The sequence below is a fragment of the Mustelus asterias genome (assembly GCF_964213995.1).
Source record: "Mustelus asterias chromosome 26 unlocalized genomic scaffold, sMusAst1.hap1.1 SUPER_26_unloc_25, whole genome shotgun sequence".
In the NCBI taxonomy this organism is placed as follows: Eukaryota; Metazoa; Chordata; class Chondrichthyes; order Carcharhiniformes; family Triakidae; genus Mustelus; species Mustelus asterias.
Genome location: NW_027590093.1, coordinates 302,201 through 374,289, shown reverse-complemented (window position 1 = coordinate 374,289; position 72,089 = coordinate 302,201).

Here is a 72,089-nt window from a genome sequence, read left to right as displayed (position 1 = left end):
CACATGAGGTGAAAATAGCCCTGCTCCCCCCGCCCACCTGTACACAATTGTTCACTAATGGCCAACTGTCTGCCAGTTGCACTCTCTTACTGATAATCTACGTTTTTTTACCCTACAAGCTTATCTTGGGCATTTCTTGACATTAATCTGATTTAAGATGTCACCACCTGCCCCAATATTAGCAGGTGAGTAATAGCCAATGCTGGGATAGGAATTTCTGTTCAGGAGCTTCACAATGGCCTGCGTGCTGTAGATTCAAACATTCTCTCAGTTAGAGTTTCATGTTGTTTGCATCTGATTCTCAATATGTTTGTGCGCTATTTCGGAATGCTGGCCTATATGTCTGACATTAAGCATCGATTCCAGCTATGTTACCACCAGCAGCTGAAATGTTCAGTCCCCCTACCATTGTTCATCCTAAGAGAGGCAAGGAGGAGCGATTTGCTACAGGACTGCTGGGGAAAGAGATCGACATTTAAATCACTTTTTCGCGGGCTTGGTTTATGAATTTATTTATTTTTAAACTTTTAAAGTATAGACTGGAAGTAGGCCGCGCGCAGGGTGTTGTGGGAAGGATTTTTGAATTTTCTTTTAGCGCGCGGGAGATTTAAGGGGGAGGCCGCAATATTCAGCGGGCAGCGTTGCAGCGGGCAGCAGAGTGAGCAGGGAGCAGAGTGAGAGCTAAAGGGCTTTGGGTCATCAGACTTCGGCGGAAACAGGCACAGGCAGCGTAGGTTTAGATAGTTTTTCCTGTGTGATTGGAAGAAAGGGGGAATTATGAGTGTGAGGCCAGCTTGTTGTTCTCACTGTCGGATGTGGGAGGTCCTGGAGTCAGCTAGCCTCCCGGACGTCCATATCTGCGCCAGGTGCGTCGAGCTGCAGCTCCTAAGGGACAACGTTAGGGAACTGGAACTGCAGCTCGATGACCTTCGTCTGGTTCGGGAGAATGAGGAGGTGATAGATAGGAGTTACAGGCAGGTGGTCACACCGGGGCCACGGGAGACAGACAAGTGGGTCACGGTTAGGAATGGGAAGGGGAAGGGTCAGGTACTAGAGAGTACCCCAGTGGTTGTGCCCCTTAAAAATAAGTACTCCTGTTTGAGTGTTGTTGGGGGGAGCAGCCTACCTGGGGGAAGCAACAGGGACCGTGTCTCCGGCGCAGAGTCCGGCCCGGCAGCTCAGAATGGTAGGGAAAGGGAGGATGAGCAAACTGACCACAGCACCAGGGTACAGGGAGCCGTTCAAGTGGGGGGAGAAACAAGAAATGTAGCAGAAATTGGGGATAGTACACTTCTGGATGCTGTTGGGGAGGACGACGTCGCAGGGGTAAGCCATAGTGTACAGGTCACTGGTTCAAAGTCTCTCCTTGTGGCTCAGAAGGGAAGGGGGGAGAGGAGTAGAGGATTAGTCATTGAGGACTCCATAGTTAAAGGGACGGATAGGAGATTCTGGGGGTATGCGAGAGACTCGCGGATGGTGTGTTGCCTCCCAGGAGCCAGAGTCCATGATGTCCCGAATCATGTTTTCGAAATCCTTAAGGGGGAGGGGGACCAGCCCCAAGTTGTGGTTCACATAGGCACTCAAGAGATAGGTAGGAAAAGGGATGGGGATGTAAGGCAGAAATTCAGGGAGTTAGGGTGGAAGCTTCGGGCTGGAACAAACAAAGTTGTTATCTCTGGTTTGAACCCGTGCCACGTGATAGTGAGGAGAGGAAGAGGGAGAGGGAGCAGTTGAACACGTGGTTACAGGGATGTTGCAGGAGGGAGGGTTTCAGTTGGGGCTCTTTCTGGGGTAGCTGGGACCTCTACAAACAGGATGGTCTGCACCTGAACGAGAGGGGTACCAATATCTTGTGGGGGGGGGATTTGCTAATGCTCTTTGGGTGGGTTTAAACTAATTCAGCAGGGGGGTGGGTCCCTGAATTGTAGCTCCGGTGTACAGGAGGTTGAGAGTAGTGAGATCATGGATGAGGTTTCAGGGTCGCAGGAGTGTACTGGCAGGCAGTAAGGTGGTTTGAAGTGTGTATACCTCAACGCCAGCAGCATCCGGAATAAGGTGGGTGAACTTGCAGCGTGGGTTGGTACCTGGGATTTCGAAGTTGTGGCCATCTCGGAGACATGGATAGAGCAGGAACAGGAATGGTTGTTGCAGGTTCCATGGTTTAGATGTTTCAGTAAGCGCAGGGAAGGTGGTGAAAGAGGTGGAGGTGTGGCATTGTTAGTCAAGGACAGTATTACGGTGGCAGAAAGGACATTTGATGAGGACTCGTCGACTGAGCTAGTTTGGGCTGAGGTTAGAAACAGGAAAAGAGAAGTCACCCTGTTGGGAGTTTTTTATAGACCTCCGAAAAGTTCCAGAGATATAGAGGAAAAGATTGCGAAGATGATTCTGGATAGGAGCGAAAGTAACAGGGTAGTTGTTCTGGGGGACTTTGACTTTACAAATATTGAGTGGAAAAGCTAGATTTCGAGTACTTTAGAGGGGTCAGTTTTTGTCCAATGTGTACAGGAAGGCTTCCTGACACAGTATGTAGATAGACCAGCAAGAGGCGAGGCCACATTGGATTTGGTACTGGGTAATGAACCAGGCCAGGTGTTAGATTTGGAGGTAGGTGAGCACTTTGGTAACAGTGACCACAATTCGATTACGTTTACCTTAGCAATGGGAAGGGATAGATATATACCAAAGGGCAAGAGTTATAGCTGGGGGAAAGGAAATTATGATGCGATTAGGTGAGATTTAGGTGGCATAGGTTGGGGAAGGAAACTGCAGGGGATGGGCACAATTGTAATGTGGAACTTGCTCAAGGAAAAGCTACTACACGTCCTTGATAAATATGTACCTGCCAGGCAGGGAGGAATCAGTCGTGTGAGGGAACCGTGGTTTACTAAGGAGGTTGAATTTCTTGTGAAGAGGAAGAAGGAGACTTATGTTAAGCTGAGACGTGAAGGCTCAGTTAGGGCACTTGAGAGTTACACGTTAGCCAGGAAGGACCTAAAGAAAGAGTTAAGAAGAGCCAGGAGGGTGCATGAGAATCCTTTGACAGGTAGGACCAAGGAAAACCCTAAAGCTTTCAATAGGTATGTCAGGAGTAAAAGAATGACTCGGCTAAGATTAAGGACAGTAGTGGGAAGTTGTGCGTCGAGTCTGAGGAGATAGGAGAGGCACTAAATGAATATTTTCCGTCGGTATTCACACAGGAGAGGGACAGTGTTGTCGAGGGGAGTACTGAGATGCAGGCTGTTGACCTGGACGGGATTGAGGTTCATCAGGAGGAGGTGTTAGCTATTCTGGAAAGGGTAAAAATAGATAAGTCCCCTGGGCCGGATGAGAATCCTAGGATTCTCTGGGAGGCTAGAAAGAAGATTGCAGAGCCTTTGGCTTTGATCTTTGTGTCGTCATTGTCTCCAGGAACAGTGCCAGAAGACTGGAGGATAGTAAATGTTGTCCCCTTGTTCAAGAAGGGGAGTAGGGACAACCCTGGTAATTATAGACCGGTGAGCCTTACTTCCGTTGTGGGCAAAGTTTTGGAAAGGATTAAAAGAGATAGGATTTATAATCACCGAGGAAGGAATAATTTGATTAGGGATAGTCAGCACGGTTGTGAAGGGTAGGTCGTGCCTCACAAACCTCATTGAGTTCTTTGAGAAGGTGACAAAAGAGGTGGATGAGGGTAACGCGGTTGATGTGGTGTATACGGATTTCAGCAAAGCGTTTGATAAGGTAAGCTTGGTTAGCTTTTGCAGAAAATACGGACACATAGAATTGAGGGTGATTTGGTGGTTTGGATCAGGAATTGGCTAGCTGTAAAAAAACAGAGGGTGGTGGTTGATGGGAAATATTCATCCTGGAGTTCAGTTACTAGTGGTGTACCGCAAGGATCTGTTTTGGGGCCATTGCTGTTTGTCATTTTTATTAATGACCTGGATGAGGGCGTAGAATGATGGATTTGTAAATTTACGGATGACACTAAATTCGGTGGAGTTGTAGACAGTGCGGAGGGAAGTGGTAGGTTACAGAGAGACATAGATAAGCTGCAGATCTGGGCTGAGAGGTGGCAAATGGAGTTTAATGCGGAAAGGTGTGAGCTGATTCACTTTGGAAGGAGAAACAGGAATACTTAGTACTGGACTAATGGTCAGATACTTGGGAGTGTGGACGAACAGAGGTATCTGGGTCTCCATGTGCATAGATCCCTGAAAGTTGGCACCCAGGTTGATAGGGTTGTTAAGAAGGTGAACGGTGTGTTAGCTTTTATTGGTAGAGGGATTGAGTTTCGGAGCCAGGAAGTCATGCTGCAACTGTACAAAACTCTGGTGCGGCCGCACTTGGATTATTGCGTACAGTTCTGATCGCCGCATTATAGGAAAGATGTGCAAGTGTTGGAAAGGGTGCAGAGGAGATTTACCAGGATGTTGCCTGGTATGGTGGGAAAATCGTATGAGGAAAGGCTGAGGGACTTGAGGTTATTTTCGTTCGAGAGAAGAAGTTTAAGAGGTGACTTAATAGAGGCATACAAGATGATCAGAGGATTGGATAGGGTAGATAGTCAGAGCCTTTGTCCTCTGATGGTGATGGCTAACACGAGGGGACATCGCTTTAAACTGAGGGGTGAGAGATATGGGACAGATGTTTGAGGTAGGTTCTTTACTCAGAGAGCAGTAAGGGCGTGGAATGCCCTGCCTGCAGCAGTAGTGGACTCGTCAACATTAAGAGCATTTAAATGGTTATTGGATAAACATATGGATGATATTGGAATAGTGTAGATTAGAGGGGCTGTAGATTGGTTTCACTGGTCGGTGCAACATCGAGGGCCGAAGGGCCTGTACTGCGCCGTAATATTCTATGTTCTATTGTAGGAGGAAATCTAACCACATGTGTTTGAGCTGAGCAAACAGAAATGGGCGTTCTATCATTTTCCTTGCTGGATTATTCTGCTCCTGTCGATTTCTCTATTCCATCAATATCATTCCGTCAGCAAATTGATATTATTCATTGTATTTGTCCCCTTTTTAAAGTCACTGTCTATTCCAGCATTTATTGCCCATTCCCCATTACCCTCAAGAATGTGGCGGTGGCGAGTTGCCTTCTTGAACCCACTGCCGTCTGTGTCTTTGTGGCGTAGGTACACCCACAGTGCTGTGAGAGAGGCAGTTCCAGGATTTGACTCCGAGGTGGTGAGGGATCAGCCAATATTATTTCAAATTAAAATGGTGAATGACTTGGAGGGGAGCCTTGTTGGACATGTTGCTATATGCCTGCTGCCTTTGTCCTCCGAGATGATGGTGGTCATGTGTTTGGGAGGTGCTGCATAAGGAACCTTGTTGATTTATTTTGTGCATTTTGTAGATGGTACTTAGTCCTGCCACTATTCGTCGGTGGTGAATGGACTGAATATTGGTGGGAGGGGTAGCAATCAAGCCGGTATTGCTTTGTCCTGAATGGTGTTGAGCTTCTTGAGTGTTTCTGGAGTCACACTCATCCAGGCAAGTGGAGAGTATTCCGTCACATTCCTAACTTGTGTCATTTAGATGGTTGACAGTCTTTTGGGGAGATAGGAGATGAGGTTCTTGCCGCAGACTGCATAGAACCTGACCTGCACCGGTAGCCATATTATCCATATGGCAATCCAGTTTAGCGTTTGGTCACAGCGAACCTCCAGGGTGCTGGTGATCGGGGATTCACAGATGGTAATGTAATTCAATGTCATGGGGCGATGATTCGACTATCTCTTGTTGAAGATGGTCATTGCGTGGGCACCTGTGTGGTGCGAATGTTACTTGCAACATGTCAGACTAAGCCGGTACATTGCCCAGATCTTGTTGCATTTCGACCTGGATTGCATCAGTACCAGAGGACCAATGCTGCCAGTCCCACGTGATTAACAGGTAGTGGAGGCGTCGTTCCGGTTGGAGTGACAACCCTCATAGCATGTTGTACCTGTCATTGTGGAGGAAGCACTTGGACTGAACTCACTGTACCTCACACAGCAAGACAGCCTCAGGAGGTCCGGGTAAGCAAGTGGGTATAAAATGAACCTTCATAACAAGCTGACCAGTTTGTTGGTCCTCAGTATTTTCTCAAGTGTGTGTGTACTGTTGGTCAAGTATCGGTAGCGTTTAGTAAAGGAGATGTGTTGGAACGTGAGAACGGTTTCTCTGAAGGGAGTAATGAGAGGGGTATGGAGTACAGCGAGACGAACTCAGTAAGACCCACTGCTTATCCAGTAGGGGCTTGAAATGAACCGAAAAACAGGGAAGCATTGGGGTCAAGAAATCTCTGTTTGTAAATCAGAAAGAAGATACTGGGAGCAATGTTTTTTGCTGTCACAGTGAAGGTGAAATCGTGGATTCACTGCGTCGTGAGGCAGCTGCGAGGGTTCGAGGTCGAGAGAATATCTACCTGAGGTATTTCAGTGAGGGAATGGTGTCAAGCTGACTTGTTGGAAATGCATTTACTTGTTGCGTCCCTCTCCACGTTTTTATATATTTGATTGGTCTCCCATCCCCTTCACTCTCCAATAGTAATACTGCTTCCTCATTTTTAGAATATCCCCCAGTGAGATGAGGACTCTACTGCTGCTTCTGAGTCACCTGAGTGAGTCACGTCAATGATGCAAAATGTTCATTTTTCCACTTTAAGAATGCACGTTCTATCTTTATTTTTGATAAGAGAATGCCTCACAAGAACTTATACATAAATCTGTTCAGAATAAAATAATGTATTGACAGGAAACGACAGGGGATGATTTGAGCAGCAAACAGACGTTAGTTGGAGAATTTTAAAATATCACAGAATTATAGAATGTTCGAATCATATAGTGCAGAAGAAACCATCCAGTCCATCGAGTCTGCACCAGTACGCGAGAAACACCTCGACTCCCACTTAATCCCATTGGCCAGCACTTGGCCCACAGGCCTGAATATTATGACGTGTCAAGTACTTATCCAGATACTTCTTGAAGGATATGGGGCAACCCGCATCTACCACCCTCCCAGGTAGCGCAATCCAGACCATCACTACCCTCTGAGTAAAAAAACTTTTCCTCACATCCTGCTTAAACTTGCTGCCACTTACCTTGAAACTATGTCCCCTCCTACTGATCATTCAACGAAGGGGAACATCTTCTCCCTATCCACTCCGTCCATGTCTCTCATGATCTTGTGCACCTCAACCACATCGTCCCCCTGTGTTCTGTGACCCAACAAGAATAACCCAAGCCTATCCAACTCTCTTCATTACTTAAATGTTCCATCCAAGGCAGCAGCCTGGCAAATCTCGTCTGCCACCCTCCAGTGCAATCACATCCTTCCTACAGTGTGGCGACCAGAACTGCACGCAGTACTCTAGCTGTGGGCCCTTCAAATTCCAGTACAACTCCACTAGAATGATAGGGAGTGGGATAGCTTGATCTTGGTTTCGGAAAAGGTTCGGCACAACATCGTGGACCGAAGGGCCTGTACTATGCTGTACTGTTCTATGTTCTATGCCTTCCCAGCTTTGAAACCAATGCCTCGATTGATAAAGTCAAGTGTACCACATGCCATTTTCACCACCCTACAACAGGTCCTTTCGTCTTCAGAGATCTGTGGACAAACATGTGAAGTGATTCAGGGAGTCCTGGTTAATAAACGCACTACAGCTAATACTGAGATAAAGGGAGTACAGGCCAAATGTTAAGGATGTGCAAAATGATTTCTCACATATGGGAGAAGTGAGGATTGAAACAAAATCTCCCCTGGGATTTGATCATTCTCGCAATGTCATCATTCCTGACATCTCGTGATATGCCCTTGTGGAGGTGGCAATGAGTCGAAGTAATTTATACACGATAATGATAATAGGACATTAAGCCTGTGTAGCCATTGTGAATCAACATCCCTCACTCACCGGGGTGGTGATACCCAGAGACAACTGGGTACAAGTAAAAATACAGTCAATATAAAGCTGGTGACTCAGGGTTAAGGAGTGTAATATATAAAGGCTAATCTGGATAACTGTGGTAGATGTAAGGTAACACAGAGGATGCGTTGGACAAAGTGAGAGAAAAGCTGGATTACAGAAGTGGCATCAGACCGTCTTTATGATGCTGAGGATATGGATACTGAGAATCACCTTCGTTTCCGCATGGCAACATGTTGGCGAGAAATATTAAGATTCTAAGATAAATCCTTCACAATCTTCGGCGTCTGCAGAGCGACAGTGTATACAGAAGTCTCTGCAGGGGATATCCTGAGTGGGAACAGAAAAGGGTCCTCCACGGAAACTGGACAAGAGTGGAGAGGTGTTGGATTAGGCTCGTGCAGTGAAGCCTGTCAAAGGCTCCAGCCTTTATAAAAGATTCATTCGGAATCTCACAACATACATGCAGGACATAAGGTAACAATAGTTCAGCATTTATATCGTCTGTAACAAACGGAGAAAAGGGGATTGGAAAGTTTCAAAATGGAATCCATACTTTCATGCTGCAATTACTTCTGTTTATAGCTCACCAATCAACAGGACTTAAAATGCATTTGATAGGTAAATGTTTTTTGTGTCTCATATCATTGAGTGATCACATTCAATATCCTCCCTCTTATACTTTGTTCTCAAAGCAAGAAATTTGGAGAATTGGTCTATCACAGTGGGGCCGAGAAATCAATGTTCTTTATTGGAACAAGTGCAATAATATTACTGTCAGTGCCCATTTGCAATTATACATTCCTCATCAATATCTTGCTGTTACATGTGCTGTTTTGGGTTAGTATTGTTTTTTTTTATACGTGTGTATTTGCATGTCGTTTTAATTTATTTATATGCTTTTGTTTCGCATGAAGATATAATTAAGATCCAATTAACATGGTCTGTCTCCCGGATATTTATATTCCATATATATTTAATGTATTAGTGTCTATCATATTAGCTACAGAAGGCATTTATTATTATTATTGTCATTACTATTATGATTATTATTATTCATTCGTGGAGCATGGATATCGCTAGCTGGGCCAGCATGTATTTTCCAGCCCTAATTGCCCATAAACTGAGTGGCTTGCGAGGCCATTTCAGAGTGTAGTTGCGAGTCAGCACTACTGCCGTGGGTCTGGAATTTTACGTAGGTGAGGCCCGGAAAGGGTGGCATATTTCCTTCCCTAAATTACATTAAAATAAATTAATTGAATGGCTGAATTCAATTAATTGATGACTTAATATTTATTATGATTTAATAGGGTAGCACGGGCCTGATTCCGGCTTGGGTTACTGTTTGCGTGGAGGTTGCACATTCTCCCCGTGTCTGCGTGGCTTTCCTCTGGGGTGCTCCGGTTTCCCCCCACAGTTGAAAGATGTGCGGGTCAGTTGGATTGTACATACTAAATTGTCCCTTAGTGTCAGGGGGACTAACTGGAGCAAATGCATGGGATTATGCGGATGGGGCCTGGGTGGGGATGGTGGTCGATGCAGACTCGACGAGCCGAATGGGCACTGTAGCATTCTATGAATATTTGGATTCTCAGTCAAAAATATTCCATACTTCTTAATTTATTACTTAACTGGGTATGGGTGCGGCTCGCAACCCCAGCATGAGTTCTTCATCACTTCGTTGTCCTTTATTGAGTGGCTTCTTGAGGCATTGCAAAGGCTAATTGTTTTGCAGTTTGGTTGACATGTATGTTAGAATAGTTACAGATGGCAGTTTCCGACCCTGAGGGGAATCAGGCAACAAGTTTGATTTTGAAGACAAACAGCGACAGCTTCTTGGTCACACTGATTAAAGTAGATTTTAATTCCTGGTTCATTAATTGAAATGACATCTCAGTTACTGTCAGAGTGTGACTTGTACTCATGTTCCAGAGAAGTAGCCTAAGTTTCCATATTAAAAATCCAAAGAAATTGTCGCTATGCCACTGTGACTCCAAACATAACGATATTATCAATGAATTACCATTAGTATAAATTGTTTATTCATAGAATCCCTACAGTGCAGAAAGAGGCCATCGAGTTTGCAACGACAACAACCCGACCGAGACCCTATTCTCGTAACGCAAATATTTACCCCGCCAATCTACGAACCTCGGACAATTTGGCATGACCAATGCACCTAAACGGCACATCATTGGATTGTGGGAGGAAACCGAAGCACCCGGAGGAAACTCAAGCATACACAGTGAGCATGCACAAACTCCACACAGCCAGTGACCCAACCTTGAAATTGAACTTGGGTTTGAGGTGGAGTGAGGCAAGAGTGCTAACCATTGTGCCACAAAGCCACTTAGAACGTAGAACATAGAACAGTACAGCACAGAACAGGCCCTTCGGCCCTCCATGTTGTGGCGAGCTTTGTCCGAAACCAAGATCAAGCTATCCCACTCCCTATCATTCTGGTGTGCTCCATGTGCCTATCCAATAATCGCTTGACAGTTCCTAAATTGTCTGACTCCACTATCACAGCGGGCAGTCCATTCCACACCCCAACCACTCTCTGAGTAAAGAACCTAACTCGGACATCCCTCCTATATCTTCCACCATGAATCTTATAGTTATGCCCTCTAGTAACAGCTACATCCACCCGAGTAAATATTCTGAGAACGTTCACTCTATCCGCTCTAAAGAGAAAAGCCCTAGCTCCCTCAACCTTTCCTCATAAGACCTACCCTCCAAACCAGGCAGCATCCTGGTAAATCTCCTCTGCACTCTTTCCAGCGCTTCCACATCCTTCTTATAGTGAGGTAACTAGAACTGCACACAATATTCCAAATGTGGTCTCACCAAGGTCCTGTACAGTTGCAGCATTACCCCACGGCTCTTAAACTCCAACCCCCTGTTAATAAAAGCTAACACACTATAGGCCTTCTTCACAGCTCTATCCACTTGAGTGGCAACCTTCAGAGATCTGTGAATATTGTGAGAAACGAAGCTCACTTTGCAAATAAGTTACTCCAAGTCAAATTCTGAAGTCGCAAACACTTTTATTTAAACGTTCTTGCAAGAGCGGATGACCAGCAAATAGGCACACCCTGGAGTAAATCTCATATACTTTATACAATTTCTTTGTGTCTCTCAATCCCTGCCCTTCCCCACAATTGGTGGTTTTGTTATCGGATATCACCGATCATAAACCCTTGCTTTACTCCGCCTTTGTTTATTGCCCTTGCTACTCAGCCTTGCAGTTCCCGTTCATATTTACTTTGTCCCTTATTTGGCTGTTCCTTCCCATCCTTATCTCCCATTTTCGCGCCACTTTCTGTGTGAACGCCCACAGTGTACGTGACAAGCTGCAGCAGTGACAAGCTGTAGCACTCGGTTCAGGAAGTTTAACCCTGTCCATACCTTATCAGTCGTCTTGTGATTCTCCTGCAGAAGCAACATTCTTATCTGTTTTTCACAGTCCCCCCTTTTTCTTTTCTGGTTAACACTTGTTGCCTTCTGCATACAAGGGGGAAATATCACAGGCTGCCTCAAACTTCTCAAGCATTATCCTGGCAGCCTCATTCAATTTTGTAATTTCATCTCTGCCATCTAACAAGTACACACCTTCCCCTTTATCATTCTTTAGGGACATTTGTTTTGTCAGAGCTGTCCCAATTAGTCGCTGAATCAGCCGTCTTACCCAGGGTATAATACAGCATCCCACCGTTATCAGCAGTCCAGCCACCACTATAAGGAAGGTGAAAATTGAGGCCACTATGTTTTTCCAATTCTCGAACCACGTGTCCAACCACCCAGTTATTGATGTGTCTACTACTGAATTTTCGGCCATTTCTTCCGCAAGGGTAGTTAATCCCCTCAAAGCCCGAGTGATTGTCCCATCAGGGGCCGTGTTGTTCGGGATAAAAGTGCAACAATTTCCTCCCAGCATCACACACACACCTCATTTCTTAGCCAATATCATATCTCAAGCCATTCTATTCTTCCAGGCCATCCTGCTGGTGGCATCTAGTTGTTCGGCTATGCCTTTTACTGCATTGCTAGTATAATTAATAAACCTCTGCTGGTTATAGTAAATATAGTTTATCCAATCTACATTTTTGTTGATCGTAACCCACCAAAAGAGAGAGGATTCGAAGCCCGCCGCAATCTGGTTGCGAGCCTTAAATTCATCAGGTACTCCCCTTGGTATACCCAAAGAGTCTAGATATATACGATCATCAAAAGAGGTCTCTATTATTTCCCTTTTATTCCTCCCTTCTATTACCTTCCCTTTTTCAAACGCCAGGGTAAATGGGATGGCCAATTGTACAATGGCACACGTCCCCCTCCACTTTGGGGGTAAGGTAGGTCTTAATAACTTTCCTCCGCAGTACCACCATAAGTCTGCTCTAGGAACGTTCAACGATGAATAGTTCCCTCCCTTGTCCGTTCCAGTCACATTCTCGATTTTCGTGCAGGATTTCAGTTCCCCCAAGTCTCGAATTAGACTTGCACCCTGCCGGCTCACACATGATGTGTGGTTTCCTACTGCAATAAAAAATACAGGAGGATTCTTTAAATCTTTCTCTCTCAAGGGAGGGAACATTAATGACAAAGACGTGCAGCTGCTATTATCCCAGGCAGTCTCGTCCTGATACAGCGCCATCATACACTCCATACCCTTCCGGTCACGTTCCCATCCAAGCGGAAAGGGTACTATTTGAGCTACCGGCCTGCCGGAGGCGCAAGCATAGCAATTGCTATTGTTCAGGCTTTTTACAGTATACTTTATCCATTCAACTCAGGCGTTTGTATCCCCAGATCCGGTTTCTATCTCGGTGGTTTGTGCTAGGTCTTTTACCTCCATTACCCTCACTACCTCAGGGTCATTGGGAGGAACGAAGGGTCGTATTAGTGGCATTCGGGTAGCGCTACCGCCTGTTCTATTGGCTGATCCGCCCCTTTCTACCTTTATTCGGAAACAACACCCTTGGAAACCTTGCCCATCCGTTTTTATCCCTATTCCAAGCACCTTGTTGTTCATTGCCGTTAGTATACCCCTCCAACAGTTATTTTTCTAACCCCCTCTTTGGTTTTCCAGACTTTCCTTTTTTTTTCAAACACCTCTGGCCATTTTGTACATTTGATTGCTGGATATATCGGGTTACATCTCTTATCAGGACAATACGGACCCGGTCTAATGGGGTTTCGGAGAATTGTAATTTTTTTTCATTTCTGATGAGTCACTCCTCACCCAGGCTCCAGCTTCAGTTTTTACCCAGGTGCCTCCTTCCCTAGTGAGGTACTTTTCTGAGGCACTATATTCCCTCTGACTTTCTACATCTCCGCAGTCTACCAGGCTACAAGCATCTGTCTCTATCACCTACGGGTTGGAGCTTTCAGGGATCTTTACCGTGAATGTCTTAGATTCTTCCCATTCCTGATCAATAGGGGTGTATTCCCACCCCATTACCAAGGAAATCGACATCGCATACCACAACCCCCACTTCATTCTAACCTGGTCCTAGTTTGTTAAAGAGAAAGAGAGAGAGAGACACAATATACAAACTTTTACAGACTATTTTTCCCGCGCTTGCGCCGCCACCGTATAAGCAGTAACTCAAAGTCTTTTTAGTTTCAGCTTCAAAGGTTCCTCCGTCTATTCGGCTGTCCAAGTTCCTGCTGCGACCAGCGGGTTTCAAGGGTCCCTTGATTCTTGTGTAGTGAGTCCAACCTCTTTCCACCGTTCTTATGGCCGTCTCAGTGGTCAGGAGAGTCTGGTATGGTCCCTCCCAATCCGGTTGTAGTTTGGTCTCCTTCCACGATTTTACCAGGACCCAGTCTCCTGGCTGGATTCGATGGAAAGCAAATTCGAGAGGTGGGGTCTGTGTCAATCGTCCCTGTCTCCTAAGGAAGGACAAAGAGGAGGACAGGCCCAGTATATACTTCTTTAAAAACAGAATCATTAGCCTCGAGGACAGGTAAATCCCCCTTTGTTCCCATATATGGCAGTCCGAACAACATTTCATAAGGGGACCTTCCCAGATCCTTTCGTGGTGCCGTCCGAACTCTGAGCAGGGCTAATGGTAGACACCGAGTCCAGGGCAATTTGGTTTCCACCACTAATTTGGACAGCTGCCTTTTTAGGGTCTGATTCATTCGTTCGACCCTCCCAGAGGAGGAAGGGTGCCAGGGGTTGTGAAACTCCCAAGAGATTTCCAGTCCTTTCATTATTCCTTGTAAGAGTTTAGAGGTGAAATGGCTTCCTTGGTCTGAATCTATGCACTCTACCATTCCATATCGGGGAATTATGTGGTCAAGCACTATCTTGGACACCCCGCCTGCTGTTGCTGTAGCTGGAGGAAATGCCTCCACCCAAACAGTTAAATGGTCTCCTATAACTAACAGGTACTTCAACCTTCCCACCTGAGGCAATTCGGTATAGTCTACCTGCAGACTCTGGAATGGTCTTAAACCAGGTTCCCTTCCTCCCGGCACTTGTCCCCTCAACACCTTTTTGTGAACTTTTCTGCATGTTATACACCCCTCACAGATTTGTTTAGCTGCGGTGTATATGCCCTTGCATCCGTACTTTCTCAAAACCAGGTCACACATTGCTTGTCCGCCCCAATGACTCCCCTGATAAAAGATCTCCCTCATCAGCATTTTGTTTAGTATGTCTCGGCCATCAGGTAACATCCATCGCCCTTCGGTCGTCTTCCTTGCACCCCCCCCCCCCCGCCCTCCACAGGATAGGATCTATTCCTTTCTCTTGTTCTTCCGTTAGCACAGCCACTTGTATCCCTACCTTTTGATCGTGTACTCCAATTCCCAGTCCCAACATTATTATTAAGTCTCTCTCTAGTAGGTTACTCACTATGTCTGGAATGTACAAAAATTGTCCCCTGACTTATCCTCCATCGTATCTAATTGTCATCATCTCAAACAGAGGCACTGCTAACGCTTCTCCCTTTACTCCAGACACTGTTAATTTCCGTTGTGTAAATCGTACTCCCAGGGGTATAAAATTTAAAGACAATCTAGATGCCCCCGTGCCAACTAAGAAAACTGCATCTTCCATATCTGGTCCCACCTCTAAATTTATCAAGGGTTCCCGGTGGGTTCCCGGGGGCAGGAACCCCTGACCCCCCTAGTCTTCTTCAAAACGCATGAGCGGCACCGCCTGCTCTACCCTCCTTAGGTCGGGACACTCCCACTTAAAATGTCCCATTCTCCCACGGTGATAACATCCCGCTTGTTGGGGTCCCCATTCCTGTCCTTGTCCCTGTCTATAGAACCCTTTTCGAGGTCGTCCCCTTCCTCTTCCCCTATTATTGACATGCTGCCAGTCTCTGTTCTGGCCCTTGGTGGTCGGTTCCACCCTTTTCTTCACTATTTCCTCTACAGTAGCCACCATCATTTTTGCCTTCTGCTTCTCTTTTTCATCCTCTCGCCTTACAAACACTTTCTGTGCCTCTCTTAATAACTCGTCAAGCGCTTTCTCACTCCACCCCTCTATCCTCTGAATTTTCTTTTGAATATCCGGCCATGCTTTGGTGAAAAAGTGTACTTTTAGAAGTCCCTGCGCTACCGGGTCGTCAGGATTCATTCCTGAATATTTCCTCATGGTGTCCCGTAACTTTTGTAAAAAGGCTGAGGGAGCCTCATATTTTTCCTGGTGAACTTCAAAAGCTTTCGCGAGATTCTGTGACTTGGGGACCGCCTCCCTAATGCCCTTCACTATCTGGTCCCTTAAGTCTTTCAAAGAACAAAGAACAAAGAACAGTACAGCACAGGAATCAGTCCCTTCGGCCCTCCAAGCCTGTGCCGCTCCTTGGTCCAACTAGACCAATCGTTTGTATCCCTCCATTCCCAGGCTGCTCATGTGACTATCCAGGTAAGTCTTAAACAATGTCAGCGTGCCTGCCTCCACCACCCTACTTGGCAGCGCATTCCTGGCCCCCACCACCCTCTGTGTAAAAAACGTCCCTCTGATATCTGAGTTATACTTCGCCCCTCTCAGCTTTAGCCCGTGACCCCTCGTGATCGTCACCTCCGACCTGGGAAAAAGCTTCCCACTGTTCACCCTATCTATACCCTTCATAATCTTGTACACCTCTATTAGATCTCCCCTCATTCTCCGTCTTTCCAAGGAGAAAAACCCCAGTCTACCCAATCTCTCCTCATAGCTAAGACCTTCCATACCAGGCAACATCCTGGTAAACCTTCTCTGCACTCTCTCTAACGCCTCCACATCCTTCTGGTAGTGCGGCGACCAGAACTGGACGCAGTACTCCAAATGTGGCCTAACCAGCGTTCTATACAGCTGCATCATCAGACTCCAGCTTTTATACTCTATACCCCGTCCTATAAAGGCAAGCATACCATATGCCTTCTTCACCAACTTCTCCACCTGTGTTGCCACCTTCAAGGATTTGTGGACTTGCACACCTTGGTCCCTCTGTGTTTCTATACTCCTGATGACTCTGCCATTTATTGTATAACTCCTCCCTACATTATTTCTTCCAAAATGCATCACTTCGCATTTATCCGGATTAACCTCCATCTGCCATCTCTCCGCCCAATTTTCCATATAATCGTTCCCGTCGTTATTATAACATCCCAAGAGGGTGGCGGGGCAGAGGACTGCTTCTCGCCCTCTTTTTCCCTCACTGTATTCATGGGGTATAATCTGTATCCATCGGGTCTCCAACAGGAGGCGTATTCAGATTCTTCTTGGTTATATGGTTGTTTTTGGTTGACATAAATATTTGAAATCTGACAAACCCAACCCTCGTCCGATCCGTATTTTGGCCAGAAAACGTACGGAGCACGGATAGTTTCCTTTGTCCACGTAAAGCAACAATATCTTTGTTTTTAGTAGTTGCATTGTTTTCCCAATCACTCAACATCCGTCCCAAAGGACTTTCTGGAGGGATGTTTCCCGGGGCCCCAGTCATCTTCTCCTTGTTCCCGGGGGACTCTTAGCCGCCCCCCCCCCCCCCCGCCCCATAATTGCGGCTACTAGGTTAGTCTTGTTTACACAATCCCTACAACAAGTAAACCACCCCAGTCACCAAGGCACTACTTAAAAGTTAATTTTCTTACCTTGGTCCGTGCACGGAGTTACCTGACTGCAGCTGTGCCTACTGTCCTTCACTTGCTCGTTCAGAATGACTTCCCTAAGATCTCTGTCAGTCAGCCAGGAGGGGTGTTCATCGACGAGAAACACGAGACCCTTCTAAAGGAACGGGACGCGTCTTCCCGGTCGTCGACGGTGACCACTCCGCCGGAGATGACTCGATCCCGGACGAGCCCCCAATTGTGAGAAACGAAGATCACTTTGCAAATAATTTACTCCAAGTCAAATTCTGAAGTAGCAAACACTTTTATTTGAACGTTCTTGCAAGAGCGGGTGACCAGCAAATACGCACACCCTGGAGTATAACTCATATATTTTATACAATTTCTTTGTGTCTCTCAATCCCTCCCCATCCCCACAATTGGTGTTTTTGTTATCGGATACCACCGATCATAAGCCCTTGGTTTACTCCGCCTTTGTTTATTGCCCTTGCTACTCAGCCTTGCAGTCCCCGTTCATATTTACTTTGTCCCTTATTTGGCTGTTCCTTCCCATCCTTATCTCCCATTTTCGCGCCACTTTCTGTGTGAACGCCCACAGTGTACGTGACAAGCTGCAGCAGTGACAAGCTGTAGCACTCGGTTCAGCAAGTTTAACCCTGTCCATACCTTATCAGTCGTCTTGTGATTCTCCTGCAGAAGCAACATTCTTATCTGTTTTTCACAATATGGACACCAAGATCTCTCTGTTCCTCCACAGTCTTCAGAACCCTACCTTTGACCCTGTAATCCACATTTAAATTAGTCCTACCAAAATGATTCACCTCACATTTATCAGTGTTAAACTCCATTTGCCATTTTTCAGCCCAGTTTTGCATCCTATCTATGTCTCTTTGCAGGCTACAACAACCCTCCACCTCATCCACTACTCCACTAATCTTGGTGTCATCAGCAAATTTACTGATCCACCCTTCAGCCCCCTCCTCTAAGTCATTAATAAAAATCACAAAGAGCAGAGGACGAAGCACTGATCCCTGTGGCACTCTGCTAGCAACCTGCCTCCAGTCCGAAAATTTTCCATCCACCACCACCATCTGTCTTCGATCAGATAGCCAGTTACCTATTCAATCGGCCAAATTTCCCGCTATCCCACACCTCCTCACTTTCATCATAAGCCGACCCTGGGGGACCTTATCAAACGCCTTACTAAAATCCATGTATATGACATCAACTGCCCTACCTTCATCAACACACTTAGTTACCTCCTCAAAAAATTCTATTTAATTAAGCTGCATCTTTCCAAATGGTCATTAATCCTATTCCGCAGGACCTTTTCTATTAACTTACCGACCACCGAAGTAAAACTAATTGGCCTATAATTACCAGGGTCAGTCCTATTTCCTTTCTTGAACAGAGAAACAACATTCGCCACTCTCCAGTCTTCTGCCACTATCCCTGTGGACAGTGAGGACCCAAAGATCAAAGCCATAGGCTCCGCAGTCTCATCCGTTACCTCCCAAAGAATCCTAGGATATATCCCATCTGGCCCAGGGGACATATTGACCCTCAGGCTTTTCAAAATTGCTAATACATCTTCCCTCAGAACATCTACCTCCTCCAGCCTTTCAGTCTGTATCATACTCTCATCCTCAAAAACATGGCCGCTCTCCTTGGTGAGCACTGAAGAAATGTATTCATTCATCGCCTCTCCTGTCTCTTCTGACTCCATGCACAAGTTCCCACTACTTTCCTTGAGAGGCCCTAACCTCACCCTGGTCATTCTTTTAATTCTCACATAAGAGTAAAAAGCCTTGGGGTTTTCCTTGATCCGACCCGTCAAGGACTTCTCATGTCCCCTCCTAGCTCTCCTGAGCCCTTTTCTTTAGCTCATTCCTTGCTACCTTGTGACCCTCAAGCGACCCAACTGAACCGTGTTTTCTCATCCTTACATACGCTTCCTTTTTCCTCTTGACAAGACATTCAATCTCTTTTGTGAACCATGGTTCCCTCACTCGGCCATTTCCTCCCTGCGTGACAGGGACATATCTACCATGGACACGCAGTATTTTTTCCTTGAACAAGCTCCACTTTTCATTTGCGCCTTTCCCTAACAGTTTCTGTTCCCATCTTATGCTCCCTAATTCTTGCCTTATCGCATCATAATTACCCCTCCCCCAATTATGAGCCTTTCCCTGCCGTATGGCCCCAGCCCTCTCCATTGCAATAACGAAAGACACCGAATTGTGGTTAGTATCTCCAAAGTGCTCTCCCACGAACATATCCAACACTTGGCCAGGTTCATTACCCAGTACCAAGTCCAATGTGGCCCCACCTCTTGTCGGCCTATCCACATATTGGGTCAGGAAACCCTCCTGCACACAATGTACAAAAACTACCCCATCCGAACTATTCGACCTATAAAGATTCCAATCTATATTTGGAAAGTTAAAGTCACCCATGACAACTACCCTGTAACCTCCACACCTATCCATAATCTACTTTGCAGATTCTTCCTCCACATCTCTATTACTATTTGGGGGCCTATAGAAAACTAACAACGTGACCGCTCCTTTCCTATTTCTAGCTTCAGCCCATATTACCTCAGTAGGCAGATGCCCCTCGAACTGCCTTTCTGCAGCCGTTAAACTATCCCTGATTAACAAAGCGACTCCTCCACCTCTTTTACCACCTTCCCTACTCTTACTGAAACATCTATACCTCGGAACTTCCAGGAACCGTTTCTGTCCCTGTTCTAACCATGTCGCCGACATGGCAAAAACATCGTAGTCCCAAATACCAATCCACGCTCCAATTTCACCTACCTTATTCCAGATGTTCCTTGCATTGAAGTAGACACACTTCAACCCACCTTCCTGTCTGCCAGTACACTCCTGCGACCTTGATACACTCCTTAGTACCTCCCTACACTCAACACTGGCTTCTGGACTTTAGCTCGTTTTCCCATTCCCCTGACTTCTTCTGCTTTCATTTGGGACTGAGGCCACAGAAACATGGAATCCTGCAATAAGTCAGGAGTCCATTCGGCCCATCATTAAAAGTCTACGGACAACATAACTATTCCCAATACATCATGCTCTTTTTATTTTCATGCATTTATCAAAGTTTGCGTTGGATATTCGCTTTATGATGCAGGACATACTGTTCCGTTTTCCCCTAATCTTAACACTGTTTGCTCTGCTTGACAAGTCCCAGGATAAACAGCCGTATTTCCAAGGATAGATTTGAGAGGTTGAGTCTGTTGTCCTTGGAGAAGGGTACACTGAGATGAGACTGAAGAGCAACATTCAGGACTCTGAATGGTATAGACGGAGTGAATAGTGAGAAACCGTTTCTGCTAAACAGTACATCCGGATCTGGAAACTGCAGAGTCAAAGTACTGGCTGTATGGAAGGAAATTGAAGGGTTTATTTTCACCCATATGGTAACTGAGTGTCTATTACAATCTTCCTGAATGAATGGTGAAAATAGGTTATAACGGGGTACTCAGAAGGGGTTACAATCTGAAAAGAAAGAGTGTGCAAGATTACCGTGAGAAGTAAGTGGACTGGAACTGTCAAATACCTGTGTTCAAACAACACGAGGCACTATAGTCGACTTGGGTACACAAGACTAGGCACTAAGAGTACTCTGACTTCCAAGCTTTAATTATTTGGGGACAAATTGGGTCCATTGTTATTTGTCATTTATATTAATGATTTGGATGAAAATATAGGAGGCATGGTAAATAAGTTTGCAGATGACACCAAGATTGGTGGCACAGTGGACAGTGAAAAACGTTATTTTCGATTGCAACGGGATCTTGATCAATTGGGCCAGTGGCCTGACGAATGGCAGATGGAGTTTAATTTAGACAAATGCGAGGTGATGCATTTAGGTAGATTCAACCAGGGTAGGACTTACACAGTTAATGGTCGGGCGTTGGGTCGAGTTACAGAACAAAGAGATAGAGGGGTACATGTTCATAGCTCCTTGAAAGTGGAGTCACAGGTGGACAGAATGGTGAAGAATGCATTCGTCTTGCTTCGTTTTATCGGTCAGAACATTGAATACAGGAATTGGGACGTCTTGTTGAAGTTGTACAAGACATTGGTAAGGCCACACTTGGAATTCTGTGCGCAGTTCTGGTCACCCTATTATAGAAAGGATATTATTAAACTAGAAAGAGTGCAGAAAAGATTTACTAGGATGCTACCGGGACTTGATGCTTTTGGTTATAAGGAGAGGCTGGATATTCTGGGATTTTTTTTCTCTGGAGGGTAGAAGGCCGAGGGTTGATCTTATAGAGATTTATAAAATAATGTGGGGCACATTCAGCTAGATAGTCAATATCTTTTCCCAAAAGTAGGGGTGTCTAAATCTCGAGGGCTTAGATTTAAGGTGAGAGGGGAGAGTTTAAAAAGTGTCCAGAGGGACAATTTTTTTGCACAGAGTGTGGTGAGTGCCTGGTACAGGCGGGTACAGTGTTGTCTTTTAAAAAAGCATTTAGATAGTTACATGGGTAAGATGGGTATCGAGGGATATGGGCCAAATGCAGGCAATTGGGATTAGCTTAGAGGGGTTAAAAAAGGGGGCATGGACAAGTTGGGCCGAAAGGCCTGTTTCCATGCTGTAAACCTCTATGACTCTATGACTAAATGAGAACACAATACAGCGCAAAGGAGTGCAGGGTGTTCTGTTGATTCATACAGAAAATGTAACAGTTATAGTTCACCATATTGGAATTTTGTTATTGAAAACGGTCTTATTTCCATCCTGAGGGCAAGGCTAGATGCAGTGTTTATGGAACCAACACAAGGTTTAGATGTATTCGCTTATCCTGAGGACGTCAGCCCTGGCCTTACTGAAGGCCTTACTGAAGGACTTCTTTGGCTAATAATCATTTTCCATTACTTAATAGAGTTATTTGCATTGATTTAATTTCCACAATTTTTGTAACTTAAATTTTCCATGCCAGCATCTGCTTTTTAACTGCTTTTGATAACCTTTTCACTATATATATATTGCATTATTTGAAATGAGCATCCTTGTTCTTGTACATCAAAGTGAAGTAAATATTTGACCCTAGCTGGAATTACAACTTAATTTCTGCAGAACCACGTAGAGTGCCCTGACAGAGAGACAGCGAGGACTCGAGAGGCCAAAAAGCTACATTCTGCACTGTCAATATTTGTGATTCTTTAATTCTGCTGTGGAAACAATTTATCCTGCAAAGGCTCTGTCTAAACCTCTCATGAATTCGGCAAAATTACCATATTTAACAAGCAATTCCAACTTCCATGTTCCAAACCAGCCTCTGAAACTCTCCAGCGAGCTAAAAAAAAAATCCTTGGACCACTGACAGTCATTCTGAATCAATATATGGATGCCTTTATTAAACGATGCTAATCGGATCTGGTCAGAAGATTTCGGTTGAGGCCTTCACAGTCACTGACAGTTTGAAAACATCTTTCTGCAATGATGATTACACCATGATCCTTTACTTCTCTCGGCGCTATCAGTTGACCCATCTTCTAAAAATGCTGTAACCTGCTGGTGGAATTTAGATTCCATTCATTAATCTGGAATTAAAATTCAGACACAGAAATAGTAATAAGAAATGATCTGACTCACCCATGACGTTTAGGATTGGAATTCGCCATGCTTGCCTGCTCTTGCCTACATGTGAGTCCAGATCGACACAAGGTACTTTAGAACATAGAACAGTACAGCACAGAACAGGCCCTTCGGCCCACGATGTTGTGCCGAGCTTTATCTGAAACCAAACTTTAATTTAAGGCCTGCTTACTAACATCTGGGGAATGGTGCCCAAAGCGTAAGATTTGTCCCACAGACCTGACAGGCAACGGCCTGACATAATCACACTATCAGCATCATGACACACAAACAATGTCGCAGGAACCACCAGTATCATTCCTGGGTATGTCCTGCCCCATTGACCTGGCCAGCATCTATCAAGCGCAAGTTAGGACAGTGATGAAATCCTCTCCACTTCTCTCATGAATGACGCTCCGAAAACTCTCAACAATCTGGCCACAATTCAGGCTTCTTTAAGATCTGATCACATGATTGGGCCATTATGTCATTCGCGTGCGTGCTGAATCGGCTGCATTCCCTTTAGTTTTGCATTCTGCAGCACAGAGAAAACTCTTTATTAAACCGGCTGCATGTTATTTTAAATCTACGTGTGGAAACATAGTTTTTTCGTTCTGTTTGAACACCAAACCGCAAACATTGTTACAATGTGACACACTGAAAAACTAATCATCAGGTCAAGAAGTTGAAATGGAGAAAGGAAAGTTGATAAAGCACTGCTGAGGGTACTTTATAAGCCGGCTGATCTGAGCTACATAGCAGGGACAAATTATGTTACCAGTCAAAGCAGAATGCATTTGATTGGTACCACAGTGCACTCCTTGTACCAAGGATGCACTGATGCAGTAGAGTGCACTCTCTACAGCCACTGGCCAAATATCCTTCGATAATGTCTTCAAGACCCGCGACTTATTCATCCTGTAAGGACAAGGGCAGAAGAGACATAAGACCAGAAAATCTATCAGAAGTTGCTCAAGACACAGACGGTCCTGAATTCGAATAATATCGCAGTTCCCTCGCTGTTACTTGGTCAAGCCAATTGCTTAAACTTCAACAACCACAAGCATCTTCCTCTTTTCCGAACATGAGTCTAAACATATGGCCTACTCCTGAACCTCTTCCTGCTTTAAAGTTATATGATGCTATTTCTGCTTTGCTCAGCAGGGCGCAAGGTCTGAAAAAGATTGCTGCTGGCAAAAGATTGATGATGAGGATGCGGGAGGAATTTGTGGGTGGACGATGTGGGGAAGAGTAGCGAAGAGAAAGAGGGGAACTCATTCAGAATAAGTACAGCTACTGAAATGTTAAGACGCAGGCCAGAAACTACACGCAGTTAGCCGAAACCCTAAGTTTTACATTTGATTTTGGCATAGGTGAGCATAACGTGTTTCAGTCCAGGTAGGATTCAAATGACCCATGAGATGCTTTATATCAACAAATTTTATTTAATAACACAGTTAAAATACGACAAAAAGAAATTAGCATGACTTTTACCAATTACAACATTTTAAAATAACACAGTATATGCGTAACAATGAGAACAGCTGGAACAGTTGTTCCAAATTAGTCACCATCCTTTACACACACCCATCTTTGGAACTGGGACAGAAACAAGTAGGCACACGTGATGCTGAATTTTCAGCTTTTGACATGTGTTGTGAATTGGTTCGTTGAATGTTGGTCGAAATCGCTGAGGCTTCCCAGTTCTAGAACTATCAGCAAACCTTTTGAGAGAGATAGACAGAGACGAACAGAACGAGGCATTGCCTTCTTCCACTCGCTTCCAGCAGCAACTGAAAAATGAAACTAAAACTGTTTTTTTCTCTGAACAATAGTTGCCCCTAACCACATTACATAAACTACCAATCAGCTGCAAATCAAGCTTCACTCAGCAATCCCCGAAGTTCCAGTAAATCGCAGAACATGACTTAATCCAGATTAAAATCAGCATGATATAAATCATGCTACCTCAGCAGCAATGAGGGACACGCATTACAGACAACACGGTGCCGACAACATCCTGCAAAGGAACACGGTTAAAATATATTTGTTGAAGGCTCAGTATCGTCACACATTTTGAAAGTTGCACAGCAGTTAGCACTGCTGCCTCGCAGCTCCAGAGATCCCCGTTCAAATCCCAGCTTGGGTCATTGTGAGGAGACTCTCCGTGTCTGCGTGGGGTCCTCCAGGTGCTCTGGTTCCCTCCCACAGTCCAAAAGACATGCTGGTTAGGTGCATTGACCATGATGAATTCTCCCTCAGTATGCCCGAATAGGGTCCGGAGTATGGCAAATAGGGGATTTTCACAGTAACTCCATTGCAGTGTTAATTTAAATCCAGTTGGGATGCTAATAAATAAACTTAAAAAAACTAAAACTTAACTTGCATGGATTTCTCTGGGCGCTGTGTGGTATGAACTGGTCATGCAATAATTCTCTCTGTCACATCCGTCTCAGGCTCAGCCTTCACTGACCATTGTGCAAATCACACCGTCCTGGAACAGCCCTGGAGAAGCATTGATTGTTACTGGTTAGCATGCGCTGGCCAATGGAAATGTGACGACCATCTGGAAAAGAGGTGGTACAGATTTAACAGGTAATATGAGTGAAAACACAATAAGGAATAATACTTAATAATTCGAGAAAATCAGAAGTGTGCCAGCGTCTGCAATTATCAAAATGTCGATCAGTTGGTAAAATTCCAGGGATTCAGACGATAATTTAATGATTCTTGTTTCAGTTCTGGGGGGTCGAGAATTCCAGAGACGGTCGTCCCAGATCATCACTGCACGGCAAACTACCCAGGCTGGTTGGATGGTAATGTTGAAACTTGAGATTGATATTGTGACACCCCTTATCCTGAAATACTCACAACAGTTTAAGACTTCATTTTTCATGAATCTGATTTCAGGTGTTCACCCAACGGTGGGCCAGGGCGAAGTGACGAGAACAGTCTGTTTTAACTCGTATAATAATCGCTGCCAATGGAACCGGGAGATAAAGATCAAAAATTGTTCCAGTTACTTCGTTTATGAGCTGACTCCCACGCCCAATTGTGACACTGTTTATTGCACAGGTACAATGGATGGATGAGCTGACATCTTAGGCTGAATCATTAATGTGCGGAATCACTGATAGTATTCAGAGTGTTGCACATGCATATCATTCCTGTTCGGGCCACACTGAACATAAAATTCACAATTCAGTCATTGAGAGAAATGTTTTGTGAGTCTGCAGAGAGGAGTGCAGTGAATGGGAGGAGTGGGATGCATTGACTGATGTCATTGTGATGAAGATTATGAGGAGAGCATCATGCTGTGACTGAAGGGATCGGAGTGCAGTAAGTGATGGAGAAGATGCAATGACTGAGGGGAGTGGGATTTAGTGAGAAGGGCGGAGTGGAACGCAGTCAATAAGGGGCGTGGTATGTATTTACTGAGGGAAGTGGTATGCCATAACAATGGGAGTGCAAAGTTGTGACGGAGGGAGGTGGGATGTAGTGACTGAGGGACGTGGGGCATAGTGACATAGAGGAGTGGGATGTAGTGACTGATGGGGGGCCAGATGTAGTGACTGTGGGGAGTAGAATGGAGTGACTGAGTGAAGTTCGATGTAGTGACTGAGCAAATGGGGATGTAGTGACGAGGGGGTTGGGTTGTACTGAGTGAGGCGAGTCGGGTGTAGTCAGTAGGGATAGAAGGCACATTGAGGGGAATTGGAAGTGGTGATTGAGGGGAGTGGGCTTCACAGACTGAGGGGATTAGGATGTCGTGAATGAAGGAGTGGAATATAGTGACTGAAGGGAATTGTTTTTGTCACTGAGGGGACTGGGGCGTAGTGAGTGATAGGAGTGTGTCGGGGTGACTATGGAAATTGGGATATAGTGACTAAGGGGAGTGTAATGTAGTGACTGAGGGGAGTGGGATACAGTGACTGAGGGGATTTGAATGCAGTGGCTGAGGAGATTTGGATTTAGCGACTGAAGGGAGTGCGTTGGCGTGACTGAGGAAGTCGGATATGGTGACTGAATGTGAGTGGGATCTAGTGACTGAGGGGAATCGTAGGTAGTGACTGACGTGAGTGATATGCAGTGACTGAGGGGAGTGGGATGTAGTGACGAGGGGAGTGGGATGTAGTGGCTGAGGGGAGTGGGATATAGTGACTGAGGGGAGTGGGATGTAGTGGCTGACGGGTGTGGGATGTAGTGGTTGAGGGGAGTGGGATGTCGTGGCTGAGGGGAGTGGGATGTAGTGACAAGGGGAGTGGGATGTAGTGACGAGGGGAGTGGGATGTAGTGGCTGAGGGGAGTGGGATGTAGTGACTGAGGGGAGTGGGATGTAGTGGCTGACGGGTTTGGGATGTAGTGGCTGAGGGGAGTGGGATATGGTGGCTGAAGGGAGCGGGATGTAGTGCCTGAGGGGCGTGGGATATAATGGCTGAAGGGAGCGGGATGTAATGGCTGAGGGGAGTCGGATGTAGTGGCTGAGGGGAGGTGATGTAGTGGCTAAGGGGATTGGAATGTGGTGGCTGAGGGGAGTGGGATATAGTGACTGAGGGGAGGGGATGTAGTGGCTTTGGAAGAACAAACCAAAGAATAACGTACAGGGTAAATGGTAGGACTCTGAAGAGTGCAGTTGAACAGAGGGATCTGGGAATACAGGTACAGAATTCCCTAAAAGTGACGTCACAGGTGGATAGTGTCGTAAAGAGTGCCTTTGGTACATTGGCCTTTATAAATCGGAGTATCGAGTATAAAAGTTGGAGTGTTATGCTAAGGTTATATAAGGCATTGGTGAGGCCGAGTTTGGAGTACTGTGTACAGTTTTGGTCACCTAGTTACAGGAAGGATGTAAATAAGATTGAAAGAGTGCAGAGAAGGTTCACAAGGATGTTGCCGGGACTTGAGAAGCTGAGTTACAGAGAGAGATTGAATAGATTGGGACTTTATTCCCTGGAGCGCAGAAGATTGAGGGGAGATTTGATAGAGGTGTATAAGATTTTGATGGGTATAGATAGAGTGAATGCAAGCAGGCTTTTTCCACTGAGGCTCGGGGAGAAAAAAACCAGAGGGCATGGGTTAAGGGTGAAAGGGGAAAAGTTTAAAGGGAATATTAGGGGGGCTTCTTCACGCAGAGAGTGGTGGGAGTGTGGAATGAGCTGCCGGATAAAGTGGTAAATGCGGGGTCACTTTTAACATTTAAGAAAAGCTTGGACGGGTTCATGGATGAGAGGGGTGTGGAGGGATATGGTCCAAGTGCAGGTCAGTGGGACTAGGCATAAAATGGTTCGGCACAGACAAGAAGGGCCAAAAGGCCTGTTTCTGAGCTGTAATTTTCTATGGTTCTATGGGAGTGGAATGTGGTGGCTGAACGGAGCGGGATGTAGTGGCTGAGGGGGGTGCGGTGTAGCATCTTGGTAGACTAGGATTTTGTACTGGTGGTAATGTGATATTTTGCATTGAAGAGGAATTGGAAGTATCCACTGCGAGTCTTTTATTGCCAATACTGAATTGAGTGCTCTTTCGTGATATGTATTAACTGTGCAGGCGACGCTGTTTCTCGTCCTGTGGAATTCTTTATACCCCTGGACTGAATATAATGATAATGACTGGGCGTTGATCAGACTCAATGAATATCTGCAGACCGATATTTTTGCGGCATTTGTTGTATCCAGTTCATTCAATGTTCGTCAGTTGCTCAGGAAGGATTCAAAGACGCCCCACTCTCTGCCATTACCAGCCATCTTGAGCCGATATGCCCACACCTGACTTCAGGATGCACGGAATGTCATTGAAGAGGCAGTTGAAGGGGTATTTGTGCAGTAGACTATATTCAAAAGAACTCCTGCTGTGATCGACCAGGACTTAGAATATTTCCTCAAAATTCGATTGAACTCATTCCAAGAAGTCAAAAGAGCCATTGAATAGCTCTCCATTACTTCCCTGAACCCATCACATCTCCCCCACATCCCTCACCCCACAATTAATAAACGCATTTCCATTATGGGCAGCACAGATGGTACAGTGGTTAGCACTCCTGATTCACAATGCCAGGGTCGTAGGTCCAATTCCGGCCTTGGACTACGATGTGTGTTTGCACATTCCAAACGTGTCTGCCTAGGTTTCCACTGGGTGCTGATGTTTCCTCCCACACTCCAAATGTATGTATGGCAGTAGATTCCCATGTTAATTTATCCCTTAGTGTCCAAACATGTGCTGTTCAGCTGTATTATCAATGTAACATTTTCGCTTTGTCTCCGGGATGTACAGATTAGATGGATAAACCATCAGCTTTCTGCGCCATTAGGACGTGGGATTAGGCTCTTTTGGACGGTCGGTGCAGACTCAACAGTGATAAGCACTGCTGCCTCGCAGCGCCAGGGATCCGGGTTCAATTCCGGCATCGGGTCACTGCCTCTTTGGAATGTGCACCTTCTCCCTGAGTGCATGGGTTTCCTCCGTGTCCTCCAGTTTCCTCCCATACTCGAAAGATGTGTGAGTTAGGTTGATTGGCCATGCTAAATTAACCTGAGTGTCAGGGGTATTAGCAGGGTAAATGTGTGGGTTTACGGGAATTGGGCCTGGATGGGATTATGGTCGGTGCCGATTGGATGGGCCGAATGGCCCCCTTCTGCAATGTAGTCATTCTATGAACTGTTGCCACATGTATTGGGATAGAGTGACAAGCATTGTTTCTTGGGCACTGCACAGACAATACCTCGAACACATAGAGGAGAGGGAAATGAGACCATGTTACATTCATAGCTGAGGTGAAGAGAAAGATCAGCTTGATAGAGGTAGTCGATTCAAATGTCTGATGGCAGGAGGGAAAACGCTGTTCTTCAATTGGTTGGGCCGTGCTCTCAGACTTTTGTATTTTTTTCTCGACAGTACAAGGTAGAAGAATGTATGCCTGGGATGTGGGGTCCTTGGTTATGCAGGCTGCTTTTCCCAAGGCATCAGCAACTGCAGACGGAGTCAATGGATGGGAGGGTGGCTTGCGTGATGGACTGGGTTACTTTTGTATTCCTTTGTTGTTTTGTGCGCTCTTGGTCAGAGCAGGAGTCATACCAAGCTGTGATTGATCTGGAAAGAATGCTTTCGCTGGTGTATCTGTAAAATCTCGGTGAGAGTTGTCGCAGACATGTTGAATTTCCTTGATCTCCAAAGAAAGTAGAAGCGTTGGTCAGCTTTCGTAACTGCGTGGAGCAACCAGGAGAGGTCATTTTTGATCTGGACAACTAGAAATTTTAAGCTGTCGTTGCCCCCGTTGATATCGACAGAAGCATATCCTCCATAAATTCCTGAAGCCAATGACTATCTCCCTCATTACACTGACATTGAGGGAGAGTTTATTGTCGTCTCACAAGTTAAGCAAACTCTCTGTACCTTCCCTATACTCCGCCTCGTCATTGTTTGAGATCTGACCCACTATAGAGGTGTCATCAGCAAACCTGAAAATGGACATGGAGAAAATGGAACTGGAGGTTCTGTAGCACTGTGTGACACAGGGTGGCACGGTGGCACAGTGGTTAGCACTACTGCCTCATAGCAGCAGGGACCTGGGATCAACTCCCGGCTTGGGTCACTGTTGGTGTGGAGTTTGCACGTTCTCTCTGTGTCTGCATGGATTTCCTCTGGATGCTCCGATTCCCTCCCACAGTCCAAGCATGTGCAGGTGAGGTGCATTGGCCATGCTAAATTACCCCTCAGTGTAGCCGAACAGGCGCCAGGGTGTGGCGACTTGGGGACTTTCACAGTAACTTCATTACAGTGTGAATGTAAGCCTACTCGTGACTAATAAGTAAACTTTAACTTTCAGTTAAGCTCTACTCTAGTTAATATGTTGTCTATCTCTCACTCAGTCCCAGAGTTGGCAATCACTGACCCATGTGAGGACCACACAGTCCTGCAGGAACCCTGGAGGAGTACAGAATGTCAAGACTCTGAGTGTTCCGATCAGAAGTGTGATGATGACCTTAATCATGGATGGTACCGGTTTAAAAGGTAATACAAAGGAATAATTGCAGAAATTTCATAAAATAAACGAGGATCATGTGACCATAAGACCATAGGATATAGAAGCAGAATTAGGCCATTCGGCAAATCATGTTTGTTTCACCATTCGATCATGGCTGATGTCTTTCTCAGCTCCATTCTCCCGCCGCTTCCCCATATTCTTTGATCCCCTTACTAACCCAGAACCTATCTAACTCTGTCTTAAATGCACTCAACGACCTGGCCTCCACTGCCTTCTTTGGCAATGAGTTCCATAGATTCGCCACCCTCTGGATGACGAAATTCCACCACATCTCGCTTCCAAAGGGTCGTCCCTTTAGTCTGAGGCCCTCGGATCTTCGTCTCTCCGACTAATGAAAACATCTTCCCCTCGTCCACTCGATGCAGGCCATTAAATCATTCTGCAAGTATAAATGAGATCACCCCTCATCCTTCTAAAATCCATAGAGTAGAGACCCAAAAGTGTTTATTTAATCTTGAAATGATCGATTCATAAAGGAACCTCGGAGCATGAGTAGCCCATCGATCATGCTCGGTCATTCAGTAGGATTATCGCTGATACACGGCCCAACCCCGATTGGAGTCTATACATTCCACAAGGAGGCAGTTCGGCCCGTCGTGTCTGCACGATTCTGCAGCAGTGTATCCCACCCAGGCCCTGTCGCTATAATCCTATGTATACCCCACTCATCACTCAGACGACACATTTTTGGACACCAAGGGACATGGCCAATCCACGTAACTTGCACATCGTTGGGTTGTGTGAGGAATCCGGAGCACCTGGAGAAAACCCACGCAGACACGGGAGAACGTGCAAACTCCACCCAGATAGTGACGCAAGCCGGGAATCGAAACAAGTCCCTAGTGCTGTGAGGAAGTAGAGCGAGACTGTACCATCCATAACGTGGTCTCCGCCCATAGCTCTTGATTCCCCTGCTCAATATCAGAAAAATGCCTGTCTCAGACTTAAAGCGAACTGCTGTGTGAGAGAGTTCCAAACCCCCACCGCGTTCTGCTTGTAGAAGTGTTTTCTAACATCTCTCCTGAAAGGGGTTTTTAAAAAAAATATGGCCCCTGTTCCTCGAGCCTTCAGCGAGTGGAAACATTTTATTCCCATCCACCCGGCCCTTCCATGAAAATATTTTACAGACTTTTTCTGATCACCCCTCAACCTTTTGAATTTGTGTGAGAAAAGGATTAATTTGTCTAATCTCTATTCGTAATTTAATCCCTGAAGTCCAGGTATCTTTCTTGCAAACCTGCATTGAATTACCTCCAGGGCCTAAACATCCTTGCTAAGGTGAGGTGCCCGACCTGCTACAGTACTCTCAATGGGGTCGAACTAGGTCAGTGTAAAACTGCAGCAAAACATCTGTATCGCAATTCTCCAGCTCTTTCAAGAGGTGTAGGCTCCGCTGGTAAAGCAGCATTGAATTCCACCTTGAGGATATCGTGGTGAGCTGCCTCCTTGATTCGATGCAGTTTTTCTGAAGTAGTCTGATACTGTGTAGCTTACCAGTCCAGTTTATTGGACACATAAGAGGTCACCACTTTGGCTGTGGGTATGGAGACGCGTGTAGGTCACACCTAGTCAGGACAGTAGACTCCCTTCCCTGAAAGGCATTACTGAACCAAAGATGTATTGGTTCGATGGATTGGCCATTGTAAATTGCTCCTTTGTGTCCACAATTTGCAGGTTAGGCACACTGGCGATGCTAAATTGCAACTTCGAGCCCAAAGGTGTATGGTTAGGGGAATTGGCGGTGTTAACTTGCCCCACCAAAGGTTGGTAACTTGCCCCTCCCTCAGTTTCCAATGATGTGCAAGTTAAGTGGCTTGGCGAACCTAAATTGACCTTTCGAGTCCGAAGATGTGTAGGTTTGGCGGATTCGCCATGGTAGATGTGTGGAGTTACAGGTAAGATGGGGAGAGGGCTTGGGTACGATACTCTGTCAGATGCCGTGCAGACACGATGGGCTGAATTAACTCATCTGCTCTGTGGGGATTTGATGATACTGCTATCATTCAAACCACGTGTGTATTAAACCAATTGGCACGACGACTGTGCCTAAATTCCATTTCCACTCATATTAATTTGCTGCATTTAGATTTCCCCAGCTGGTGTTCTGGTGTTGGGAGCCGTGTGGCCTGAGTGTCAACCAGGATCCTGGTGTTGATAGTCCAGTGAAATGGCCGATGCGACCAACTCTCAACACTTTACCTTCCACTGGTCTCACCTGTGTTGTCGGAATACCTGCACTATCCGATCTTGAATAATAAATGTCTGATTGTTGTTTCAGCTCTGGTGGATGGAAGATTGCCGAAACTGCAGTTCCAGAGGGCCGCTGCTCGTCGGGTGGACAAACCTGGTTAAAGGGTAATCTCAGAGCTGATGTGATCAGCTTTGTATTCACTGTCCAGCGGCTGTTCACATCGACAACATTCTTTATGACTTATCAATCTGATTTCAGGTACCCATCCCACCGTGGGAGAAGGAGAAGTCAAGAGGACAGCCTGCATCAACTGGAAGATAGACAATTGCCACCGAGCCCATGAGATAAAGATCAGAAACTGCAGCACTTACTTTGTCTATGAGTTGAAGAAATTATATAATTGCTATGTCTATTGCACAGGTACACTTACCATTTTCAAATGCCCTGAAGATTGACCCTGTGGTGTTGAGAACATAAGAACATAAGAAATAGGAGCAGTAGGAGGCCATCTAGCCCCTCGAGCCTGCCCCGTCATTCAATAAGATCATGGCTGATCTGAAGTGGTTCAGTACCACTTACCCGCCTGATCCCCATAACCCCGAATTCCCTTACCGATCAGGAATCCATCTATCCGTGATTTAAACATATTCAACGAGGTAGCCTCCAACACTTCCGTGGGCAGAGAATTCCAGAGATTCACCACCCTCTGAGAGAAGAAGTTCCTCCTCAACTCTGTCCTAAACTGACCCCCCCTTTATTTTGAGGCTGTGCCCTCTAGTTCTAGCTTCCTTTCTAAGTGGAAAGAATCTCTCCACCTCGACCCTATCCAGCCCCTTCATTATCTTATAGGTCTCTATAAGACCCCCCCTCAGCCTTCTAAATTCCAACGAGTACAAACCCAATCTGCTCAGTCTCTCCTGATAATCAACACCCCTCATCTCTGGTATCAACCTGGTGAACGTTCTCTGCACTCCCTCCAAGGCCAATATATCCTTGAGCCTGAACAATATGTACAACATTCATTCATTGGTGACTTTAAAAAAAGGGAAAAATAAAGAATATCTTTCTCCGTGAAAACATAGCGGAAAAAAGCAACTGCGCTCCAGAATATACATTTCTTATTGAAAATGTTCACTCAATCTACCTGATGAACTATGGATACAAGAGCCAGAAAACTGACTGATCTCGGTTTGAGCTGATGTTGCGCTCTGATCTATCATTCTGTTTGGCAAATCAAATTAACTAAACCAAACACACGGTGGGACGTAATAAATGCGGCAACCCCTTACAGGGCGGGATGGGTTGGGGGGGGGGGGGGGGGGCGGGGGGGGGGGGGGGGGGGGCGGGGGGGGGGGCGGGGGCGGGGCTTGATGGAGAGGATGTGGCGACGGAACACAAAGATAATGCATCAAGGAAACCTAAAACATCAACTTAAAATGTGATTTAATGTGGTCAATAATGCACCCCTGCCCCTGTGGTGCCCAATGGGCATGGAAGTCCTCGCCAGGAACAACTGGCCATGAATGTAGCCGGGGCAGTGGGGCAGACAGTCAGATGGGACGAGGATCCTGATCTATTTGGGTCGGTTGATCACTTCCTGCTTCGATTGAAGGAACCTCACTGATCTCCCTCTGTCCCGCAGTAGCAATAAACATCAAGTCCCAGTTAGCAGATTTGCCGTACAATTAAAGAACCACTGGGTCATAGCACAATAGGGCAGTTGTCGTGGATGTGCAGATAGAGTGTGCTGGGCGCTGGGATGTAGGGAAGGGCGCACAACAGGTGTGTATGGGTGGGAAAATGTGAACACTTAGGACTTAGATGTAAATGACAGAGTGAGACAATGGAGATTGTGTTATGATCACATGGCTACGATGCAAGAGGTGGGGTGTGGAAAATGAGCTCGACAGAGAGGAGATGTTGGAAAGGGAGAGGGTGTGGCGGAGAAAAGCGTTGATAGAGGTGCAATAATGTCGGGCAAGAAGTAGGGAGATAAAGTGACTGAGGAAGAGACGGATGGAGTGACTGCAGTGAGTGGATGCAATGACTGTGGAGTAGGATGTAGTGACTGAGGGCAGTGGGATGTAGTGACTGAGGGGAGTGGGGTGTATTAACTGAGGGGATAGGCGTTTAGCGATTGAGGAGAGTAGGATCAAGTGAATGAGGGGATTGGAATGTAGTGACTGAGGGGAGTGAGATGCAGTCAGTGAAGGGAATGGGATGTAGTGAGTGAGGCGACTGGGAAGCTACTGCTGAGGGGAGTGTGAAATAGTGACTAGTTGCAATGGGATGCAGTGACTGAGGGTACTGGGATGAAGGGGTTGATGGGGGTGGGCTGCACCGAGTGATGGGAGTGGAATGTAGTGATTGAGGGATGTTGGATTTAGGGACTGAGGGACGTGGGGTATAGTGAACGATGGGAGTGTGATGTAGTGACTGAGGGGAGTGTGGTGTAGTGATTGAGGTGAGTGGTTTGTAGTGACTGAAGGTATTGGGATGCAGTGACTGAGAGAGTGGCGTGTAGTGACTGAGGGGATTGGGATATGGAGACACATGGCTCTCAGTGTCCTGATTGATGGGAAGGATGTATGCAATCAGTTGTCAAATTGAAACTGCATCTTTCATTACTGGATTGAATCCTTCAACGGCATACCAACATCTCTGATGACGAGTAAGTCCTCTATCATCCTCAGTCTGGATTTGCCCATTTGTTCTTGCAGATCCAGGGACAGCACCAACTCAGGAACAAGAGGAACATTTGAATCGTGCATCCACTGAGCCAACCTCATCTTCCCCAACAGGAGCTGAAACTTCAGGTATCTGGTGCCGTTTACGGCACTTAGAATGTCATCATCCAGGAACTGTAGTGCTTAACTGATGGCTTTGCTAAGCTCTGACTGGCACGAATGAGAAAATTGTGATTGCTGCCAGGAGGGTAGGTGAGTGAATATTGTTGTAATGACTGAGGGGAGTGAGATGTAGTGACTGAGGGGAGCGGTATGTAGTGAGTGAGGGGAGTTGGATGTAGTGAATGACGGGAGTGGGATGTGGTGACTGAAGGGGGTGGGCTACAGTGTCAGAGGGGAGTGAGCTGCAGTGACTGAGGGCAGTCGGATGTCGTGAGTGAGGGGCGTTGGGTTTAGTGAATGAGGGGAGTGGGAAATCAGTGACTGAGCGGAGTGGAATGTAGTGACTGAGGGGAGTGAATGTGCTGACTGAGGGCAGTGGGATGTAGTGACTGAGGCGAGAGGGATCAAAAGACTGAGGTGCGTGGGATACAGAGGCTGAGGGGAGTGGGATATAGTGACTGAGGGGAGTCGAATGAAATGACTGAGGGGAGTTGAATCTAGAGAATGGGGGGAGAGGGAATCATTGACTCGGCGGAGTGGGATGTAGTGTCTGAGGGGAGTGTTCTTTAGTGACTAAGGGGAGAGGGATATAGGGACTGAAGGGCGTGGGATGCAGAGGCTAAGGGGAGTGGGATGTTATGACTGAGGGGTAGTGGGGTGTAGTGACTGAGGTGAGTGGGATATAGCAACTGAGTGCAGTGGGATGTAGTGACAGAGAGGAATGGGATTTAGTGACTGAGGGGTGAGGGATTTCGTGACCGAGGAGAATGGAATTTAGTGACTGAGAGGAGTGGGTTCTAGTGACTGAGGGGAATGTGATTTAGTGACTGAGGGGAGTGGGATGTAGTGACAGAGGGGATTGGGATGTAGTGAATTTGGTGAGTGGGATGCAGTGACGTAGGCGAGTTGGATGCAATGTCTGAGAGGTAGGATGTATTGACTGAGGAGTGTGGGATGTAGTGACAGAGGTGAGTGGGATGTTGTGACAAAGGGGATTGTGGTGTAGTTACTGAGGTGAGTGTGATGCCGTGAGTGAGCTGCTTGGGATGTAGTGACTGTGAGATGTGGAATGTAGTGACTGAGTGGAGTGAAATTTAATGACTGAGGGGAATGTGATGTAGTAACCGAGGGAAGTATGATGTAGTGACTGAAGAGAGTGGGATGTAGTGACTGAGGGGAGTTGGTGTAGTGACTGAGCGGAGAGGGTGTTATGACAGAGAAGAGTGGGATGTCGTGACTGGGGGGGAGTGGGATGTTGTTACTGAGGGGAGTGGGCTGCAGTGACTGAGCGGAGTGGGATGTTGTGACTGATGGGAATGCGATACAGTGACTGAGGGGAGTGGGATAAAAGTGACTGAGGGGAGTGGGATGTTATGGCAAGTGAAATGGGATGTAGTGACTGAGGGGTGTGAGATGTCGTGACTCACGTGATTGGAATATCGTGACTCAGTAGAGTGGGAAACAGTGACTTTGGGGAGGAGGATGTAGTCACTGAGGGGAGTTGTATCAGGTGACTGAGGGGAGTGGGATATCGTGACTGAAATGAGTGGGATGTAGTGACTGAGGGGAGTGGGTATAGTTACTGAGGGGCGTGGGATGTAGTGACTGAGGGGAGTGGAATGTAGTGATTGAGGGGAGTGGAATGTAGTGATTGAGGGGATTGTGATGTAGTGACTGAGGGGAATGGAATGTAGTGATTGAGGGGAGTGGAATGTAGTGACTGAGGGGTGTGTGATGTTGTGAGTGAGAGGAGTGCAATTTAGTGACTGAGGGGAGTGGAATGTAGTGACTGAGTGCAGTGCGATGCAGTGACTGAGCGGAGTGCGGTTTAGTGACTGAGGGGAGCATGATGTTGTGAATGGGGGGGGGAGTGGGTTGTTGTGACTGAGGGGGTGTGATGTAGTGACTGAGGTGAGTGGGATGCAGTGTCTGAGAGGAGTGGGATATATTGACTGACGAGAGTGGAATGTAGTGACTGATGGGAATGCCGTGCAGTGACTGAAGGTAGTGGGATGTAATGACTAAGAGGACTGGGAATCAGTGGCTGAGGGGAGAGGGATACAGTGACTGAGGGGAGTGTGATATAATCACTGAGGCGACTGGGATGTAGTGAGTAAGGGGAATTGGATGTATTGACTGAGTGGATTGATATGTAGTGAATGAGGGGAGTGGGAGTTCGTGATTCAGGGGAGTGAGATGTAGTGACTGAGGTGAGTGGGATGTATTGAATGAGGGGAGTGGGAGTTGGTGATTCAGGGGAGTGAGATGTAGTGACTGAGGTGAGTGGGATGTTTTGAATGAGGAGCCTGGGGGTTTGTGATTAGGGGGAGTGGGGTGTTTTCAGAGCAGTGGGATATAACGTCTGAGATGCATAGGCTGTATTAACAGAGTTTGGCGGAACGTTGTGAAATGCTATGTTGGAGTGAGGGGAGTGTCTGATTGTGCCTCGGGGGCGTTGAATGTTCTGACTAATTTAATTTGAAACACACGTTATATGGTTAGAGTATAACGTGTGATTCAAAGTAAATTAGTCAGAACATCCAGCTCCCCAAAGGTACAATCACACACTCCCCTCACTCTAACATACAGGCCTTGTTTCAACTGGAGTTTAGAAGTGTCTGGATGGTTTGGTTGAAGTATATTTGATTCTGATCAGTATTGCCAATATTGAAGTTGCAAGGTATTTCCTCCTTTGCGTCAGTGAAAAATAGTGGCAGCGTTTTAAAACTTTGCACATCTACCTCCGATGACAGTGGATAAGTGGAGTGTGCGTGATGGGGCGGGGCGGGGGGGGGAGGGGCATGGAATATTACTGTTAAGACAAAGCTAGATGGATGCAAACTCTGAGGTCACGTACCAACCAACTCAAGAACAGCTTCTAGTCTGCTGCAACCAGACTTATGAATGGACCGACCTTGCATTATGCTTCATCTGTATAGCATGCAAGAAACAATACTTTTCACTGTGTGCTAATATATGTGACAATAATAAATCAAATCAAAGATGGATATGTGTTAAAGGCGGGAGACAGATGTTTTGGTGACGAGACCGGACTGTGTAACTGGAAACACAAACAGATCACTCATGATCTTGTCAAATCTTAGAAAAGCTCCAAATGGCCGAATAGGTGACTTCTGCACCTATTTCCCAGTTTGAGAGTGATCGTCAAAATTAATGATTGGTAACAGGAGGGAGATTAAATTGATCAAAAATAGCTGTCAAAAATGTCCTTCATCAACTCAGCATACATCCCATTGGTCAGAGAGCACGTATATCTTCTGTCACTTCATTCAGTCACTGCAGTGACTGTCCTGATACAGCACATCCCACTCTCGACAGTCAAAGCAACCCCCTTCATTCCGTACAAAATCGGGTTCCCTCTGTTTAACATATCACACTCCCCCAAATCCGTGTTGTTTTTGTTTTATCCTCCCAGACTCAGAATCATCCACCACCCCAGAGGATTGTTCAAAAACTCAGACTGAATCTGAGAAAGGTAAGCGCATTGGCTGTCCTCATCAGGACCGGTAAGCAATATAATTCATTTTGTCTCAGTCTGGTACAAATCGACCAGAGCAGTGTCAGGATACGAGCGTATTATTCATGATTGCAGGCTAACCCATTGCTCTCAGACTCTCCATTTTCTCTGCCTGAGCTGTCAGGACAGACGTTACTGTCACTTACATTCACTGTGTGCAAAATCACTAAGGATTCACAACGTGAAATATTTCCTCTCTTCCTCGTTGCGTTCTCTATCTCTGCTCCTTCTCTCCTTCACACTGAAGATTTTATCTCTCCGTCCCTATGTCTCACTGTTTCTCCATCTGTCTCTCTTTCTCACTGTCATGTTCACAAACAATTTTCTGCCTCTTAGTCTTTCCCTCACTTTCAACTACTCTCTTTCTGTTTTATTCTTTGCCGGTCTGTCTTTCTCTCCCTCTTACTTCTTTCTACCTCATGGATCTCTTCCATCCCAGCTCTGTTTCACGAGTTCCAGTTCTCGTTTCATTCAGCGTGTTATTCTCTCTCTCTCTTCGCCACTCCGTTTTTTGTTCTTCTCTGCATGTTAATCGGTCTTCATTTCCTCAATGTTTCCATGTATCCCTTTCTCCAGCTGTCCAGTACCCATATTTCCCAAAGACAGCGATGGAGCTTGAGAAAGAAACGAAAGAGGAGTGTGAATGGAGAGAGAATGAAATGAAATTATTTCGGACGACAGAGCAAAGATGGAACTGGAAGAGAATATAGGGTAAATAATGATAGTCGGCATGGGGATTTGGAATGAAAATAATTGGTGGTGAGGTAAATGGATAATACGAAATAGAGAAAGAGAAAAAAGAGAATGGGGAATGGAAAACAGGAGGACAGAGGAAGAACATGAATTAACTGAGATGGATATGTCGAGATAGATCCTGTACCCCACAGTAACCTCTGAATATGTTTAACATGCTAATATTGTTTGTGTTATGTTTAGACACTGAGTACCAGACGATTAATGTGGAGGTTACTTCAATGACAGAACTCGGCGATGAAACAGCGAAGAGGGTGGTTTTGAAGAAGGTGAGACAGAATTGCAATGAGGACCAAATGGCAGACACCAGACCCATTTGCGCTGTTTGGATTCAGTGATAGGTGACTCCCGCCTCGACTTACATGTATTTCAAGTTCCTCCTGTCACCCTCGTGTTTCACAGACCACATGATACTCTGGGCAGATACATCGACTCTCCAACGAGCTGCATTGGCTGTGATTGTTCGGTTGAAGAGAAATGTAAAGAGGTTGAATGCCCTCATCACAGAACTGCTTTGAGGATGGTGGAAGGGCATCCAACTTTTCCTGTATGATAGGATCCAGATGTTCTGTCTGACCTTCCTCTGTTTTCTCGCTCTCTTTCCACTCAGTTTCTCTATGTCTTGACCACTTGACCACCCAGACGTCCTCGCTCTGTTTTTTTTTCTTTCAACATCTTTCAGTTTCCCTCTCTCCTTGCCTGACCCACCTTTATCTTCCTCATTGTGTTTCCCTTTCTTTCACTTTTTCGCATTCACAATCTCACTGATCCTGCATATTACAACTTCGCTCCCTGTGTATGGCCGCCAGTGCATCTTTTTCACACTCCCTCGCCCCCACTCTTTTTATCTCTCTCTCTTTTCCTAGAGCATTATCATAACTCTGTCTCCCTCTCGTTATCTCTATTTCACTCTCTTTATTACTCTCTCGAGCTTTCTGTCTTTCTTTCTCACATCATTTCATCATTCCTCATTTTCACTTCCTCTCAGTCTATCCTCACGACCTCTTTCTCTGACTCTCTCTGTTTCTGTCTGTCTCTCTCTGTCTCGTTCACATACATTATCGCTCTGTCACGCTGTCTTATAATCTTTCTCCCTTTCTGTCTGTCTATCACTCTCACTCTATCTCATCCCCATTTTCTGTCTCGCTCTGTCTGACTCTCTCTATCTCTATCGAATTAGTTGTGTTTCTCGAGTTCTCTCTCTTCGAACCCCCCCTCACCCCCACCCTTCCCCACACCCCAAGCCCTTTGTCTGCAGTCATCCTCATATTTTCTCCTCTCTCCTTTCTCGGTACAGGAAATGTTCAAGGATCAATGTCCAAAGGAGTCGATCGATTGGAATCGGGTGGAGGTTCAGTGCTCAGATGTGGATGAGCTGGATCCCTGAGGGAGATACACTGTGAGCGAGCACTCGGAACACCCGGATCATACGATTTCCAGACTCACTCCATGATGATTCAACCTTCACTTCTCATTCTTTCACTCATGCAGAGGGTTCAACTTCAATTTGAAGTGTGTTAACTTTAAAGCGAACATAGTTTCCACTTTATTTTGCAGAGCTGTGAGCTTTAAGCATTTTTTTCTTTCAGCAGGGAATTAAAATCCCATTTTTAATAATGCCTGCCAGTCAGTTGAAACCAGACTGACCCTAGAGCTGCGTTCAGTTTCAGGATGAAGTGAACTGCTACTTATTGGGGGAAGTTAATGCTTGATCTCCCATTATGTACAGCTCTTTGAGATTGAGTGAGCTCTCAGCACTGATGACAGGGATGTGGACAACAGATAGCCCTGTGGAAGGAGAACATCTAATTATATAGCATCATTTGAATCAGGTTTCTGTGGAATGGGAAATTTATTTGTCATTGAAATTTACAGAATCAGCAATAGCTTTTTAATCAGCACATTTTAAATGGTAGAATGGTAATTATGTTTAACATGAGTGAAATGCTTGACAATGTTACAAATAAAGTGAATTACAATGAAGTATGAGTCAAATGTTGACAGCACTCTGCTCTATCGCATCACCAATTTATGTTCTTCTGTACTGTGTCTGAGCTCTCACACTCTAACGTCCAATATTGGTTCAACATGCAATATACAAAATGTGTAGATGACAAAAAAAAAAGTGGGACAGTAAGTTGCGATGAGGAAAGAAGAACTTACAAATGGATATCGATAGGTTAAGGAGAGTGGGCCAAGATGCGGTCGATGAAGCTTAACGTGGATAAGTGTGAAGTCATGCATTTTGGGTGGAAAAATGGGATGGCGATGAATGATTTAAATGAGGAGAAACTTCGCGGTGCTCCGATGCAGAGGGATCTAGGTGTCCTAATTCATGAGTCACAGAAAACTAGCATGCAGATGCAATGGGCCGAATGTCCTAATTCTGCTCCTATATGTAATGGACTTCTGAACTTATGAATTCATAACTGCTAACTCTGTCTGTTAATTCCAATTCAAGAAATATTCCTCACAGACTCACTCACTAAAACAGCTAGAAAACAGCAGGTTTCTGCGATTTGTACTTAGCACCAGCGCTACAGCTTTTGAAAACCCCGAGAGTGAGGCAGAAAGAGATATTTGCCTTTGGACTCTCAGACAGCAGCCTCCAGAGAGAGAGAGAGAGAGAGCGAGCTCTTGTTTCCTGCTGACACAAGCAGAATTTGCCTGCATGTCCACGTCAGCTTCGCTCGTTGCATTATCACATGACTCATTCTCTTGTCAATCAGCCCAATTAAACCCTTCTTTGAAATCCCAGGGAAGACCCTAAAATAGACAGAAATGTATTAGCTCAGGTTTAAATGTATATCCCATGTCCTAGGTTATTCTTGTACACTCTTGGCATGTGGGCCGCCTGGAGCAGACAAATGGGCATCGATGAAAACAGAGCTGTCTCTGAAACATTCCCTGCCAAGAACCATGAAAATATTGACATTTGAAATGCACAATATTTCCACAATATGAATGAGAATTTCGAAATTGAGGAGATGTCTGAGTCAATACAGTGTAGGAAGTACAGAGGGCATGGGTGAACAAAAGTTGTTATCAGTTTAGGTCAGGGCAAAAAATGCAATGATCAAAGGCAAGATCATCTGCTGTGAAAGATGTTAGGCCGACCTGGAAACCACGAGAACAGTGAACTCTGAGGATGACGAAGTCATGGATGAGAGTTTCTGATCAGCTGACAGGGTTACATTCGAGTGATATTCTGGAGGTGATAGGGGCTATTTCAGTGCTGCCTGGGATAAACGGAGGGAAATTCTCCTCCAGGTCAAACTCAAACCAGAATTACACACCATCTGGATCCGAATGGTTCCGCTGACAGAGAAAGAAGCGGTAGTCAGGTAATAGAGTTTATGACAGCGAGCAAAGTCAATTGATAGAACTTTCCCATATTCGGCCCATTGAGTCTGCTCTGCGAGTCAATCATGGCTGATATGCTCCTCATCCCCATTTCCCTGTCTTCTCCACATAATCCTTTCACGCATTGACAATTAAAAATCTACCAAACTCCTCCATAATTTTACTCACTGCCCCAGCATCCACCGGACTTTGGGGTAGCGATGTCTACAGATTCACAAGCCTTTAGGAAATGTAACTTCTCCTCAACCCTGTTTTAAATATGCAACCCCTTATACTAAGTGTATGATCTCTCATCTTCGAATGCCCCACAAGGGAAAGCATCCACTCCATGTCTACTTTATCCACACCTTTTATTATAATTTATTCCTCAATTTTGCCTCCCCTCATTCTTCTCAATTCCAGAGAGTGTCGGCCTAAACTGTTCAATCTAACGTCATACGCCAAACCCCTCATCTCTGGAATCAATCTAGTGAACCTCCTCTGAGCAGCTTCTAATGCCACTACATATTTACTCAAAAAAGGGGACTAAAACTGTGCACAATACTCCAGGTTGGGGTCTCACCAATGCGTTGCATAGTTGCAACAATCTTCCTTACCTTTATATTCTATTCCTTTAGCTACAAATGCCAGCATTCCATTCGCTTTCCTTATTATCTGCTGAACCTGCACGCTCGTTTTCTGTGACTCATGAACGAGGACACGCAGATCCCTCTGCATCGGAGCACCCTGAAGTTTCTCCCCATTCATCACATTCCCATTTTTCCACCCAAAATGCATGACCTCACACTTGTCGACGTTAAGATCCATTTACCACATGTTGCCCCAATCTCCTAACCTATCGATATTTAGTTATAAAGTTCTTCTTTCCTCATCGCAACTTATGGTCCCATTTATTTTTGATTCATCTGCAAATTTTGCATATTGTCATGTTTAATTGTCTCGTTATTGAAAGGTAAGCTCATTCATTCGCTGTATGTAAACTGTATCGTTTAAATATAGTTTTCTTTAATAAAAACTTGCGAGCCTGCTAACAAAATCACTCCTATCGTGAAACGTCTTATTTTAACACTCATGCCGAAATAAAAATAAAAAGTTGGCATCTAGTTGTGCTTAATTAAATACTTTCGGCTTTCCGACCTGCTCCCATATAATAGGTTCAAAACGCTCCCTCGCCGCCCTTGTCTCTGCAACATCCTCCAGTTTAAGAAGTTTTTGAGATCTCTGTGTTATTCCAATTCTAAGATATTGTGCTCCTCAGAGTTTAATCATTCCACCGTTGGCAGCCGTGTCCTCAGCTGGGCCCTATTTATTTGCACAAATTACTCCTGAATCTCTCCATCTCATTCCCCATTTAAAGATTACCTGAAAATATGCCTCTTTGATCAGAACCAGCTTTCGGTTACTGGTCCTGAATTCACTTTCTGAGGATAAATATCAATGGCATCATCAGTAATGTGCATTCAGAAGTCTCACAACACCAGGTTGAAGTCCAACAGGTTTATTTGGCAGGACACGCTTTCAGAGTATCACTCCTTCTTCAGGTGAGTGAGGAGTTGGGTTCACAAACAGGGCATATACAGACACAAACTCAATTTACAAGATCAATGGAATGCGAGTCTTTACAGGTAATCAAGTCTTAAAAGTACAGATAATGTGACTGAAGAGAGGGTGACGCACAAGTTAAAGAGATGTGCATTGTCTCCTACCAGGACAGTTACTGAGATTTCGCAAGCCCAGGCAAGTCGTGGGGGTTACAGATAGTGTGACATGAACCCAAGATCCTGGTTTAGGCCATTCTCATGTGTGCGGAACTTGGCTATCAGTTTCTGCTCAGTGATTCTGCGTTGTCGTGTGTCGTGAAGGCAGCCTTGGAACGCTTGCCTGAAGATCAGAGGCTGAATGTTCGTGACTACTGAAGTGTTTCCCGACAGGAAAAGAACACTCCTGCCTGGTGATTGTCGTACGATGTTCATTCATCCCTTCTCGTAGCATCTGCATGGTCTCCCCAATGTACCATGCCTCGGGACATCCTTTCCTGCAGCATATTTGGTGGAGAACATTGGCCGAGTCGCAAGAGTAGGTACCATGTACCTGGTGGATGGTGGTCTCACGTGAGATGATGGCATTCGTATCGATCATCCGGCACATCCTGCAAAGGTTGCTGTGGCAAGGTTGGGTGGTGTCACTGTTCTCTGAAGGCTGGGTAGTTGGCTGCAGACAATGGTCTGAGATTGTACGGTTGTTTGAAGGCAAGAAGTGGACGTATGGGGAAGACCTTGGCGAGATGTTCCTTTTCATCGATGACATGTTGAAGGCTCCGGAGAAGATGTCATAGCTTCTGCACTCCGGGGAAGTACTGGACAATGAAGGGTACTCTGTCCGCCGTGTCCCGTGTTTGTCTTCTGAGGAGATCAGTGCAGTTTTTCACTGTGGCACGTCGGAACTGTCGATCGATGAGTCGAGCAACATATCCTTTGGACTCATGGCGAACAATCATCGAAACAACTACATGGTGACATCAACAAGTTCCATCCCACCTTCAGTCTCACCATGGACTATTCTCCGGAATTGGTTGCATTCTTGGACACATCAAGAACCGTCACCTCAGCCCTTCACTGTACCGCAAGCCAACGGATAACCTCACAATGATCCACTTCTCCATCGTCCACCCTAAACACGCTAAAAAGGCCACCCCCTATGGACAAGACCTCTGCATACACAGGATCTGCTCAGATGTGGAGGAGAGCAACAGATACCTAGAGAAGCTGAAAGATGCCCTCATAAGAACAGGAAATGGCGCTCGACTCATTGATCAACAGTTCCAACGTGCCACAGCAAAAAAATGCACCGACCTCCTCAGAAGACAAACACAGCACACGGCGGACAGAGTATCCTTCGTCGTACAGTACTTCCCCGGAGAGGAGAAGGTATGACATCTTCTGCAGAGTCTTCAATATGTCATCGATGACGACGAACATCTCGCCAAGGCCATCCCCACACCCCCACTTCGAGGCTTCAAACAACCGCACAACCTCAAACAGACCATTGTCCGCAGCAAACTACCCAGCCTTCAGGAAAACAGTCACCACACCACGTGACACCACACAACCCTGCCTTAGCAACCTCTGAAGACGTGCCCGATCATCGACATTGATGCCATCATCTCTCATGAGAACACCATTCAGCAGGTACACCGGACAGACTCTTGTGACTCGGCCAATGTTGTCTACCTGATACGCTGCAGGAAAGGATGTCCCGAGGCATTCTTTATTGGGGAGACCATGCAGTCGCTAGGACAACGGAAAAATGAACACCACTCAACAATCACCAGGCAGGAGTGTTCCCTTCCACTCACGGGCATTCAGCCTCTTATCTTCAGATAAGCGTTCTCCAAGACAGCTTTCACGACACAAGACACTGCAGAGTCACTGAGCATAGACTGATAGCCAACTTCCGCACACATGAGGACGGCCTCAACCGGGATCTTGGGTTCATGGCACACTATCTGTGACCCCCACGACTTGCCTGGGCTTGCAAAATCTCACTAACTGTCCTGGCTGGAGACAATACTCACCTCTTTAACATGTGCTTGGCCCTCTCTCCACTCACATTGCCTGTACCTTTAAGACTTGATTACCTGTAAAGACACGCATTCCAACCATAATTTTGTAAATTGAATTTGTGTCTTTATATGCCCTGTTTGTGAACACAAATCCTCATTCACCTGAACAAAGAACAAAGAACAATACAGCACAGGAACAGCCCCTTCGGCCCTCCAAGCCTGTGCCGCTCCCTGGTCCAAACTAGACCATTATTTTGTATCCCTCCATTTCCACTCCGTTCATATGGCTATCTAGATAAGTCTTAAACGTTCCCAGTGTGTCCGCCTCCACCACCTTGCCTGGCAGCGCATTCCAGGCCCCCTCCGCCCTCTGTGTAAAATATGTCCTTCTGATATCTGTGTTAAACCTCCTCCCCTTCACCTTGAACCTATGACCCCTCGTGAACGTCACCGCCGACCCGGGGAAAAGCTTCCCACCGTTCACCCTATCCATGCCTTTCATAATTTTATACACCTCTATTAAGTCGCCCCTCATCCTCCGTCTTTCCAGGGAGAACAACCCCAGTTTACCCAATCTCTCCTCATAACTAAGCCCCTCCATACCAGGCAACATCCTGAAGATGGAGGGAGACTCCGAAAACTTGTGCTACCAAATAAACCTGTTGGACTTTAACCTAGTGTTGTGAAACTTCTTAATGTGCTTACCCCATTCCAACGCCGGCAGCTCCACATCATTGCGTTTTGCTTTGCCATTGCCATTTTCCCTCTTCCCTTTATCTCTTCCAGTGCCAGTCTTTTTATTTAATTTTGTTCACTCAATGCGACTCTCTCTCTTTCCTTTTTTTCTACTCGTACTCGGCACTCTCCTCCCTTCGTTCTGAGAAAGCTATTCTATATCTACTATTTGCTTTGATCTTAAATACTTGCTGTCACATTTACCTTTCATCTTGCAACAACTTCATTTGTAATTGAATTTTCGTGAATTCCAATGCTTCGAAAAGTGTCTCTGTCAATTGGAAGTGCTGAATTATCACTGAACTTAACCCTGCCTTCCTTGCGCCTTCAAATATCATCAACGGCAGATTGCTCCCCAGCTCCAAAAGATTTGGTTTACCTATCTCTTGTAAACTACTAGTGACCTCTTGCACACTGTGGAAATCTTTAGCAACTGAAAGTGAGATCTTTCCACAAGGCACTCCTTCCATATTCTAACTGATAGGGAGACCTGAAGGAAAGCACCAGTTCCTTAACATCCACACTTTAAGATCAGTGCTCCCAACACAAACAATGAATTATTGATTTTAGTCATGGTAAGAAACACAAATGTTTCTGAGCATTGTGAACCTGACCCTTAAAGTATATTCAGAACCTAAGTGAGACCCCAACGTCTTATTTTCAATTTTGGCATTAATGTGAGCAAACGATGTTTCGCCTCAGCTGTAGCTGAAATGACAGATTAGGGATCTTTTAATTAAAAAAACCTTGAATCACAACTTAGAACAAAGAAAGTACTGTCACTTGACAGTAACATTTGAAATATTGAAATAAAATGATGCAGTTTTAATTCCAAACATAAATATTTCACAAAGAATTAAGCAATAGTATCCCTCTGGACATCTCACATTCTAAATACAATTAGGAATCACAGATATCCTTGCTGTGACTTGAATCAAAACCTTGGAGCTTTCAGAGACAATTTTTTTTAGAGACAGAGAAACTCCCTCCAGTCACCAATTCTCATTTTGAAACTGAAAATGAAAAAAGAAAAGGTTCCTGATAGACGCCTATCTCGTCCAATTAACCAAGTATCGCATGATTCTGTGAACTTAGTCTAAAATCCCAGGAGAACTTAAGTAAACAGAAGTGCATTCCCGCTACTATATAACACATTCCAAATTAAAATGAGTAATTATCCTACTATATGAGCATTTGATGCCTTCCCGGCAGACAAAACGATTGCTTGTGGACATAAAGGAATATTAAGGAAGCCCCAATCAAACATATTATATCAAAATATGTCAATAGCACGTTACAGTTACAATGGCAATCACAAAACCAAGTGCATTGGTTCAGGTGAAACGGAGAAAAGGAGTATTTTATTGCAATCAATTGTAAGTATTTTATAAATGAAACTAATGTTGTTAAAACTATTTAACACTTACATGTTGACGCCCCTCCACGTCCGATGAACAAGAAGTTAAATCTCATGTCATTTTAGCCAGGTTTCCATTCAGGGATCGTCCAATCAAATTAAAATACAAATATGATCGGAACAACAATGGGGGCTCTTGCACGATTTCAAAACTTGGAGAAAGTACTATTGGATGCCGATTCGTAAGCATTCATTGGAAATTTTGGAAACGTTGAAAGCATTCGACTGGATGTTGAATAGTAAAATTCGATTCAACATTTATTGCAAAATGATGGAATATGTGTATCATTGACGACTAAATTCTGTACTGTGCCACCGGACAAAATAATTGGAGTTAGTGCGAGACATGTGCACAGGGTATAATCCAAAATTACACTGGAAATCGGTAAGAAGTTGCAAAACATATAAGAGATAACTCTGATTGGATTGCAGTGTATAAATGCAGAGACGATTAACTCAATGGGCAGATCGAGTGGAAGAGATGTCCTTACAGGTGTACGGAAACTGAGATAATTAACACTCTCGTGAAACTTTTAAAATGGCAAGAATTGTCTGATGGACCCAATTGTTTGAAAACTGAGGACATTGACTTCCAATCTAATTAATGTACGAATAGAAATTAAGGCGTTAAACATAGAATCACAGAAACCCCACAGTGCAGAAGGAGGCCATTCGGCCCATCGAGTCTGCACCGACCACTATCCCACCCAGGCCCTACCCCCACACATTTACCCACTAATCTACGCATACCAGGATTCTAAGAGGCAATTTTTAACCTAGTCAATCAACCTAACCTGCACATCTTTGGATGTGGGAGGAAACCGGAGCACCCGGAAGAAACCCACGCAGACACGAGGAGAATGTGCAAACTCCACACAGACAGTGACCCGAGCCGGGAATCGAACCCGGGACCCTGGAGCTGTGAAGCAGCAGTGCTAACCACTGTGCTACCGTGCCGCCCATGCAGGAAAACGGGAAAAAAGGAGAATGAAAAAGAAATTTAAAAAACCTTGAATTGCACAAGCAGGAAAAACAAAACAAAAGGGAAGAGAGGGAAAGGGAAGAACGATAAAAAGAGAGAGCTTTTTGAATAGATTTAGAAATGTAGCAGCAAGCAATGGAATAAAAAGAGAACATTATAAAGAGAGAATATTTCAACATAAAATGCAATGACTTATAGAAGGTCACCAGAGCAGGTTGAAGAAGGAAGAAGTACTAGAAAAGACCGAGCTGCCAAATGTTTAAATGTATGCGCGCTCTTCCAAAGTTTGAGAGAACTCCTGTCAAACCATTATTTCTCTATTTTTAAAAAATCTGCCAATTCAGATGAATCGCTCAAAACATTCAAAACGTCACTTTTGGAGAGTCGATTGGTAGATTGAGCTAGTGAGGTATCTGTATAATTGTCGGTCGATGTGTGGGAAGATTATGCTATGGTGAAGAGAGCCACCATTTGTTTAAATGAGTTACTTCCGGAGGCAGAGAAGCACCAATTTAAAAACGCAAGAAACAGCAGGCACAAACCTATAGCAGAACTATTCTTGGATACGTGAATTAGAGATACAGAAAACATAAGAAGCACTCAGAGAAGTTAATATTTGAAACAAACTGTAACAGTTCAATTACTTTGCTGATGGGATGCTTGTTGGGAAGTAAAAAGGTAACACTGCTAGTGATGCAGCAGATCCTGATGATTATTCTGAATTGTTACAGAGAACCAAGGATTTTTTCCCCGTAATTACCTTCAGCAATAAATATGGTGAGGAGATAAGTAAACAAATATGGAGGTGATGGGACAGAAGGGAAGGTTCAAATAATTTCACCTCAGATCAGAACGGAAGATGCTGAGGGTGGCAGCAACTTGTGTAGGTCTGAGTGTTTCCAATGTAACAAAGTGGGACATATGAAGGCATATTGTTGATAATGACATGGATGCACAGATGCGGTGGTAGGGAAGAAAGCATGAGAAAAAAGAATGGCTGCTGAAACTTCCACTGTGGTGCAGGTAAAACATACTCTTTCAGGATCAAAGAGATAATCGGCTCGAGTTTGAGATATTTCAAATAATTATTTGAACACAGGTGAAGTATGTGAGGATACTGGAGGACCCAGATGTTTGCATGAAAAATGTAAAAGCAGAACTGGCGAAATTCAAACTTTTTTTTTGCGAGAATGCCGAAGAGATTGATGAACATGAACGCAGAATGAAGGACATAAGGAGAACATAGATGCAATGGAATTTCTCAATTCTAAGTATGTGCCAATTAATAAATACTCATGGTTGAATAGTGAACCAGTTGATTGAAAAACGGATCCAAGTGAAATTATTGAGGTATTGAGTGCACAAAATGAAAATATGCACCTGAAAAATTGGAAGTTTTGGATTTTCAAACAGTATTGCTGACACTGCAATATGATGCTTTTAAGTCCGTGACAAATGATAATGAATTTAAAATGCTCATCAGTGATACCATAGGAGATAAAACAATTGGAACATAGGCAAGTGAACAGTTCGCTAAAGCCTATAAAGCTCAACGGAGAACTGCACTGAGGTAGTGCAAAAATTTGCAAAATGTTCAGGATTGGAGCCAATTATGAAATATTAAAGAGATGAAGGATTGACATGGCTCAAACATCATTGAAAATAACTAATTCAAATGAAACTGGGGGAAGCAACAGAATTACAAAGCGCAAAGCACAAGCAAATGAAGAGAACAATAGTATTTAGAGCGATCATAAGAATCACCTTAAAAACACCATTAAAATAACTCAAACTTACTTTGATAACGGAAGAAATGAAATGTTGAAGCACAAAATGAATGTTTTACTGTGTTGAATGGAAAGGTACATTTACAACATGTAAATTTAGAAAATGTGCTTCAGAATTGAAGTATGCCCGTAAGCGACTGAAAATACAATTGCACTGTACACATAAACGAAACATTATTATTGGAGTTGAAAGCTGGAAAGCAGCAGAAAAATAATCACACAATTTGAGAATGATAATGTTACCATGCATAGACGATGATGGCAATGTTGATATCATTGTCTTGGTTTTGGAATAATTATTGAAATAATATATTACGACTTAATTAAGGGGCAGAGAGAGAGAGAGAGGAGACAGAGAAAAGAAAAAAAGAAAGATGTAGAAGTTGAAAACGAGAGACCCTTTGCGTGAGGCAGAGAGGCATTGACATAATGATACCGCGACGTTGGCACAGTGTTGAACACTGCTGCTTCTCAGCAACAGGTAGCCGCGTTTGATTCCAATCTTAGTCATCACCTGGGTGGAGTATGCGTGGGTTTGCTCCAGGTGTTTCTGTTTCCTCTCACACTGGAAAGCTGTGCACATTAGGTGATTTGGCCAGGCTAAATTTACCTGTGTGTTCCAATCTAAGGACTAAAGAAGGAAATTAGGAGAGCCAGAAGGGGTAATGAGAAGGCCTTGACAGGTAGGATTAAGGAGAACCGTAAGGCGTTCTATAAATATGTGAAAAGTAAAAGGATGAGACGTGAAGGAATAGGGCCAATAAAAGGTGAAGGCGGGAAAGTCTGTACAGAACCAGTAGAAATGGCAGAGGTGCTTAATGAGTATTTTGCCTCGGTTTTCACAGAGGAAGAAGACCTGGATGGATGTACTGCGGGCTTGTGGTGGACTGAAAAGATTGAGCATGTGGACTGTAAGAAAGAGGTTGTGCTGGAATCTTTGAATGGCATCAAGATAGATAAGTTGCTGGGTCCGAATGGGATGTACCCCAGCTTACTGTGGGAGGCGAGGGAAGAGATTGCAGAGCCTCTGGCAATGTTCTTCGCGTCGTCGATGGAGACGGGAGAGGTTCCGGAGGATTGGAGGATTGCGGATGTGGTTCTAATTTTCAAGAAGGGGAATAGGGATAGCCCAGGAAATTACCGACTGGTGAGTCTAACCTCAGTGGTTGGTAAGCTGATGGAGAAGATCCTGAGGGACAGGATTTATGAGCAATTAGAGAGTTTTAGTATGCTCAGGAATACTCGCCACGGCTTTGTCAAAGGCAGATCGTGCCTTACGAGCCTGGTGGGGTTCTTCGAAAATGTGACTAAACACATTGACGAAGGGAAAGCAGTAGATGTGGTTTCTATTGATTTTAGCAAGGCGTTCGATAAGGTCCCACATGCGAGGCTTCTAGAAAAAGTGAGAGGGCATGGGATCCAAGGGGCTGCTGCCCTGTGGATCCAGAACTGGCTTGCCCAAAGGAGGCTGAGAGTGTGTATAGATGGGTATTTTTCTACATGGAGTTCGGTCACCAGTGGTGTGCCCCAGGGATCTGTTCTGGGACCCTTGCTGTTTGTCATTTTCAAAAATGACCTGGATGAGGAAGTGGAGGGATGGATTGGTAAGTTTGCCGACGACACGAAGGTTGGTGGGTTGTGGATAGTCTGGAGGGATGTCAGAAGTTATAGAGGGACATCGATAGGATGCAAGACGGGGCGGAGAGGAGGAAGATGGACTTCAACCCAGATAAATGCGTAATGGTCCATTTTGGCAGGTCAAATGGGATGAAGGAATACAATATAAAGGGAATGGATCTTAGTACTGTAGAGGATCAGAAGGACCTTGGGGTCCGGGTCCATAGGACTCTAAAATCGGCCCCGCAGGTGGAGGAGCTGGTAAAGAAGGCGTATGGTGTGCTGGTCTTTATCAATCAAGGGATTGAGTTTAGGAGTCCGGGGATAATGATGCAGCTATATAAGACTCTCGTCAGACGCCACTTGGAGGACTGAGTTCTGGTCGCCTCATTACAGGAAGGATGTGGAAAAGATTGAAAGGGTGCAGAGGCGATTTACAAGGATGTTGCCTTGATTGAGTGGCATGCCTTATGAGGATAGGCTGAGGGAGCTCGGACTTTTCTCCTTGGAGAGACGTAGGATGAGAGGAGACCTGATAGAGGTATATAAGATGTTGAGAGGCATAGATCGGGTGGACTCTCAGAGGCTTTTTCCCAGGGTGGAAATGGCTGCTACGAGAGGACACAGGTTTAAGGTGCTGGGGTGTAGGTACAGGGGACATATTGGGGTGAAGTTTTTCACACAGAGGGTGGTGGGTGAGTGGAATCGGCTGCCGTCAGTGGTGGTGGAGGCAAACTCAATAGGTTCTTTTAAGAGACTCCTGGATGGGTACATGCGACTTAATAGGATGGAGGGTTATAGGTAGGCCTAAAAGGTAGGGATATGTTCGGCACAACTTGTGGGGCCGAAGGGCCTGTTTTGTGCTGTAGTTTTCTATGTTTCTATGTTTCGACTCTGTCCCCATCAAACACTCCCAGGACAGGTACAGCACGGGGTTAGATAGAGAGTAAAGTTCCCTCAACACTGTCGCCCCATCAAACACTCCCAGGACAGGTACAGCGCGGGCGTAGATACAGAGGAAAGCTCCTTCTACAGTGTCCCGCAAGAAACACTCCCAGGACAGGTACAGCACGGGGTTAGATATAGAGTAAATTTCCGTGTACACTGTCCCCATCAAACCCTCCCAGGACAGGTACAGCACAGGGTTGGCAGAGAGTAAGCTTCCCGCTCCACTGCCCACCCATCAACCACTCCCAGGACACGTTCACCATCGGGTTACATACAGAGTAAAACTCCCCCGACACTGTCCCCCATGAAACACTCCCAGGCCAGGTACAGCACAGTGTTCGATATTGAGTAAAACTCCCTCAACACTCTTCCCAACAAGCACTCCCAGGACAGGTACAGGACGGAGTTAGATACAGAGTAAAATTCCCCGACATTGTCCCCCATCAAACACTCTCAAAACACGTACAGCATGCAGTCAGACACTGAATAAATCTCCCTTACACTGGCCCCATCAAATACTCCCAGGACAGGTCTAGCGCGTTGTTAGATACAGAGTAAAACTCCCCCTACACTGTCCCCCATCAAACACTCCCAAGACATGTACAGCATGGAGTTAGACACTGAGTAAAGCTCCCTCTACACTGTCTCCCATCAAACACTCCCAGGAGAGGTGCAACACATGGTTAGATACAGAGCAAAGCTCCCTCTACACTGTCTCCCATCAAACACTCCCAGGACAGGGACAGCACGGGGATAGATACAGAATATAGCTCCCACTGCACTGCCCCCCATCAAACATTCCCAGGACAGATACAGCACAGGCTCAGATACAGAGTAAAGCTCCCTCTACACTGTCTCCAATCTAATACTGCCAGGACAGGTACAACACGGGGTTAGATACAGTGTGACGCTCCCTCGACACTGTCTCCCCGTGAAACACTCCCAGGACAGCTTCAGCACCGGGTTAGATAAGAGTAAAGCTCCCTCGACACTGTCCCCATCAAACACTCCCAGGAGAGGTAAAGCACGGTGTTAGATAGAGACTAAAGCTCCCTCTGCACTGTCGCCATCAAACACTTGCAGGAAAGGCACAGCACAGGTTTAGATTCAGAGTAAAGCTCTCTCTACACTGTCCCCCATCAAACACTCCCAGGGGAGGTACAGCACGGGGTTAGATACCGAGTAAAGCTCCCCCTACACTGTCCCCATCAAACACTCCCAGGACAGGTTTAGCACGGAGTTAGACACTGAGTAAAGCTCCCTCTGCACTCCTCCAAATCATACACTGCGAGAACAGGTACAGCACGGGGTTGCATATCAAGTAAATCTCTCTCTACACTGTCCTCATCAAACAACTCCCAGGACAAATACAACACTGAGTTAGTTTCAGAGTAATGCTCCTTCTACACTGCCCCCATCAAACACTCCCAGGACAAGTACAGCAGGGCGTTAGAAGCAGATTAAAGTCCCCTCCAGATTGTCCCCATCAAACTGTCTCAGGACATTTACAGCGCGGGGTTACATGTAGAGTAAATCTCCCTCTACACTGTCCCTATTAAACAATCCCAGGACAGGCACAGCACGGGCTTAGATACCGAGGAAAGCTCACTCTAAACTGTCCCCATCAAATACTCCCAGGACAAGTACAGCACGGCGTCAGATAAAGATTAAAGCTCTCACCAGATTGTCCCCATCACACTGTCTCAGGACATTTACAGCGCGGGGTTACATATAATGTGAAGCTCCCTCTACACGGTTCCCATCAAACACCCCCAGGACAGGTACAGCACGGAGTTAGATACAGAGTAAAGCTCCCTCTACACTGTCCCCATCAAACACTCCCAGGACAGATACAGCACGGGGTTAGATACAGAGTAAAGCTCCCTCTACACTGTTCCCCATCATGCACTCCCAGGACAGGTAAAGCACGGGCTTAGATACAGAGTAAAACTCCCCCTACACTGTCCCCCATCAAACACTCCCAGGACAGAGACAGCATGGAGTTCGATACTGAGTAAAGCTCCTTCGACACTGTCCCCATCAAACACTCGCAGGACAGGTACAGCACGGGCTTAGATACAGAGTAAAGCTCTCTCTACACTGTCACCATCAAACAGTCCCAGGACAGGTACAGCATTGGGTTAGAGACAGAGAAAAGCTCTCTCTACACTGCCCCCCATTAAACACTCAGAGGACAGGTACAGCACGGGGTTAGATACAGAGTAAAAATCCCTCGACACTGTCTACCCGTCATACACTCCCAGGACAGGTACAGAACGGTGTTAGATAAGAGTAAAGCTCCCTGTACACTGTCCCCATCAAACACTCCCAGGACAGGTACAGCATAGGGTCCGATAAAGAGTAAAGTTCGCTCCAGACTGTTCCCCCATCAAACACTCCCAGGACAGGTAGAACACATGGTGAGATACAGATTAAAGCTCCCACCAGATTGTCCCCATCAAACTGTCTCAGGACTTTTCCAGCACGGGGTTCGATACAGTGTAAAGATCCCTCTACACTGTCCACCATCAAACATTCCCAGGAAGGAACAGCACGGGGTTAGATACAGTGTAAAGCTCACTCGACACTGTCCCCCATCAAACACTCACAGGACAGGTACAAAACAGGGTTAGATACAGAGTTAAGCTCCCTCTTCACTGTCTCACATCAAATATTCATAGGACAGTGACAACTCAGGGTTAGATACAGAGTAAAGCTCTCTCTACACTGTCCCTATAAAACACTCCCAGGCCAGGGACACCACGGGGTAAGATAGAGAGTAAAGTTCCCTCTACACTGTCCCCATCAAACACTCCCAGGACAGGTGCAGCACGGACTGAGACACAGAGTGAAACTCCCCCTACACTGTCCCCCGTCAAACACTCTCAGGACAGGGACAGCACGGGGTTTGATACAGTCTAAAGCTTCCTCTGCACTGCCCCCCATCAAACATTCCCAGGACAGGTACAACACTGGGTTAGATGCAGAGTAGAGCTCCCTCTGCACTGTCCCCCATCAAACACCCCCAGGACAGGTACAGCACGTAGTTCGATACAGAGTTAAGCTCCCTCTCCACTGTCTCCATCAAAAACACCCAGGACAGGTACACCACGGGGTTAGAGACAGAGTAAGGCTCACTCAACACTGTCTCCCATCAAACAGTCCAAGGACAGCTACAGCACTGGATTAGATAAGAGTAAAGGTCCCTCCACACTGTACCCATCAAACACTCCCAGGACAGGTACAGCACGGAGTCAGATACAGACTAAAGCTCCCACTGCACAGTCCCCCATCAAACATTCCCAGGACAGGTACAGCACGGGGTTAGATACAGAGTAAAGCTCCCTCTACGCAGTCTGCCATCAAACATTCCCAGGAGAGGTACAGCAAAGGGTTAAATACAGAGTAAAGTTCCCTCTGCACTGTCCCCATCAAACACTCCCAGGACAGGTACAACACAGGGTTAGATATAGAGTAAAGCTCCCTCTCAACTGTCTCACATCAAACACTCCCAAGACAAGTACAACACAGAGTTAGATACAGAATAAAGCTCCCTCTGCACTGTCCCCATCAAGCACTCCAAGGACAAGAACAGCACAGGGTTGGATACAGAGTAAAGCTCTCTCGACACTGTCCCCCATCAAACACTCCCAAGACAGGTACAACATAGGGTTAGATACAGAGTAAAGCCCCTCTGCACTGTCCCCATCAAGCACTCCAAGGACAAGTACAGCACAGGGTTGGATACAGAGTAAAGCTCTCTCTACACTGTCCCCCATCAAACACTCCCAGGAGCGGTACACCACGGGGTTAGATACAGAGTAAAGCTCCCTCCAGATTGTCCCCATCAAACTATCTCAGGACTTTTGCAGCACGGGGTTACATACAGACAAAAGCTCTCTCTACAAAGTCCCTATAAAACACTCCCAGGACAGGGACACCACGGGGTTAGATCCAGAGTAAAGCTCCCCCTACACTGTCCCCCGTGAAACACTCCCAGGACAGGTACAGCACAGGGTTAGATCATAGTAAAGCTCCCTCTGCACTGTCCCCATCAAACATTCCCAGGACAGGTTGAGCACGGGGTTAGAGACAGACTAAAGCTCCCTCTATACTAGCTCCCATCAAATACTCCCAGTACAGGTACAGCACGGGCTTAGGTACAGAGTAAACCTCTCGCTACACTGTCCCCCCATCAAACACTCCCAGGACAGGTACAGTACGGGGTTAGATGCAGAGTAAGACTCGCTCTACACTATCCCCATTAAGCACTCCCACAACACGTATAGCACGGGGTTAGATGCAGAGTAAATCTCCCCTATACTGTCCCCATCAAACACTGGCACAACCGATGCAGCACGGGGTTAGATACAGAGTAATGCTCCCTCGACACTGTCGCCATCAAACACTCCCAGCACAGGTACACCATAGGACTAGATACAGAGTAAAGTTCCCTCTAAATTGTCCACCCATCAAACATTCCCAGGACAGGTACAGCATGGGGTTAGATACAGAGTAATGCTCACTCGACACTGTCGCCATCAAACACTCCCAGCACAGGTACACCATAGGTCTAAATACAGAGTAAAGTACCCTCGGCAATGTCCACCCATCAAACATTCCCAGGACAGGTACAGCATGGGTTTAGATACAGAGCAAAGCTCCCTCTTCACTGTCCCCCCATGAAACGCTCCCTGGACAGGTACAGCATGGGGTTAGATACAGAGCAAAGCTCCCTCTTCACTGTCCCCCCATGAAACGCTCCCTGGACAGGTACAGCACGGGGTTAGATACAGAGTACAGCTCCCTCGATACTGTCCCCCCTCAAACACTCCCAGGACATGTATAGCAGAGGGTTAGATACAGAGGAAAGCTCCCTCCAGTTTGTCCTCGTCAGACTGTCTCAGGACATTAACAGCGCGGGAATGGATACAGAGTAAGGTTCCATCTGCAGCGTCCATATGAAAGACTCCCAGTATAGGTGCAGTACGGGGCTCGATACAGAGTGAAGCTCCCTCTCCAGTATAACCATCAAACACTCCCAGAACAGGGGGTACAGCACGGGGTTAGATACAGAGTAAGGCTCCCTCTACACTATCCCCATCAAACACTCACAGGACAGTTACAGCACGGGGTTAGATATAGGGTAAAGCTCTCTCGACACAATCCCCCATCAAACACCCCCACGACAGGTACACCACGGGGTTAGATACAGAGTAAAGATCCTCGACACCGTCCCCATCAACCAGGCCCAGGACAGGTACACCACGGGGTGAGACACAGAGTAAAGATTCCTCCACACTGTCCCCCTTCAAACACTCCCAAGTCAGGGACAGCACGGGGTTAGATACAGAGTAAAGCTCCCTCGACACTGTCCCCATCAAACACTCCCAATACAGGTACAGCACCGGGTTAGATACAGTGTAAAGCTCACTCGACACTGTCTTGATCAAACACCCCGAGGACAAGGACAACATGGGGTTAGATAAAGATACAAGCTCCCTCTACACTGTATCCATCAAACACTCCCTGGACAGGTACAGCACGGTGTTAGATACAGAGTAAAGCTCCCACTACACAATCCCCATCAAACACTCCCAGGACAGGTACAGCACGGGGTAAGGTGCAGAGTAAAGCTCCCTCTACACTGTCCCCCATCAAACACTCTTAGGACAGGTACAGCACGGGGTAAGGTAACGAGTAAAGCTCCCTCTACACTGCCCCCCATCAAACACTCTTAGGACAGGAACAGCACGGGTTTAGATTAAGAATAAAGATCCCTCTCCACTGTCCACATCAAACAATCCCAGGACAGGGTACAGCACGCGGTTAGATACAGAGTAAAGCACCCGCTACACTGTCCCCATCAAGCACTCCCAGGACAAGTACAGCATGGGGTTAGATACAGAGCAAAGCTCCCTCCAGTTTGTCCCCATCAGACTGTCACAGGACATTTACAGCGCGGGGCTAGATACCGAGTAAGGCTCCCTCTGCACTGTCCCGAACAAAGACTCCCAGTATAGGTACAGTACGGGGTTAGAAACAGAGTAAAGCTCCCTCTCCACTGTACCCACCAAACACTCCCAGGACAGGTACAGCATGGGGTTAGACACTGAGAAATGCTCCCTCTACGCTGTCCCCATCCAACACTCTCAGCACAGGTACACCATGGGGATAGACACAGAGTAAAGTTCCCTCTACAATGTCCACCCATCAAACACTCCCAGGACAGGTACACCATGGGGTTAGTTACAGAGTAAAGCTCCTTCTACACTGTCCCCATCAAACATTCGGAGGACAGGTACAACTGGGGATTAGATACAGAGTATAGCTCACTCGGCACTCTCCCCATCAAGCACTCCCAGGATAAATGCAGCACGGGGTTCGATACAGAGTAAAATTCCCCTACATTGTCCCCCATCAAACACTCTCAAGACATGTACAGCATGCAGTCAGACACTGAATAAATCTCCCTTACACTGGCCCCATCAAATACTCCCAGGACAGGTCTAGCGCGGTGTTAGATACAGAGTAAAACTCCCCCTACACTGTCCCCCATCAAACACACCCAAGACATGTACAGCATGGAGTTAGACACTGAGTAAAGCTCCCTCTACACAGTCTCCCTTCAAACACTCCCAGGAGAGGTGCAACACATGGTTAGATACAGAGCAAAGCTCCCTCTACACTGTCTCCCATCAAACACTCCCAGGACAGGGACAGCACGGGGATAGATACAGAATAAAGCTCCCACTGCACTGCCCCCCATCAAACATTCCCAGGACAGATACAGCACAGGCTCAGATACAGAGTAAAGCTCCGTCTACACTGTCTCCAATCTAATACTGCCAGGACAGGTACAACACGGGGTTAGATACAGTGTGACGCTCCCTCGACACTGTCTCCCCGTGAAACATTCCCAGGACAGCTACAGCACCGGGTTAGATAAGAGTAAAGCTCCCTCGACACTGTCCCCATCAAACACTCCCAGGAGAGGTAAAGCACGGTGTTAGATAGAGACTAAAGCTCCCTCTGCACTGTCGCCATCAAACACTTGCAGGAAAGGCACAGCACAGGTTTAGATTCAGAGTAAAGCTCTCTCGACACTGTCCCCCATCAAACACTCCCAGAGGAGGTACAGCACGGGGTTAGATACCGAGTAAAGCTCCCCCTCCACTGTCCCCATCAAACACTCCCAGGACAGGTTCAGCACGGAGTTAGACACTGAGTAAAGCTCCCTCTGCACTCCTCCAAATCATACACTGCGAGAACACGTACAGCACGGGGTTGCATATCAAGTAAATCTCTCTCTACACTGTCCTCATCAAACAACTCCCAGGACAAATACAACACTGAGTTAGTTTCAGAGTAATGCTCCTTCTACACTGCCCCCATCAAACACTCCCAGGACAAGTACAGCAGGGCGTTAGATGCAGATTAAAGTCCCCTCCAGATTGTCCCCATCAAACTGTCTCAGGACATTTACAGCGCGGGGTTACATGTAGAGTAAATCTCCCTCTCCACTGTCCCTATTAAACAATGTAAGAAGTTTAACAACACCAGGTTAAAGTCCAACAGGTTTATTTGGTAGCAAAAGCCACTCAAGCTTTCGAGGCTATTAAACAATCCCAGGACAGGCACAGCACGGGCTTCGATACCGCGGAAAGCTCACTCTAAACTGTCCCCATCAAATACTCCCAGGACAAGTACAGCACGGCGTCAGATACAGATTAAAGCTCTCACCAGATTGTCCCCATCAAACTGTCTCAGGACATTTACAGCGCGGGGTGACATATAATGTAAAGCTCCCTCTACACGGTCCCCATCAAACACCCCCAGGACAGGTACAGCACGGGGTTAGATACAGAGTAAAGCTCCCTCTACACTGTCCCCATCAAACACTCCCAGGACAGATACAGCACGGGGTTCGATACAGAGTAAAGCTCCCTCTACACTGTTCCCCATCAAGCACTCCCAGGACAGGTAAAGCACGGGCTTAGATACAGAGTAAAACTCCCCCTACACTGTCCCCCATCAAACACTCCCAGGACAGAGACAGCATGGAGTTCGATACTGAGTAAAGCTCCTTCGACACTGTCCCCAGCAAACACTCGCAGGACAGGTACAGCACGGGCTTCGATACAGAGTAAAGCTCTCTCTACACTGTCACCATCAAACAGTCCCAGGACAGGTACAGCATTGGGTTAGAGACAGAGAAAAGCTCTCTCTACACTGCCCCCCATTAAACACTCAGAGGACAGGTACAGCACGGGGTTAGATACAGAGTAAAAATCCCTCGACACTGTCTACCCGTCATACACTCCCAGGACAGGTACAGAACGGTGTTAGATAAGAGTAAAGCTCCCTGTACACTGTCCCCATCAAACACTCCCAGGACACGTACAGCATAGGGTCCGATAAAGAGTAAAGTTCGCTCCAGTCTGTTCCCCCATCAAACACTCCCAGGACAGGTCGAACACATGGTGAGATACAGATTAAAGCTCCCACCAGATTGTCCCCGTCAAACTGTCTCAGGACTTTTCCCGCACGGGGTTCGATACAGTGTAAAGATCCCTCTACACTGTCCACCATCAAACATTCCCAGGAAGGAACAGCACGGGGTTAGATACAGTGTAAAGCTCACTCGACACTGTCCCCCATCAAACACTCACAGGACAGGTACAAAACAGAGTTAGATACAGAGTTAAGCTCCCTCTGCACTGTCTCACAACAAATATTCATAGGACAGTGACAACTCAGGGTTAGATACAGAGTAAAGTTCTCTCTACACTGTCCCTATAAAACACTCCCAGGCCAGGGACACCACGGGGTAAGATATAGAGTAAAGTTCCCTCTACACTGTCCCCATCAAACACTCCCAGGACAGGTGCAGCACGGACTGAGACACAGAGTGAAACTCCCCCTACACTGTCCCCCGTCAAACACTCTCAGGACAGGGACAGCACGGGGTTTGATACAGTCTAAAGCTTCCTCTGCATTGCCCCCCATCAAACATTCCCAGGACAGGTACAACACTGGGTTAGATGCAGAGTAGAGCTCCCTCTGCACTGTCCCCCATCAAACACCCCCAGGACAGGTACAGCACGTAGTTCGATACAGAGTTAAGCTCCCTCTCCACTGTCTCCATCAAACACACCCAGGACAGGTACACCACGGGGTTAGAGACAGAGTAAGGCTCACTCAACACTGTCTCCCCATCAAACACTCCAAGGACAGCTACAGCACTGGATTAGATAAGAGTAAAGGTCCCTCCACATGTACCCATCAAACACTCCCAGGACAGGTACAGCACGGGGTTAGATACAGAGTAAAGCTCCCTCTACGCAGTCTGCCATCAAACATTCACAGGAGAGGTACAGCAAAGGGTTAAATACAGAGTAAAGTTCCCTCTAAACTGTCCCCATCAAACACTCTCAGGGCAGGTACAACACAGGGTTAGATATAGAGTAAAGCCCCCTCTCAACTGTCTCCCATCAAACACTCCCAAGACAGGTACAACATAGGGTTAGATACAGAGTAAAGCCCCTCTGCACTGTCCCCATCAAGCACTCCAAGGACAAGTACAGCACAGGGTTGGATACAGAGTAAAGCTCTCTCTACACTGTCCCCCATCAAACACTCCCAGGAGAGGTACACCACGGGGTTAGATACAGAGGAAAGCTCCCAACAGATTGTCCCCATCAAACTATCTCAGGACTTTTGCAGCACGGGGTTACATACAGACAAAAGCTCTCTCTACAAAGTCCCTATAAAACACTCCCAGGACAGGGACACCACGGGGTTAGATACAGAGTAAAGCTCCCCCTACACTGTCCCCCGTGAAACACTCCCAGGACAGGTACAGCACAGGGTTAGATCATAGTAAAGCTCCCTCTGCATTGTCCCCATCAAACACTCCCAGGACAGGTACAGCTCGGGGTTAGATACAGAGTAAAGCTCCCTCTGCACTGTCCCCATCAAACATTCCCAGGACAGGTTGAGCACGGGGTTAGAGACAGACTAAAGCTCCCTCTATACTAGCTCCCATCAAATACTCCCAGTACAGGTACAGCACGGGCTTAGGTACAGAGTAAAGCTCTCGCTACACTGTCCCCCCATCAAACACTCCCAGGACAGGTACAGTACGGGGTCAGATGCAGAGTAAGACTCCCTCTACACTATCCCCATTTAACACTCCCACAACACGTAAAGCACGGGGTTAAATGCAGAATAAATCTCTCCCTATACTGTCCCCATCAAACACTCCCACAACCGGTACAGCATGGGGTTAGGTACAGAGTAATGCTCCCTCGACACTGTCGCCATCAAACACTCCCAGCACAGGTACACCACGGGGCGAGATACAGAGTAATGTTCCCTCGACAATGTCCACCCATCAAAGATTCCCAGGACAGGTACAGCATGGGTTTAGATACAGAGCAAAGCTCCCTCTTCACTGTCCCCCATTAAACACTCCCAGGACAGGTACAGCACTGGGTTAGATACAAAGTAAAGCTCCGTCGATACTGTCCCGCCTCAAACACTCCCAGGACATGTATAGCAGAGGGTTAGATACAGAGGAAAGCTCCCTCCAGTTCGTCCTCGTCAGACTGTCTCAGGACAGTCCTGGGAATGTTTGATGGGGACAGTGCAGAGGGAGCTTTACTCTGAACCTGGGAGTGCTTGATAGGGACAGTGTAGTGGGAGCTTTTATCTTTATCTAGCCCCATGCTGTCCCAGTCCTCGGGAATGGATACAGAGTAAGGTTCCCTCTACAGTGTCCCTGTCAAAGACTCCCAGTATAGTTGCAGTACGGGGCGAGATACAGAGTAAAGCTCCCTCTCCCGTATAACCATCAAACACTCCCAGGACAGGTACATCACGGGGTAGATACAGAGTAAGGCTCCCTCGACACTATCCGCCATCAAAAACTTCCACGACAGGTACAGCATGGGTTTAGATACAGAGCAAAGCTCCCTCTTCACTGTCCCCCATTAAACACTCCCAGGACAGGTACAGCACTGGGTTAGATACAAAGTAAAGCTCCGTCGATACTGTCCCGCCTCAAACACTCCCAGGACATGTATAGCAGAGGGTTAGATACAGAGGAAAGCTCCCTCCAGTTCGTCCTCGTCAGACTGTCTCAGGACAGTCCTGGGAATGTTTGATGGGGACAGTGCAGAGGGAGCTTTACTCTGAACCTGGGAGTGCTTGATAGGGACAGTGTAGTGGGAGCTTTTATCTTTATCTAGCCCCATGCTGTCCCAGTCCTCGGGAATGGATACAGAGTAAGGTTCCCTCTACAGTGTCCCTGTCAAAGACTCCCAGTATAGTTGCAGTACGGGGCGAGATACAGAGTAAAGCTCCCTCTCCCGTATAACCATCAAACACTCCCAGGACAGGTACATCACGGGGTAGATACAGAGTAAGGCTCCCTCGACACTATCCGCCATCAAAAACTTCCACGACAGTTACAGCACGGGGTTAGATATAGGGTAAAGCTCCCTCGTCACTATCCCCCATCAAACACCCTCAAGGCAGATACACCACGGGGTTAGATACAGATTAAAGATCCCTCTGCACAGTCCCCATCAAACACCCCCACGACAGGTACACCACGGGGTACGATACAGAGTAAAGATCCTCGACACTGTCCCCATCAAACAGGCCCAGGACAGGTACACCACGGGGTTAGACACAGAGTAAAGATCCCTCCACACTGTCCCCCTTCAAACACTTCCAAGACAGGGACAGCACGGGGTTAGTTACAGAGTAAAGCTCCCTCGACACTGTCCCCATCAAACACTCCCAATAAGGTACAGCACAGGGTTAGATACAGTGTAAAGCTCACTGTACACTGTCTTGATCAAACACTCCGAGGACTGGGACAGCATGGGGCTAGGTAAAGATAAAAGCTGCCACTACACTGTCCCTATCAAGAACTCCCAGGTCATATACAGCACGGCGTTAGATACAGAGTAAAACTCCGTCTCCACTGTACCCATCAAACACTCCCTGGACAGGTACAGCACGGTGTTAGATCCAGAGTAAAACTCCCCCGAGACAGTCCCCATCAAACACTTCCAGGACAGGTACAGCACGGGGTAAGGTTCAGAGTAAAGCTCCCTCTACACTGTCCACCATCAAACAATCTTAGGACAGGTACAGCACGGGGTTAGATTAAGAATAAAGATGCCTCTCCACTGTCCCTATCAAACAATCCCAGGACAGTGTACAGCACGGGGTTAGATACAGAGTAAAGCTCCCTCTGCACTTTCCCCATCAAACATTCCCAGGACAGGTAGGGCCCCGGGTTAGAGACAGACTAAAGCTTCCTCTATACTAGCTCCCATCAAATACTCCCAGTACAGGTACAGCACGGGCTTAGTTACAGAGTAAAGCGCTCTCTACACTGTCCCCCCAACAAACACTCCCAGGACAGGTACAGTAAGGGGTTAGATGCAGAGTAAGACTCGCTCTACACTATCCCCATTAAGCACTCCCACAACACGTATAGCACGGGGTTAGATGCAGAGTAAATCTCCCCTATACTGTCCCCATCAAACACTGGCACAACCGATGCAGCACGGGGTTAGATACAGAGTAATGCTCCCTCGACACTGTCGCCATCAAACACTCCCAGCACAGGTACACCATAGGACTAGATACAGAGTAAAGTTCCCTCGAAAATGTCCACCCATCAAACATTCCCAGGACAGGTACAGCATGGGTTTAGATACAGAGTACAGCTCCCTCGATACTGTCCCCCCTCAAACACTCCCAGGACATGTATAGCAGAGGAAAGCTCCCTCCAGTTTGTCCTCGTCAGACTGTCTCAGGACATTTACAGCGCGGGAATGGATACAGAGTAAGGTTCCATCTGCAGCGTCCATATGAAAGACTCCCAGTATAGGTGCAGTACGGGGCTCGATACAGAGTGAAGCTCCCTCTCCAGTATAACCATCAAACACTCCCAGAACAGGGGGTACAGCACGGGGTTAGATACAGAGTAAGGCTCCCTCTACACTATCCCCATCAAACACTCACAGGACAGTTACAGCACGGGGTTAGATATAGGGTAAAGCTCTCTCGACACTATCCCCCATCAAACACCCCCACGACAGGTACACCACGGGGCTAGATACAAAGTAAAGATCCTCGACACCGTCCCCATCAACCAGGCCCAGGACAGGTACACCACGGGGTGAGACACAGAGTAAAGATTCCTCCACACTGTCCCCCTTCAAACACTCCCAAGTCAGGGACAGCACGGGGTTAGATACAGAGTAAAGCTCCCTCGACACTGTCCCCATCAAACACTCCCAATACAGGTACAGCACCGGGTTAGATTCAGTGTAAAGCTCACTCGACACTGTCTTGATCAAACACCCCGAGGACTGGGACAACATGGGGTTAGATAAAGATACAAGCTCCCTCTACACTGTACCCATCAAACATTCCCTGGACAGGTACAGCACGGTGTTAGATACAGAGTAAAGCTCCCACTACACAATCCCCATCAAACACTCCCAGGACAGGTACAGCACGGGGTAAGGTGCAGAGTAAAGCTCCCTCTACACTGTCCCCCATCAAACACTCTTAGGACAGGTACAGCACGGGGTAAGGTAACGAGTAAAGCTCCCTCTACACTGCCCCCCATCAAACACTCTTAGGACAGGAACAGCACGGGTTTAGATTAAGAATAAAGATCCCTCTCCACTGTCCACATCAAACAATCCCAGGACAGGGTACAGCACGCGGTTAGATACAGAGTAAAGCACCCGCTACACTGTCCCCATCAAGCACTCCCAGGACAAGTACAGCACGGGGTTAGATACAGAGCAAAGCTCCCTCCAGTTTGTCCCCATCAGACTGTCACAGGACATTTACAGCGCGGGGCTAGATACCGAGTAAGGTTCCCTCTGCACTGTCCCGAACAAAGACTCCCAGTATAGGTACAGTACGGGGTTAGAAACAGAGTAAAGCTCCCTCTCCACTGTACCCACCAAACACTCCCAGGACAGGTACAGCATGGGGTTAGACACTGAGAAATGCTCCCTCTACGCTGTCCCCATCCAACACTCTCAGCACAGGTACACCATGGGGATAGACACAGAGTAAAGTTCCCTCTACAATGTCCACCCATCAAACACTCCCAGGACAGGTACACCATGGGGTTAGTTACAGAGTAAAGCTCCTTCTACACTGTCCCCATCAAACATTCGGAGGACAGGTACAACTGGGGATTAGATACAGAGTATAGCTCACTCGGCACTCTCCCCATCAAGCACTCCCAGGATAAATGCAGCACGGGGTTCGATACAGACTAAAGCTCCCTCCAGTTTGTCCCCGTCAGTCTGTCTCAGAATATTTACAGCGCGGGAATGGATACAGAGTAAGGTTCCCTCTGCACTGTCCCTATCAAAGACACCCAGTATAGGTACAGTACGGGGTTAGATACAGAGTAAAGCTCCCTCTCCAGTATAACCATCAAACACTCCCAGGACAGGTACAGCACGGGGTTAGAAACAGAGTAAAGCTCCCTCTACATTGTCCCCATCAAACAGTCCCAGGACAGGTAGAGCACAGGGTTAGATACTGTGTAAAGGTCACTATACACTGTCTTGATCAAACACTCCGAGGACTGGTACCGCATGGGGTTAGATACAGATAAAAGCTCCCTCTACACCGTACCCATCAAACACTCCCTGGACAATTACAGCACGGTGTTAGATATAGAGCAAAGCTCCCCCGACACAGTCCCCATCAAACTCTCCCAGGACAGGTACAGCACGAGGTTAGGTACAGCCTAAAGCTCCCTCTACGCTTTCCCCCATCAAACACTCTCAGGACAGCTACAGCACGGGGTTAAATTAAGAATAAAGATCCCTCTTCGCTGTCCCCCATCAAATACTCCCAGGACAGGTACAGCACGGGGTTAGAAACAGAGTAAGGCTCCCTCTACACTTTCCCCATCAAACAATCGAAGGACAGGTAGAGCACATGTTTAGAGACAGTGTAAAGGTCACTCTACACTGTCTTGATCAAACTCTCCGAGGACTGGTACAGCATGGGGTTAGATACAGATAAAAGCTCCCTCTACACTTTCCCCCATCAAACACTCCGAGGACAGGTACAGCACGGGGTTAGATACGGAGTCATGCTCCCTCGACACTGTCCCCTCGTCAAACACTCCCAGGACTGCTCATAGCACGGGGAAATACAGAGTAAAACTCCCTCTGCAATGTCTCCCAAAAACCTCTCCCCGGACATGTACAGCACGGTATTAGATACAGAGTAAAGATCCCTCTCCACTGTCCCCATCAAACACTTCCAGGACCGGCACAGCGCGGGGTTAGATACAGAGTCAAACTCTCTCTACACTGTCCCCCATTAAAAACATCCTCTGCATGTAGGCCTCGTGTGTCATGAACAAAGCGGGGCGTTGTCGTGTCGGGAGGGTGGAGCAATAAAGTCTGACTACTAGGCCTGAGCGAGCACGCCCTCAGGCAATCCAAGGCAACTTTGGACTTACCTGGACGGCTCTCTCTGGAACCTTCTCCTTCAGAGAGAGAGAGAGAGTGCTCGTTTTTCAAGGTGAGGAAAGAGAGACGGGCTCAACTCTGACTGGAAATATCTGCTTCGCAACCTCTCCTGTTCTCAAGCAGGTCGGTAATATGAGAGGCAGGACACTTGTGTGAACATGTCAAGAGATACAGAGCAGCGCTTCAGAGAATGTAGCCTCTACTGCGATCTGCTCAGAGATACAAGGTTCGAAATCGAAAGCAGATATTACATTCCAGTTCCCCTGGTGCCATGATCACAACCTGGTTTCAGCCTCTGTGTCCCAAGACTTTCTCATGGGGTGGTTAATGTTTGTGTTCAAGGTCCAGACCACGAAGGGACGGGGCGTGACGGGACAGAAGGGGAGGCCAGCACGCTCTGAGACTTTTCGATTTACAGTCAGAGAGACAGAGAGAGACAGGGAGTGAGACAGAAAGGGAGAGAGACAAAAAAACTGTCAGAGGCCCAGAGAGAGAGAGAGAGAGACAGAGAGAGAGAGAAAGAGAGAGAGAGAGAGACAGTGAGAGAGAGAGTCGGAGAGACAGAGAGACAGAGATAGACGGAGACAGAAAGAGAGATAGAGGGAGACAGAGAGAAGGAGGCAGAGAGCAAACCAGAGAGAGAGACAGACATAGAGACAGAGAGAGAGATAGACAGAGACAGGGAGAGAGTGAGAGAAAAAGAGAGAGAGTGAGAGAGAGACAGAGAGAGAAAAACAGAGATAAGGAGACAGAGAGAGAGAGAGAGAGAGCGAGACAGACAAAGAGACAGAGACAGAGGGAGAGAGACAGAGAGACACAGAGAGAGAGAGGTGAAGAGTTTTCGGGAGGAAATTCCAGAGCTTAGGGCCCCCCAGGCAGCTGAAGGCACGGCCGCCATTGGTGGATCGATGGGAATCGGGGGATGCTCAAGAGGCCAGAATGGGAGGAGTGCAGAGATCTCGGAGTGTCCTAGGAGGTTACAGAGATAGGGAGGGGTGTAGGGGCTGGAGGGGCTTACAGAGATAGGGAGGGGTGTAGGAGCTGGAGCAGGTAACAGAGATAGGGAAGGGTGTAAGGGCTGGAGGAGGTTACAGAGACAGGGATGGGGTGCAGGGGGCTGGAGGAGGTAGCCAGGCTTGTAACAGCACTCTAGGCCCGAATTCAGCCTGGCTTGTGATTGTAGTATAGGCCCTAAAGTATCCAGGCATGTGGCAATAGAACAGGCCCTAATTTAGCCAGGCTTGTGACAATAGAACAAGCCCTAATTTAGCAAGGCATGTGACAGGAGTAAAGGCCCTTATTTAGCCAGGCTTGAGACAGTTACAGGCCCTCACATAGCCAGGCTTGTGACAGCAGTACAGGCCCTAATTTTGCCAGGTCAGTGATGGTAAAAGTCCTACTTTAGCCACGCTAAAGGAGGAGATAGACATTGACTTCAGGAAGCCTAGTGGAGGACGTGCCCCTGTATATATCAACGGAGATGAAGTGGAAACGGTCGAGAGCTTCAAGAATTGAAATGTCCAGATCATCAACAACCTGTCCTGGTCCCTCCACGCCGACACGATAGTTAAGAAATTCCCACCAATGCCTCTACTTTCTCAGGGGGCTAAGGAAATTTTGCATGTCGGCTAAGAGTCTCAACAACTTTTACAGATGCACCACAGAAAGCCTCCTTTCTGGTTGTATCACAGCTTGGTATGGTTCCTGCTCTGCTGAAGACCACAAGAAACTTCAAAGGGTCGTAAATGTCACCTCGTCCCATCATGCAAACCAGCCTCCCATCCATTGACTCTATCTAAACTTCCCGCTGCCTCAGGGAAAAGCAGCCAGCATAATTAAGGACACCAAGCACCCCAGACATTCTCTCTTCCACCTTCTTCCGTCAGGAAAAAGATAGAAAAGTCTCAGGCCATGTACCAACAAACTCAAGAACAGCCATCAGACATTTGAATGGACCGACCCCGCATTAAGTTGATCTTTCTCTACATCCTAGCTGTGACTGTAACACTACATTCTGCACCCTCTCCTTCCCTATGAACGGTATGCTTTGTCTGTATAGCGCGCAAGAAACAATACTTTTCACTGTATCCCAATACATGTGACAATAATAAACCAAATCAAAGGGTGTTGATGATGGAATAGGCCCTACTTTTCGATTTGATTTGATTTGGGCCAGTGGG